Below are 71871 nucleotides of genomic sequence, written 5' to 3'. Positions count from 1 at the left end.
CAGAGAAATAATAGTTCTCACCGGACGGTCCGGTGTAGAGAAGTTTGTACTTAGCAGAGTTTTTTGTTCAGAGGCTGTTAACCTCACCGGATAGCGGTGTTAGGACTTTGTACACACCGAATTATTCCTCCCAAGTGTGTTATACTCATCAGATGGTCTGGTGATGGGAGTTGAAGACATCAGAGGCATACACCAGACTATTTCTTGCAGAGGAGTTTCGAGAGTTGAAGAGTGAAGATCAAGGCACCGGATGGTTCGCTGATCAATGTTGTGTATACTGGAGGCTCACACCAGAGCATTTAACAAAGTATGTGAAAAATCCTGAGAAGATGAAGCTATACACACCGGAAGGTCCGGTGATCAAAAGATCAATACATCGGACAATTGAATAGTGAAGAAGTTAGCTCGGTCAGGATCAAGTATATACACCGGATAGTCTGATGATAGAGATGAAGTATACACCGGATAGTCCGGGAACCATCCACTCGTCACCTTATTTGTCTCTCTAAGTTCTATAAGTGATTGCGATGTGGTCCCTTACGAGACACCTACATGCTGTCTTGAACGGCCCGAGTACATCTAAAGGTTTTATGGACTCTCTGACTAAATCGACCTTCGTGATGACAAAACATCCCTTAGGTATCTTGCTAGGACCTCAGCCACGCCTCGGTTCTTCGGACGACTGACCCACATGCGTATCATCAGTGGTCGGGCTACCGCTTCACTCTGAAGCATCATTGTCAGGTTGATTCAAGTTGAGGTATACACTTAGGCTACTGCTTCGCTCCGGGGCATCATTCGAGGCTAGATCCTAGTCAGAGGAGGGGTCTTGTATCGGGGGCACGTCCGTAGACCGTGATTGTATTTTGTACGTACCATTCCTACACAAAAATTCCATACAAAGTATGTGCATTTGATCATAATGTCTAGTGATTATGAAAGTAGCAAACGTGGTGCACACCGAGCCCCAAAAGAAAAAAAATCAAAATAAGAGAGAGGAAGAACAAAATAATACTGGCTTGCATATGGTAGTGTATGCCTTGTTAGTTGGAATGCTTTGACCTTTCAGTGAAAACCGGTTAGTAAACTGGGTTTTTTTGGTTGCATCTTCCCTCAACTCTTGCAGCATTTGAGCATTGTGTGGCTCGATCGTGGAACTAGACAGGCAACTGGTGATGGATGATTTTACCTATTTAGTTAATGGGATATAGCAATTATGCAAGAATTCCATAAGAAGTGAAGTAAAGAAGAATATCACGAGGACATAGCTGCACAAGGTAGTTTATTGCTTTGATCAACCTATAAAAAAAGGATCAAGGTGCAAAACATGGTTCACATTATTTAGATCAGGATCTGATGTTGCTACTATTGTAATTGTAACTGCAGCCAACAACATACGCTCCTGGATCAATATGTAGTGTCTCAGATAAGGGCAGTGATTTAGAAAATTTAAATGTAATCCTGACACTGATTTGGTACAAAATAGAATTGTCTTCCCGAAGCCTCATAGGCCTATGATCAAATGAAGAATGAAGTGGCAAAATAGAATTGTCTTCCTTGAACATAGTTCCCAGTCGTGCTGCAACAAGTCCATGGGTATATATAGCCCCATTGGCTATTTTATAAGACCATGCACGGCCCATGTTCTTGTGATAGTTCCACATGCTTATAAATGCACCTCAGATAGCCCATGGATCTCTCTCTCTCTCTCTCTCTCTCTCTCTCTCTCTCTCTCTCTCTCTCTCTCTCTCTCTCTCACTATTGTATGTTTTGCATCCTCACGGATGTCAGATAAAGAGCTCAACATATCGTATCTAGCTAGTGTTGGTAATAACATTTTCAGAATAAGTGAATGGAGAAGGATATGCATCAACTCATGAGCTATAATTCTATTCCCTATCAAATATTTGATAGTGACTACAAGTGCTAGGACAACACCAGAAAGTAAGAGAGTATCCGAAGAGCAAAATTTGTTGGGGATTTCACATAGAGAAAATTGGTCTTTAAAATAAAAGTTTGGCTTGGTCTGATTGATTAGTAACCTTTTCCTCTTATGCCATACAAACATCTAATTCACCTACCTTAATAATATAGTTGGTGCATATAGTTTGTTGCACGACAATTAATCCTGAGCAGTTTTTTCTTTTCTTAATGAGTAGTTCCTGCATGTAGCATTAGTAACATGCATGGTAGCAGTTTCTGCATGTAGCAGTTTCTGAATGCACGTTGTCACTCATTCACAACACACATTCATTCTGGTTGTTTGTTTCCTTTAAATAAGAGATCAAGAAAATGGAAAAGCTGCAGTTCAGGGTAGCATAAAAAAATTCCTGCGTGTTCTCGTGTGTGTTCTACTCGTATTTGAGTATGATTGGTTTGGAATTTCCAACATTTGGTATCAGAGCCTATGTTGTCGATACAAGTGCATCTATGTCATCGCAGGCTCCTATGGGCGCGCAGTTGAGAACTCCTCTGCGTCGAGACCACCATACATCACTGACACCTCCTCCGCGTCAGCTACAACATAGTGATGACAATGGCCACGAGGTGGTTGTGCGGCGCGTCGTCAAGGAGGCATTGGGTTTGGTGGTCTACCTCACGCTCACATAGACGAACTACACCGAGTAGGCACTCGTGATACGTGTGAACTTGCAAGAGTATCACGGGCATGCTCTTCTTCCTTGGCTAGAGCCCAGTTAGTTGGTAGTCGCAGAAGCAAAGAGTGATGGCTCTCTCTTCCTGCTAAGCGACATTGGTGATGGCAAGCCTAAAGCAGCAGTGTTGAATGTGGAAAATAAAGCAGCTATCTTCCTGTGCAAGAACCCGATGTTTCATGACAGAAGCAAACGCATTGATACTCGGTATCATTTTTATCTAGGAATGCATCAAGGGAGGAAACCTCAACATCGAAGAACTGCTTACAAAGCCTCTCAGGCGTGCCATGTTCATGGAGCTCCGCGCAAAGATTGACATCGTCAACATCGAAGAACTGCATCAGGATTAGGGGGAGTTTGTTGCATGACAATTAATCCTAAGCAGTTTTTTTTCTTTTTTTTAGTGAGCAGTTTCTGCATGTAGCATTAGTACACTACTACAGAAATGCACATCAGTACCTGTTCAAAAACACCAATAGTATCAGTTTTTGAATCGGTACTGATTACTTGTCACTGATAGTCTGTACTATCAGTTCCAGGTCTGAAACTAGCACTAAAAACACTTTTCACTATTGGTTCGTGGCTCCAACCGGTAGCCAAAAAAATAAACGAGCTGGCTCGAGAGAGCCGTTCGACTGCCACTCCTGTCGCCGTGGTGCTCCTGACGCTGCCGCATGCTCAAATCGATTGACCTCATCTATACAAACACATCTCACAATCAAATCGACTTATCTCATCCATACAACATACCTCACAATCAAATTCAATACAACAATGTATACAACAAGAAACCTTTTTAGGACTCTCACATCTGACTATACAGGATACACGATTACGTTACAAGAACTCACGAATTCAGCAAGGGAACTACCACAATCGGACCTTAGAACAACGTAAACTGCGAAATGAATGGCATGACTAGCCAAATCACCAAGCACTCCGCCAGCGGCTGCTGCCTCCGGAACGCCTCCGTTCCTCTCCTATACCCATATCCAATACATGATTCCATCCTACATGAGCGTAAACAAAATACCACCAAAGGTCAGCACCAGATCCGCAAGGACGCGATGGGGCTCAAATAAAAAACAAGGCGAACCCACCCGCACAAAAAAATGGCGAAATAGGGCGAAAATAGCGACGCACCGATCAGCGAATTCCTGGACCTCCACGGACGTGGGAAGTTAAGAACCGGCAATGATACATTTTCACTGTTGATTCTGGCACAACCGGCAGTGATGAGCCGCTACCTATGATAGATTTTGTAGTAGTGGTAGCATGCATGGTAACAGTTTTTGCATGTAGCAGTTTCTAAATGCACGTTATCACGCATTCACAACACACATTCATTCTAGTTGTTTGTTTCATTTAAATAAGAGAGCAAGAAAATGGAAAAGCTGCAGCAGGGCAGCAAAAAAATAAATCCTACGTGTTCTGGTGTGTGTTATGCTCATCTTTGAATGTGATGGGCTCGGGATTTCCAACATAGTTCGCTTATGATCATGGGGACAAAATTTGTTCCAGTTTTTTACAAGGAATCCTTGATCTGGATGCCAATGTCAAACGACCAAAATGGTTTTCCTTCGAAGCAAGCCAACTTGATTGTTTTAGCTGTTTATATATTAGTTTGCGTGAGATTATAAAATGGTGTCAAATCATTATAGTATACATTCGGAGAGCATTGACTCCTAAATGCCTAATGCAAACTGAAGGAAGGAACAAGATTGTTTTCTCTATCCTTCTAATAGATCCAATTGAACAACACACTCTTGAAGTCGATCTTTTTTAAATTATTTTTAACCTTTTCCCAAAAAATGAAAATGAAAATGAACCTTCCTTCATCTTTCAAATATGAATCCTTTACGTTGTGTACTGTAGTGGGCTCTGAAAGGCACAATACTGTCACGTCGGGTCAAAGCGGTGTTATGGCAATGATTATTTGGCTATGGCACCCGTGCTTGGGTGGAAAATGAGTGCTGCCATGCCACTGTTCATGGTGCCACGCAAGTGCAGGTTGGGTGACCAAAAGTATTTACTATCGAAAAAATACTAGGGACTTTATTTTTTCAGCATAAATATTGGTGACTTTAGGAAAATATTTTTAAGTATAAATTTTTTTCAGTATACTAAAAAACGTTTCTGGTTCCAGAACCTTTCAGTTGAGTTATAAATTCTGGTCATGAGTAGTCGTTTGGTCGAACAAGGTTCTGAACTATTAATTTCCAAGTTTCTGGTTCCAGAACCTTTCAGTTGAGTTATATATTCTGGTCATGAGTTGTCGTTTGGGCGAACAAGGTTCTGAACTATTAATTTCCAAGTTGACACTCATACATACTGGAAAAAATTGTGACTAATTTGATTTACCTCATGATTTGAGAATGACAAAAAAACTACAATCTACAAAGCATATGGATGCTCCATGAAGCTGAGCAATTATCTGCTTGAAATTCTTTTTATTTTGACAAGTTAGCAGTCAGGCATTTCTCTCTTACTCTTGAAATCGAAGTGTCACCAAATCAAGGAAAAAAAAGCATGGGCTGAGCAACTAAGAAAGTACTCACCAGTTGATATCTTGCCTTAGGAGTGAGGAGTGTAAGGAGATATGAGTTCCGTGAGTACAGGCAGTATGACTTATGCTGCCACAGCTAATAACAGACCGTCTCTGTTTAACCTCTTTGATTTGTGAAAAGTAGAAGGGAAATTCTGGGACTCATTGGTTCAGTGTAAGTTGCTTGGCTGAATCATGGGCTACATACTTCTAACACCTCGCAGCCTAATTTCGCTAAAAGCTCAATCTTTTTGTTGGACTTGCACGCATGTGTAGCACCTCGCTTCATCTAGATGAGTTAACCCCGAAGTAATACATTTTGGGCCAATGTAACAAGTCAGTGAAACCCAGTGTAAATTGGCAATGTCAAACTATGGGCAGGTGTTTCACGACCTTAAGACTTCTGGATACGGAAGCTACCCGCAAATGAAAGACAAAATTCCAGCCAATAGAAATTTATCATCTTATTCATCATCTGGTTCTATGAGCAGCTTAGTGCTGTAAAACGTCAACCGCGAAATTTGCAAAATGTTTTTACCCGACTACCAACTCCTCCATGCCAAGTTTTTTCCATCGAGCCATCTATAAGTACGAGCAATTTAGGAAGATATATTTATGCCCGGTCCTGACTCCTGAGAACGCAGAATGTGTGTAGAACAACAATTTTTCTCCAAAACATCATCTGCATAAGTACAATGAGTATAACATGATTCTAATACTCGACACCAGGAATCTATGGCTGATGATTTGCAGCAGCAACTGATAAAATCCATGAACCAAGCACCCATGGTTTCAGCATTACACTGTGGTTAACTACAAGAGCAGGGTGCAGACAACATGTGTCATGCGGGTCTATGAAGAGAATCTCAAAGCGGCGATGCCATTTGACCTCCAAACACCGACTTCAATAAGACAGAGAGGCATCGACCAATCTGCATTAGCGTTGCATATATAATAGATTATTAGTATATTCGTTTGGTACAAGGTGCAGGTTTCATTTGGCGAAGCCTCTGCCATGCTCTGTCTGCTAGCCCTGTCAACTGGCGTTTGTAGCGGTTTCTTGTGACAGGTACCTGCAATGGCCAACCAACAAGAATTGATTAGACTCAACCAATCCTTAGAACAAATAGGGAATTCAAGGAACAAGGCGAAAAAGAATAAGCGACAAATTTCAGATGGCACCTCTTCAGTTCATTGTTCCCCATAATAGTTATTTGCTAGCGGGAAGATGTTAGCATCCATGAAACTTAAAAACTTAGTGCTTGATCGGATTTTAAATGTGTGATGTTGCTGAAAAGTGTTTATTGTTGCGGATGCGTGCCCCCTTAAGTACTATTTGGGCACCAAAATGTGCCCTGAATAGAACACGGCGAGAGCCCCTCCCTACAGAGAGGCTCAAGCTTGGAGAAGAACAGTGAGTCAAAAGGAGAGAGCGAGAGAGCAGCAGAATCGATGTATCGCAGAAAAAAACCGCCCACGCACACACAAAAGGAGGACTTCGGCGAGGAGCAAGGAAGATCATGTGTGCCTTTCAGGGGCTCCTGTCGAAGGGGCATAGCTCGAATGGCCAGTGAGCCTTCGGGAGTCAATTCCTCACGCAGGTCATCGAATGCCATTTCGTGAGGTCTCTTCTTCAGGGCAAGTGCTTTCTTCCTTTTCCCCTCTTGCGATGAAGGGTTTACGATTTTTTGCTTCCTTTGGCTGCCCGCAGTAGGTTCTCCGCCGGCATCGGTGGTCGGGAAGCCATCCCCGCCCTGACCCGATAAGGGCACGGTCACCTTCGGCCTATCCTTATAGGAAAGACCTCGTCACTCGAAAATCCAGTTATGTCACCGACCAAGCCCCTGGTCAGCGCAGAGCTAGGCTTCGCCCTAGGTAAATTTCCCAAGAAGCAGCAGGGCCTTAGCCTCCACTTTGGCTACCGTTAAGTCTGCCACAAAGCAAACAATGTAAGAAAATGACAGAGCCAAAGTGCAGTTAGGAGCGTGATAAAAGATAATACATGTGAAACCTCGAAAATCAGGATGGGGGAGGCAGAGTCCCTCCGGCCCTTTATCATCGAATTCCGGGATGGTCCAGTACCGGCTAAGGGGCCATACCCGGGACACCACAAACTCTTCTACGAGATCGCGCATGGTCAGATGCTCCGTGCACCTGGCGAAGGCCTCAAATGCCGCCCTTTGAGAGGCCTTCAGCTGTACATCGGGGGCGCGGTTCCCTTTCACCTCTCCGCACTTGGACACTAGAAACTCCTCTCAGTCCACCTTGTGGTAGAACCACCACTGCGGCGAAGGCCCTGGCTGATGCCTTCGCTCCTTCGGAATGAGCCGCCCAGGCGAAAAGGTCGAGCCGAACAATGGCGTTCGGTGTTAGCTGGTGGAGGTAGACTTCAAACAGTTTTAGAACCTTCAGCACCATCTCATCGCAAGGAAAATGAAGCCCCGCTCCGAAGTAGTCGACGAAGACAATGGCTTCGTCATCTTCGGGCTCTGGAGTCTCTGGGTCCCTCGGGAGTCTAACTTTCAAAAAATCGCTGATCAAACCCTCTTTCACTAGTCCAACCAGGACTTTGTCGTCAACCTTAGATTTTCCAATCCAATAGGTCTTCGGGCGGTTTTCCTTGCCTCTCAGAGCCATTCCCACTGGGCTTCGGAAAGAAAGGTGACTACGAGAGTTTTCGTACGAGAACTACAGCTTCAGCGAATTCAAGTGGTAAAAATCGAGCCACCGCGTGGAGCATATTTATAGCAGTAAAAAACAGGGGTAACGGCGGTTAAAACAAGATGCGTTGGAAATTGAACCGTAACCGTAAAAGACTGTTGTGTGGGGGCAAAATGGTCATAACACCCCCCAAAAAAATAAAAAAAAATAAAGATGAACAACATGAGGGGGCTGTCTGCTAAAAGGTAAAATGGACCCCTGGGGGCCTTCGACGGGCCGAAAGGGACGGTGTTAAGCTATATCATCCGATTCACAGGCTCGGCCCTTCGAAGATGAACCTTACCTGTAGGGGGCTACTATTGGGGACGATCTCTCGTACCCCTTCGGATGGCGAGTTGAAGTCCACTGGTGGCTATACACTGATGAATATTGCAGTGGTGTTTCAGGAGGCACATGCGAACGCTCTGGCGGGCCTTCAGACGGAGGCTGAAGGTCGACCCGCGGTGCCAAGAATCAGCATAGGCGAAGACTCTAGTGGGCCTTCGGACGGAGGCCGAAGGTCAACCCGTGGCGCTAAGAATTAGCGTAGGCGAAGATTCTGATGGGCCTTCAGACAGAGGCCGAAGGTCGACCCGCGGCGCCAAGAATCAGCACAGGCGAAGTCTCTGGCAGACCTTCGGACAGAGGCCGAAGGTCGACCCATGGTGCAATGTCGAGGCTGGTCGAAGGTGCCCTAAAGGCATCGAAGCCCGTCATCTAGGGTATAATTGTAAATGTGCAAATGTACTTGATGGTACCAAAATACCCCCAAATATGCAGAGAATGTGGCAGTTAGGCGGGTAATCCTGTAAGTTATAGCGTGGAGTTGTTGAGTACAGGCTATAAATAGGCTGGCACTATAATTGAGGTGACGGATGAATGAAGATGACTCCACCCCACGAATACGTGTCGCACTACAAAGCCTTCGGCATTCCCTCTTAAGCGAAGGACTTCCCTGTTGTTCGGTGACTTAGGTCTCAACAGAATCTATTCAGCTCCAAAAACTACCCAAGATAAACCTATATCAATTTTTATCTAAATGTGTTCTAGGTTTATCTAGTGTGTCTACTCAACCAATCAAAAGAGCTTGCAACCTATCTAGGAAGGTGAATTGCAAGAATGTAAATGCAGAAATATAAATAAGGTAGAGAGAGCAAACTCGGTACAAGGATTTTTATCATGTGGTATCGATGGTATAAATACCATCCCTAATCCACATTGGAGCTCCACCAAGGATATGCTCCTGGATGGCACCCGGTCATGGCTATTGAGCCACCAAGTCACAAAGACAAGGTCTCAACCCGGATGAGCCACCAAGCTACCAAGGCAAGGTCTCACCACAAGCCTCTCTTCTGGTCCATTGCCACCGTGATCACTTTGGAGCTTGAGTCACAAAGGCAAGGGTCCCGTGTCCCCGCACAATCGCCTTGTTGCCGCTCCACATCAAGTCAGAGGGTCAACAACCTTACCAGCAAGTCACCAAGACTCCAAGGTGCCGGCGTACCAAGAGGTACAAGCTTGGATCACTCCTTAATCCAATCTCTAGGCAGCAATCACCTAGCAACACACTCTCTAGGCCTACAAGCACTAATCACTCTCTAATGGTGTGCTTAATCACCTTGAATGATCATTTTAAGCACTTTGGTGGCTTGGATATCTTCTCAGGTGTACATGAACTTCTCAGGACTCCAGTAACATCAAATGACTGAGTTGAGGGGTATTTATAGCTTCAAACCCGCGACTAGCCATTAACCCAACGTCTCAGAAAAGTTGTTAACAACGGATGATCCTATGAGAACAATAGTACCAACACCGGATTATCCGGTGAGTACACTCTCATAAACTAGCCATTGGAACCCCCACTCAAGCCTCTGTGAACACCGGACACTCCAATGTATAATTCATCTCCATCACCAAACTATCTAGTGAGTTATCCTGAGCCATCCAAGCCTTTCCTTCTTCTCTATGTAAATTGCTCCTGTTAAGCATCTGGTGCATATCACTTCATCATCGGACTATCCGGTGAGTTGACTTTAGCCAACCAAACCAATGCAACCCTCTTTGGAAATAATACTTCAGTGTACATAGCATCCATCATCGGACCATCTGGTGCCTTGAACTTCATTCTTCAACACTTGGCACCCTCTCTGTGTAAATTAGTCTGGTGTTAACCCTCCGGTGTGTACAACACATACACCGGACCTTCCGGTGTGTTGAACTCCTTCTGTCCCTTTACACTGTTCATTGTCTGGTGTGTGCAACACATTGATCACCGGACCATCCGGTGCTTTGATCTTCAACTTCAATGGCTGCAACCTTCTCTGTTAGAAATGCTCCAGTGAGTTCAACACCCAGAGCAACAGACCATCCGGTGAGGCCAATTTTGTTGGGACTTCTCCGATTCCACCAATTTTTGTCCCGGCTGCGGTGACTTTTTCATGTATTGCATCCATGATATCTAGTAACATATATTCTTGACCAACATGTTAGTCTCATTGACTATGTTGTTATTAATCATCAAAATCACAAACATGGTCTAATAGGGCTATTTCGCTACAATCTCCCCCCTTTTGTGATTCATAACAATACAACCAAAACAAGTGGCAAATAATAAATTATACCAATTGTAAGGATCATAAAAGAGCACAAGTCTTACCACATTGCTTGGATGCATATTCTTACCACTTAGTCCCCCTTTGTTGTGGCTCCTCCTTTCTCCATCGTCACTATCTTCCTTGATCAACCCATGCAGGAGCTTCTTCTCCTCCTCCTCCTTTGTCAACTTTGGCATTCCTAGACATCTTTCTAGTTGCTACAATCTCCTCCACATTGTTCATCTTGCAACTTGCATCTTGCTTTGGTCATCAAAATTCTCTCCCTTTATCAACAATCTCCAAAAAGGCTATATGCACATGTTGAACTCAAAGGGAAAAATATTAGAGCACATGGGAGAGAGCTTCACAAATCATGATCCAATTAAAAGGATACCAATTCTAGGCTATGAAAGCACATGGATCAATATTTATGAAACTCAAATAATATAGTTTAAACTCCCCCTATACGTATGCATACATATGATGAGAAAGAAACATATGCACAACTAGACAATATGTCAAGATAGAAAGTTTAAGCTATATTATGTGTGGAGGTAGCTTAAATGGATAAAAGATTTGACAATGATACTAATTAAAGCGTTTAAGCATTGCATACCTCCGGGAACATGTAGTTTTCTCTATGAGACTACAAAAGATATAAGTTGCAACACATGTTAGTCTCAAAATCACAACCTATAGGATGTGCTCTCCTTAAATGTGTGCATACAAGTATTAAATACTTGTGAGATATATGCACTTGTTATTGATAACAATGGGGATTTATCCTATAGATTGCATCATGGCATATAAAAGATACCAAATGTAATTAGTGTCATGTAAATAACATACAACTAATAAACCATGTAGGTTGCTTATGGGTTAGAGAGAAACAAAAGAAACCTACCATATGAAAATCTACACTAGCCATTGAAATGAATAGAAATAAATGCACACAATCCGAGATAAGGCAAATGAGCTACATCAAATGAAAGGATTTTGCATCTAACACCATTACCTCTTTTATCTTTAGATGGAGATTTGGGTATATGATGTTCATGATCTTCATCAATGAGTTCAATCTTGTACACTTGGCTTCTTTGCTTGAACTTTCTCTTCTTCTTGTGAGCCAAGTCTCCAAATCCCCATAGCCGCCTCGAGGTACAAGTCTTCTTTGGAAACCAAACCGATTGGGACCTCTTTATATTGGTGATGACTTACTTGAGCACCCAAATGGGTTGGTTCCACCCCTAATCTTTTTGCCCAACCTTGTGTGCAACAACCTTGCCATTGACCTTCTTCTTAAGCTTGTAGTGGTTGCTCTTGATCTTGTTCTTGTAGTTGGGCTTGGTGTAAAGGTTGGAGGTCTTCTTGGAGATGTTCGTCACCTTCTTCTTCTCCTTAGTCTCTTTCTTGACTTGTTTATATTGGAAAGACTTGTGGCCTTCTTGATAGCATTTGAAACATGTCACTGTTGACCCATCCGTAAACTTCTTCACCATGAAATTACGGTTATCTTGAGGTGGTTGGACATGTTCTTTGCCCTTTAATCTCACCAAGTCCTTCTTGAGTTTCTCCATTTCTTACTTAAGCTTATCATTCTCTTGTGCAATGAGGTTGTTTGATGATTCTACAACAACAATCTCAACACAAATCTCATTGCAAAGGGGTGAGCTAGATAAAGCAATTAAATCATCGTAAGAAGTGGAAGCATCTACCTTATGATTGAAATTAAATAGAGATGTAGATTACTTTAAAGGGACCTTAGTTTGAGATTCAATGCACTCAATTTTAGCCTTAAGCTCTTCATGCTCCTTGTTTAGCAAATTAAATTTACACAATAATTGTTCATAATTAGAAATAAAGGTAGAATGAATATTATTAAGTGTCATCAGATTCATCATCACTTACATCACTATCCATACCTTTAGCCATGAGGCACTTGTGTGATGACTTACGCAATGACGCCCTTAAGGAAGAGCTTCTCTGAGATGAATGGATGGTGATGCTCTCATCACTTAAGCTTGAATCTTCAATCACTCACCCATCTTCCTATGCTAGCAAGTGATTTGGCTCTCCCTTTTGTCTCTCTCTTCTTGATCTTGGTCTTCTTCTCCTTCTTGATGTGATCAATTGTTTTGACCAAGTCCTTCATGGACATTGGGTGACCAATCTTGGCATTGATCTTCTTGATATTCTTCTCCACTTGTGAGATAAGTTTGGCAACTTCGGGATCTATCTCTTCATCACTTGAGGTGCTTTGCTCATCTTCTTTATAGCTCTCTTCGTCTTCATCTCCATCATCTTGACTTGAGCTTGACTCTTTCTCTTGTCTCCTCATCCTTGCCTTCATGTGTTGGCATTGAGCTTGCTTGCTTGTGAGAGCAAGGTTCTTGGTGTTGGATGAGGAAGAAGCTCCCACCCCCATGTTCATTATCATCTCATGGGCAGTGATCTTACCAAGCACTTGACTTGGAGCAATCTTCTTGATGTGATTGTTTTCATAGATGATTGAGACTATTAATTTGTACTTTGGAAGAAGAGCTTAAAGTATTCTTCTCACCACTTGATCATCTTCAATTGGTGTCAAACCTAATATATTGATCTCATTAACAAGAATATTCAAACGATAATACATATCATAAGTACTTTCATGGGGTAGTTGCTTGATACCATTGAGCTTAGTAGCAAGCACATGATATTTCTCATTGTGCACATCCTTTGTGCCTTCATGCATTTCAATATCATGTGCATTAGTGGGAGAATAAATATAATTAAATGCATCAATACATATAGATGATAAAAGGATACTCTTGGCTAATGCATCTAATTGTATCTCCTTGTTGGTGATGCGAGGTTTCATCCCTTCCTCGATGACCCTCCAAACATCCAACCCTCGGGCTTGCAAATAACAAGACATTAGAATTTTCCAACGTGAAAAATTTATGCCATCGAAAAGTGGAGCATTATGGGAATCCATCCCAACCTTGGGCATCACTACCCACTAGGCGGTGAAGTGTAACCGATCACAAAGAGACTAAGGCTCAAATGCCACTTGAATTGGTGAAACTTTGTGAACGGTGTGAAACTTTAACACAAATTGAAGAGCTTGATGTGAGTCCTAGCTCTGATACCAATTGTAGGGACGGTGACATCCTAAGAAGGAGGATGAATTAGGACACTTAGAATATCTTCGGCTCCAAAAACTGCCCAAGATAAACCTATATCAATTTTTATCTAAATATGCTCTAAGTTTATTTAGTGTGTCTACTCTACTAATCAAAAGAGATTGCAACAAATCTAGGAAGGTAAATTGCAAGAATGTAAATACGGAAACATAAATAAGGTAGATAGAGCAAACTCGGTACAAGAATTTTTATCACGTGGTATCGATGGTATAATGTCACCCCTAGTCCACGTTGAAGCTCCACCAAGGATATGCTCCCAGATGGCACCTAGTCACGGCTATTGAGCCACCAAGTCACAAAGACAATGTCTCAACTAGGATGAGCCACCAAGCCACCAAGGCAAGGCCTCACCACAAGCCTTTCTTCCGGTCCCTTGCCACCGTGATCACTTCAGAGCTTGAACCACAAAGGCAAGGGTATCCGCGTCTTTGTACAATCGCCTTGCCACCGCTCCACACCAAGTCGGAGGATCAATAGGCTTGCAACACACTCTCTAGGTGCCAGCAAGTCATCAAGACTTCAAGGTGCCGACGTACCAAGAGGTACAAGCTTGGATCACTCATTGATCCAATCTCTAGATAGCAATCACCTAGCAACACACTCTCTAGGCCTATAAGAACTAATCGCACTCTAATGGTGTACCTAATCGCCTTGAATGATCACTTTAAGCACTTTGGTGGCTTGGATGTCTTCTTAGGTGTATATGAACTTCTCAGTACTCCAGCAACCTCAAATGACTAAGTGGAGGGGTATTTATAGTCTCAAACTCGCGCACTAGCCGTTAGCCCAACGGCTTAGGAAAGTTCTTAACTGGATGATCTGATGAGAATAATAGTACCAACACTGAATTATCCGGTGAGTACACTCTCACAAACTAGCCATTGTTACCCCATTCAAACCTTGTGAACACCGAATACTCCAGTGTATAATTCATCTCCATCACCGGACAATCCGGTGAGTTATCCTGAGCCATCCGAGTATTTCCTTCTTCTCTGTGTAAATTGCTCCGGTGTACGCATCCGGTGCACATTACTTCATCACCGGACTATCCGGTGAGTTGACTTTAGCCAACCGAACCAATGCAACCCTCTCTGGAAATAATACTCTGGTGGACACAGCATCCATCACCGGACCATTCGGTGCCTTAAACTTCGTTCTTCAACACTTGGCACCCTCTCTATGTAAATTAGTCTGGTGTTAAGCCTCCGGTGTGTACAACACATACACCAGACATTCCGGTGTGTTGAACTCCTTCTGTCCCTTTGCACTATTTATTGTCCAATGTATGCAACACATTGATCACCGGACCATCCGGTGCTTTGATCTTCAACTTCAATGGTTGTAACCTTCTCTGGTAGAAATGCTTTGATGAGCTCAACACCCAGAGCACCAAACCATCCGGTGAGGCCAATTTTGCTCGGACTTCTCCAATTCAACTAAACTCTATCCCAACTACAGTGGCTTCTTCATGTATTACATCTATGAGACCTACTAACATATATTCTTGACAAACATGTTAGTCCCATTGACTATGTTGTCATTAATCATCAAAATCACAAACATGAACTAATAGGGCTATTTTCGCTATAGCGCGGAGCACGGAGGGCCATCGGTACATTAGCGGTCGAAGTGCGGAGGTCCTCCGGCGCATGGTGGTCATAGCGCAGAGGGCCTCCGATGAGGAGGTGGCCGGAGCGTGGCCTCCGGCACAGAGGGGTCTCCGTCTAGCTACGTGGGACTTCGGAGCGCTGTGGCTTCGTTCATGCAATGGTGCAGCTGCATGCAGGGTCAAGATAGGCATGTACTAGCATAACAACCGGCAAGGTGCTAGTGGCGACAGTACGGGAACATTAATATTGTGACAAGCTGCTGACACCAGTACTATAGCCATACTGGTTGGTGTACAAAGATGACACAACTGCAGCCATACCTTTGAGCTTGAGATCATGTCGCGACTGTAGCCATACATACACGTTTGGTCTATTGGTGCAAAGATACATAATCTGACAATACATGGCTAGCTGATAGCACTACACTGCGCAGAGCACAAGGTAGGAAAAAGGAGAAACAAGTGGCATGGATGCGCCAAGCGCGTGCTGTGTGAACACATCATGCCTTTTGACTTATTCGTCACATTTTTACTATCCTTACGGCGGAGTAGCCATAGCCTCATTATTTTAAAAGGGGCTGCTCTCTTTTCCACCATTATTTTTTTCTAGCCTAGGCATAGCCCTTTGGTGCTAATAAATAAGGGAGATTCTACTATTTACCACTGAATAAGTTGCTTGTTCTATGATATGCCATCAGTGTGTCAATGACATGTGGGTCCAGGTCCCACATGTCATTCTCACAATGGATGACATATCGTAGAACAGACACTTATTCAGTGGCAAATCGTAGATTGTTCCAATAAACAAAAGGCTCCAGTGTCCAAACCTGACAACGACCCTTCGTAGTGATAGGACGGGCAACTGTGTCCACTTGCTCGGTTTTCCAAGCGTATTGTAGCCATGTTTGTGTGACAGAAGCGTTGCATTTGCTATTGTAGCCATGCTGTGCGACGTACGCAACCATCCAGACGACAAGCAGGGGTGGCTTAGCATGCATCCAGAGACGCGACCATGGACGTTGATGCGTACCTAGCGCCGAGTTGAAGGGGCCCAAGAGGTCCTCGTGCTCCCTCGGGAGGGTGTGCGGGGGTGTGCTCCAGCTCACGCTTGCAGGTGTGGCTGGGTACGAGCTGATGCGCACGCACACGAGTAGTTAGGTCGCGTTTCACTCGTCTGGTGGGCGGCATGCCACCGTGCGATGCTCGTGGTCGCTGTGCGCGCTTCAAACTGTGCTTGCTCGCGTTGTGACGATACATCATGGCCGGAGACGGCTTGCACGCTGGCTCCTTGCTCGCGGTCCCCGGTGCCATTTCTCTTGCTTTCTCCTTTCAAAAAAGCTCTTTGTTCATCCCCATAGACAGCGCCATCTGTTGGGGTACGAAAATGTGCCCCGAACAGAACACAACGAGAGCCCCTCTCTACGTGGAGGCTGAAGCTTGGAGAAGAACAGTGAGCCGAAAGGAGAAAAAGAGAGAGAAACAGAATCAGTGTATCGGGAAAAAAATCCGTCCCCTCTACTGCCCCTGTGGGGCTTATTTTATAAAGTAAAAGGTAAGAGGAAAGTACCATCTTACCCTTAGAATATTATATTACAACCATGTGCATAGGAAGTATTTTGAGCCTTTTATCTTTTTACATACTAGGTGATAGCTGGATTACTGTAAGTGTGATAATAACTTTATTGTACATCATCTAAATATCTTAGAGTTGAGACATTTCTCTAATAAGTAACAACCGCAATCTACTCATTGCATTTCCGTCTAAGCCATCTGTTTGAAATCCATAGTTCCACAGGCGCCCCGGGTTTCTCAAGTGAAAAATATATAGATGAAAGTACACACAATTCGATCAGATTGTAGATCCCAGAACAAATGGTCAAGATCTAGTAGGATCCATCAGTGAACGTGGGTGCTCTATGAGATCTGGAACCTCCTTTTTCTTTTTCTATTTAAGGTGACATTGACAGGTGACATTGTTGTCAATTGTCATCATCTTCTACGCAATTGCAGGACAGTTGCTAGTACGTACAAACTTCCTGATCGACACAATAATATGAACTTGAGGTAAGGATATTCCATTAAGGCGTCGCTGCTGCTGTCAATTGTCCCTTCTTCCGGCGTGTACCTATTTCTTCTTCCGGCGTGTACCTATTTCTAGTGTGCTATAAATCGAGGCTAATTCTCCCTAATCTTGCAGGTGTATCTGGTTCAGAAGTTGGCAGAATGGTGATGAAAACGTCGGCTTCGTTTCATCTATGTCTCATCATGTCTTCTCGCAGCTACCGTGGTATACCTTCCATCTCTGCGAGTGCAAGAACCTCATCTGTAACGTCCATAAGCTCCAATGCAAAGGTGTCTCTCTCTCTCTCTCTCCTCACACTGGTTCTCTCTCTTGCAGTGTACAGGGCAACTATGGAAGATTCTTCTGCAGCTGCTGGATGTGCTCATAGTATTCATTTTCTTGTTTCAGAATCCTTTGTTTGGGGAGTTCCTGGTGCCTCTTTCTTCGAAGATGGACGAAGCCTCAAAGTCACTGAAGAATGCGCCAATGAGATTTCTGGATGCTTTGGTCAATTCAACTTTCAGGTTTACTGACCAAGCCCTGCATCCATCTGAGGTACTGGAACTCCAGGAAACTCTCGTTCCATGCAGCTTCTAATGGGGCAACACCAAAAAGAAATCTCTGAAATGCTATTTATTTTCACGAAAATAATGGTGGATTGTGGCAAGTTTGCAGAGCAATTTTGCACCGGTTGATGAGGTCAGTGAAGGCATAGAGATACACCAGATCCAAGGAGCCATACCTGACGATTTCCCTGAGGGAGTGTACATCAGAAATGGTGATGGTTTCAGTCTTTTCTTGTTACTCTATCGATCCATAAGCAGGGGAATTGCTTACAAACCATAAGCTGAATGGCGAACAATTTTAACACAGGTTCCAACCCACTCTTTGGAGCCCTCCATTCCACAGTCTCGATCTTTGGACAATCCAGTGAGATCTGGGTCGAGGGAGAGGGCATGCTCCATGCTCTCTACTTCACCAAGAATAGTTCAGCCACTTGGTCAGCCTCCTACGCCAATCGCTATGTACAATCCGAGACATTCAAGCTTGAACGAGCCAGACAGAAACCGTGCTTCCTCCCTGCCATTGAGGGCGATTCTGCAGCCATCATCGCTGCCTACATTTTTAACTATGTAAGCAACAGTTTGCAAACCCGAATTATTTGCACAATATGCTGGTATTTATATATCCGACATTCTGAAATGAGTGAGCATGGAATGTAGCTGAGGTATGGCAAGGTGAACAAGGACATCAGCAACACCAACGTGTTTGAGCATGCCGGCAGAGTGTACTCTATCGCTGAGAACCATCTGCCCCAGGAGATCTGCATGGAGAACCTCAACACAGGCAATACATGGGACATTGGCGGGGAATGGGATCGGCCCTTCACAGCTCACCCAAAGGTATGAACAACTGCTGGTTTTTCCCTGCAAAAGCTAAATAGAACTACTATAGAAGTACTGGTACTGTAGTTGTCTGTGTAGCATGTGGATCCTGTATCACAGTGTATCTTATCAAAGGACAAGACAGTGACTCATCTGTGATAGAAAAACAATATTCAACAAGTACATGTCATGCAAAGTCATGTGCCTATCATGTTCTGTGCAGCATGTTGATCCTGTATCACATTTATCTAAACAAAGAACAAGACGGTGACTTATCTGTCATATAAATTAATATTTGTCAATGACATGTCATGCAAAGTCATGTGCCTATCATAATTTCGGGAAACAATATTAGTGGCAAAGTATATTTAACAGCTAATGATAACTAACTGCAAACCAAAATACATTGCCTCTCTGTACATTCCATGACTAACCACTCTGCTCCAATTTTCCAAATGCATGCAGATGGTGTTATCCTCATTGTGTTGTTCTGATTGTATTAAATGACTTATTCCAAGGCTAATATAGGCCAGTACCATCACAAATATCACTGAGTTGCCAAAATACCACCTATGCTATTGACAAGTCTCCTCAGGGCCCACATGCCAGTTTTTAATGGAAATAGTTTCCATTACATACATATTTGCCAGGACACTGAGCTAATTCATTCTTAATCAAATGAACTTAGGTAGCTCCTAGATCAGGGGAGCTTGTCATCTTCGGTACAGATGCGAAGAGGCCTTTCCTAGTAATTGGAGTTGTCTCAGGTATTTAAGTTTTACATTCTTTTTAGTTTTTATATCATCTTCTGTATGCCATGGTTGAGACCAAAGTAAGACTCTAATTCAAGTTATATGTGACTGCAGCTGATGGAACCAAACTAACGCATAGAGTTGACCTCAAGCTGGAAAGATGTACACTTTGTCATGATGTAGGAGTTACTCTAAAGTACGATTATCTACCAAACATCACCATTTTGTCCCTATAATTTATATTGATTATGAGTGAAACTAGAATAGAATAGTAGAATCTCAGTAAACAAACAAAGCAATTATGAATTTTAGTCTCCTGATGTAGGTACAACATTATCATGGATGTACCACTTACTGTTGACATCACTAGAGTCATTAGGGGTGGTCAGTAAGTAATCTTTACAAGCTTTTCCCATTAAAGAAATAAATTTATTTAATGTGCAAACCATAATCATGAAACCTCCTGGCACAGGTTGATTGAGTTTGAGAAGGAAAGTTATGCAAGAATAGGGGTTATGCCCCGCTATGGTGATGCAGAGTCTGTTATCTGGTTTAATGTTGAACCATTCTGCTTGTTCCATCTTATCAACTGTTTTGAAGAGGGTGATGAGGTATGACAATGCTATAATTGTATTGATCCAACATTTATTAATTATTCACTTTATCATTACTGCCAATAATCTCCATTACAGATCTTATTCTTTCATGGTGACTCAGATTGTGGTCAGGGGTCTTCGTTCGCCGGACTCCATAATACCAGGCCCAAGACTTGCATTGAACAAGTATGACTCTGAAGGCTCTGAGCTTACAGAAGATAACAAGTCCATGAAACAAGGAACTAATGAGGGATTTTTCTCTCGCTTATACCAATGGAGACTAAACTTGAAAACAAAGGCTGTCTCAGGGGAGTATTTAACAGGAACAGATTTTTCCTTGGAGTTCCCAATTATCAATAACCAGTACACAGGCTTGCAACATAGCTATGCCTATGCACAAGTAGTAGATTCTTTGACAAGCTCTTCAGCCAATTATGAGAAAGGTATTGCTGAAGAACAAAACTTTCTAAATAATTTAGCAACTCAGGATCTAGGTAGGAAAGGAAGTAGTAACCGCCTAAAAAAAGAAAGAAAGCAATCACCATAATGGATTTATAGGTGCAAATCTGTATTTTGGGTGGTGCTATATCACAGCTTGACTGGTTATTATCTAATCTTGTAGTAAACCCAAAATATGGAGGTTTTGCAAAACTCTACCTGGAAAGGAGAGACAACACAGAGGTATGTTCAAATTTGATTGGTGGATTAGTCCAACTACTCATTCGTCTTCATTTCCACAGCCAACTATGTCCAAAAACAGATATCAGGGTCGGATCTCATAAAGATGCAATATCATTGGCTTGGTAACGACCAATTCTGCTCTGGAGCAGCATTTGTACCAAGAGTTGGTGGGTCACATGAAGATGATGGGTGGATAGTTTCATTCGTACATAACGAGAAAACTAATATATCACAGGCAAGTTTTTACTATACCATATTACATACACTGTCACCATTTTCCGTACGAATGATAAAGGAAGTCAATGTTGGAAGCTTTCATGTTTTCATATTACAGGTGCACATTATTGACGCCCAAAGATTTGAAGATGCTCCTGTTGCTAAAATAACATTTCCACGAAGAGTACCTTATGGCTTTCATGGAACTTTCATCCATAGAAACCCAATGATGTGATGTAATTCCATGAATACCAAAACCAGCCAAAAGTGTGCAGCATACAATTTAAATACTGAATTGGGTATAAATTTGTAAGTATCATGGTTTTAATCCTTTAATTGTTTGTGCAGAGTCTCAGCCCACTCATGTTGAACTATTCGTACATTTTTCCCACTTGAGTATTTTGTTTGTGATCACTGGCAATTTTGTGCTTACATTGCACAATTGCTGCGAAAGTACAGCGAAGCTGTGTTCCGCTAACATCGACATTTTGCCACCAATCATAGCTGTCTCAGTTGTACCCAATTTACCGAGAGGATCATCAGTGATTCAGCACGGTTAATGTGTCAATAGCTTAAAGATTATGGTGCTAAGCAACCCACCGAATCACATAATGCAGAAGATATCACCAAAGACACCTTGAGAGCTACCCAAGTATTATTGCTAACTCGCACTACAAAATAAGCATATTCTGTAACAGAATGCTTTGCCAGGATACCTCTATTAAAAAACTTTTAACATAGAAGTTACTTGACCATGAACGAGCTTTTGCAACTACAGCCCCCAACTGCACTTGGATTTGTTCATACCTGCACATACACACACACAAATAAAAAAGAATTATTGGGAATGGCCCCAGTAGAGTAGCATTGAAATCGGCAGAAGAAAACATCATTTCTACAAATTTATTGCGGTGTTAATGTAGAACATTCCAAGCACTGGTAAGAATGTCCCCTCAATATGGCAATGGTAACAAGATGGAAACCACCGCAGTGGGACTCCAAATGTGAAACCAGGCTCCAAATGCCGATGGTAGCAGGCCAGCTACGCTCGGAACCAAAAATCCCAGTGGGTACCTGGATAAACAATCCCAGTTAGAATATGAAATTTCAAATTCTCTTTTCGTTGTTTTTGACTCTACTTGAAAATTATAAGTTATTTGAAATAGTGAGAAACTAAGTTTAGATGTGCCTTGTTTATCTTGTGTGATGAGTGATTAATGTTTGTGTGGCTTTTGTTGATTAGCATATGAATGGTTATATACTGCAATGTTGATTTTATCAAACCAAAGTTGATAAGAATTGGAGTTTGTATCGTTGTCTCGGTACAGAAAGCTTACACTCACCGGATAGTCCGGTGTGAGGATTTTTGACCTCACTGGATAATGAATTGGAGTTTGTATCGTTGTTCAATTTTGGGATGCGAACATTTTTTAAAACAATAAAATAGCATTTTATTATTTATTTAAAAGTCTTTCCTAATTTTTGGTATTTAAAAAAAGAGTTTATTTCTAGTGATAAAATATTTTATTTGGGTTCAAAGCTTTCCAAAATGCCTCTTTGAAATTTTCTGGATTCTATTTGAGTGTATTTAAAACCAGAAAATCCTCTTGGGCCAAATCTTAACCAAACCCTAGCCCAAATCCTAACCTAAACCCAGCCCAACTCTTCACCCCCACCTGGGTCGAGGCCCATTTTTTTCGTTCTTGAGCCGAGCTAGCCGAAGCCCAGCCTCTCTCCCAGCCTACACTCCCTCCCACCTCTCTCTATCATGTCGGGTCCGCCCGTCATCCCCCGCATCCTGCTCTCTCTCCCCAACCGCTCTCCACCTGCGCCCCACGTCGCCTGCTCCCTCTCCCCTCTATTTAGGGGTCCCGCGTGTAGCCCTACAGTTCTACACCCCATCTCGCTGCCCTCGTCGTCCCTCCAAACTCGAAGCACTGCTGCGACGGTCGACTTCTCTGGTCGGCGCCTAGTGTAATTGCGCCGCCTCCTCCCTCGTTCTCTAGCCCGAGCAAGGCCACCCTTAGCTTTAGTGCGCCACGAGCAAACCTCCCCCCTGCATCTCCCTTGATGCGATGGACCATCGGGAGCCGTCATCATCGTACAATTGTGGCGGCCGTCGATCCCCTTCACCGTTCGCGTGCCTCCGCGCATCACAGCCAAGGACAAGCATCTCCTCGAGTCCACAACAACGTGGCCACCTCTTCTAAATTGATTGGCGCCACACCTGACCCGCCATCGCCATCGACAAGGCCACCTCATCGTCGTCCCCTCCGTCGAGCGCACGCCCCGCTCCATCTCCGACAGAGCTAAGCCCACCGGTGGCGCCCTCACATCAGCCTTGTGCTGCGGACTCACCCCCATGTCGCTCTTGTGCCCTGCATCTCCACCACCGCTAACCTCAGTGCACCGCAGCCGACTTCCTCCACCGTGCACACGCCTCACCATGATTCTAGCTGAGCCAAGCAGCCCCACGATCCGGTCTCACCACGACATGGTGACCTCACCTGCACCACTCCTCACTGTTCCCGAGCACCCAATCACCGGTGGCAGTCAACGGGGAGAGTTCACCGAGTTCTCTGCTCTGCTCCCTCACTGATCCCCTCTCTCTCAGTGAGAATTGCATAAACCCCCCTCCATTTCTCTCTTTTATCCCTATCTTTATTTCCTATTTAGAATGTTTAGAAGTTAGGCCTTGTTGTCTATGGTTAATTCTGTTCCAGCCCTCGTAATTCAAATAGAATTCATCATTTCAATCCTTGTTCAGCGAATTTCATCTAAAATCCAAGACACATTATAAATCCATCTAAATTTGGCAAGCTTTCAACGAATCATCCTTGTTCATGTCTCATAATTAATTGGTCATGTAGTACTATATAATTCTAGATATTATTTTATTAGCTAGATGCATATCAGATGGTTTCGATATGTAGAGCTCACATATTGTTGCATATAGGATATGAATTCAATATTAAACTAATATTTATAAAAATTATATAAGATCTCACATGTCAATATACTCAGGCATCTTTGTACATCCATCTCCGATAAAACCCTAGTTATCGACGTCTTCATGTTAAATCAAGTCAGCCCAATTCTTTCTTCATCAACCCCTGTCGGTGACATGGGAACCAAGGGTCCCTGAATCTCGAGGCCAGGACAGCAGAGTGCCACGTGGCGCCTTCCCTCAAGGACTTCTCTCTGAGGTCCGAGAAGACCAAGTTCCGGGAGAGGGTGCTTGGGGCCATGAACAGTGGTCCTCGAGTACCTGAGTTCCCGAGGACCCGAGAAGCCAAATTCCGGGAGAGGGCGCTTGGGGCCATGAACAGTGGTCCCTGAGTACCCGAGTTCCCCGAGGACCCGAGAAGCTAAGTTCCGGGAGAGGGCGCTCGAGGCCATGAACAGTGGTCCCCGAGGGCCCGAGTTCCCCCAGGACCAAGAAAAGGCATATCCGGGAGAGAGTGCTTGGGGCTATGAACAGTAGTCCCTGAGCACCCAGAGTTCCCCGAGAGAAGCCCCTTGCCGGTGGACCCCACAAGGGCTCAGTGGTGAGGTGTCAATTGGTGAGAGGTCCGATGCTGCATTTAAGAGGGGGCGTGGCCTGTCACTTCCAACCACTCCCCCCACGCCTGCTGTCAGTCCCTGCCACCGTTTGGCAGGGAGGCGTGGGGACATTTAATGCGATGGGTCCCATCGTGCGTCATCCGGCGTGCCTCGGGATATCGTTGCAGGGCTCGAGGCATATCGCTTGCCGCTCTGCTGTGTTAGGCTCGCTCTGACCGGGCGGGCACGCGGGGTTGCTCGGTGGCTGCCCGGTGGGCCCTCCCCGCTGCACCCGCTGAAAAGCGGGATGATGACGACAGGACCGGACGGGGGCATGTTTTCAACCCCCCGTAACATCAAACTGCAGTCCATGATGGTTGCTTTCTATTTATGGTGCTTTGGAACTCGCGCCCTCCTTTCTGGGCATGCTAGGCCGCCCCGACGGGGTATAAGAAGGGGCGGGCTCCCCGGGGAAGAGGACAAGGAACTAGAGGTCGACAGAGGTCGAACAGGCTCTGGAAGACAGAAGTTTAAGAAGCTCAACAGACGAAGAACAAGACACACGAAGCTCTAGACTTAGACAAAAACCCTTGTAACTCAAGAGATCCTCAGGGAGGCATTTCCAGAGCATTTATAGCATACACACAGGAGTAGGGTATTACGCTCCGTACGACCCGAACCTGTCGAAAATTCCCTGAGCATTTATTTCCTCTAGCATCCGATCATTCATCCCACCTGTATCTCATTTATTCTCATTTAATTCACGTACGAGGTAGATTCAGAATCATCCCCCCGGCCGAATCTCAAAGAGGGTCCCTCCGGATCCCCGCTTGTGGAGTTCATCCTCCGACAACCCCAATTCTATATTCTTTCCCCTTTTGATTTGAAAATTGGGTTTTATTTTATATTTATTTGGTTTTTCTTTTAATTGCATGTTTATGCGAGTAGAGCATGGCGTGTATAGAAGAAACGATGATCTGCAAAGTCAAGAATTCGAGATATTCCAGGACCTTGTTTACAAAGATCACTGAGCAGCATCCAGGCAAGTGTCCTTTATCACATTGACCCTATTGTAGGGAAGTGTGTCTTTTATTTCTATTGCATGCTTATTAATATGAATCCCGTATTTAGGGTTTACTAGTACTTTCCAGATTATCCTTATCGTCTGTGTTTTAGTTTGGGTGTTGAGGGTAGAAATGCTTAGTCGTGCTGTCGAGTCGGGTGACTTAAATGTTAATCTATTTAAGGATCTATGCAATATGAACTGGTTTGGGTAATCTTTGTAGCAACATGAAACATAAGGATTCTGAGCAGGAGGTGGTATGATGATGGTGCAGGTATGCACAGGTGCGGGTAACAAATATAGATTGGTGGTAGTACCTGTTTGGGATCCTAAGGACCATTTTTTGAAGCCTGTAACCTGGCTGAATAGCGCAACCACGAGGCCTATATGGGTATGGTCTTACCAGTTAATTAGATGTCCTCCTTATTCTATATGCACTAGTTTGCTATTGAGTGGCACTAGAAGGGCCTCTGCAGTGGATGAAATCCCTATTAGCGATGAAACCTTAATGGGTGTATATGGATTTTGAGGTGCTTTGTAAAGGTCTTGTAGTGAGACCTCGGCTCTACACCCTAGAAGTGTGAAGCTAGTCAGGAATCATGACTCGTGAGTAAAGTGTGCAACCTCTGCAGAGTATAAAACTGCTATATCAGCCGTGCTCACAGTCAAGAGCGGGCTTGGACTTCTTCATGATTAGTGGAGGATCTTGGATGCTTGGTTCTGGTAGTCGGGTGGTGGTAATCTGATGAGTTGGTAGTCAGATATAGAATATCTAGTGAGTTTGGTAGTCGGATAGAATCCGATGAACAGTTCTTGTGAAGTCAGTGTTGTCACACATAGTAAATAGGATTGCTATGTCTTTTTGAGTCATAAGTTAGGATGGCATAGATGCAGTAAACCTGAGTCAAGTCTTTCTTGTTTTAAGCCCTCATGTCATGCTCTCCCACACTTGTGGAGTACAATATGTATTCACACTTGCTATTTTCAATAATAAATGCTGCTCAGTTGAAGAATACTACGTGAAGATCAAGGAAGCTGAAACTACAATGAAGACGAAGCGTCCTAGGTCGCATTGCCTCTAGTTGATTGCATGTGGTGTACCCTAATGTTTTTGTTGGAGTGTTCTTGTGTTCTTTCGTTGCAGCTCAAAACTCTGGTATTTATTTTAGTAAAGCTGTTTTTATTCGATATAGTATTATTATCACTGATGATGTCACTACACGTATGACGAAACTGATCTTGACATACATATAGTTTACATCCGATTTGGTCTTGTAAAATCGGGTGCGACAGAAGTGGTATTAGAGCTATATGTCGGTTGTAGGAACATGACCTTAGTTAGAAAGGACGTTTGGTAGACTTCTCGATAATATTGCTAGAGAAGATGAAGATCTGCTTCGGAAGCTTGCCCTTTACGGTTAAGATATTCACCTCATTTAGGTGACCTTTTGTTTAGGGAGTGAAAGCCCAACTTTGTATACAACAAAATAGTAAGCATTGCATGGTGATTTTTAACAAACGAATTTTTTTGGGGGTAGCTGATTGCAAGACAACCCTAAAGACACCTGCTCTTCCTTCTAACATCTCTAGTACACCCAAATCTTGGGGCGAGATTTCTTTTAATAGGGTAGGTTTGTCACACCCCAAAATTTCAATTTTGGGATGTGAACTTTTTAAAAAAAATAAAATAGCATTTTATTATTTATTTAAAACTCTTTCCTAATTTTTGGCATTTAAAAAAAGAGTTTATTTCTGGTGATAAAATATTTTATTTGGGTTCAAAGCTTTCCAAAATGCCTCTTTGAAATTTTATGGATTCTATTTGAGTGTATTTGCTATTTATTTAGATTTTATTTTATGCTTTTATTGTTTTCCTAAAAATTCTTTAATTGCTAAAACCAGAAAATCCTCTTGGGCCGAATCTTGACCAAACCCCAACCCAACTCCTAATCTAAACCCAGCCCCACTCTTCACCCCCCACCTAGGCCGAGGCCCATTTTTTTTGTTCTTGAGCCGAGCCGGCCAAAGCCCAGCCTCTCTCCCGGTCCCCCGCTCTCCCTCCCTCCTCCCTCTATCGTGCCAGGCCCACCCGTTATCCCCCACCTCCCGCTCTCTCTCCTCAACCGCTGCCACCACAAAATCTCCAACCGCGCCCCATGTCGCCCTCTCCCTCTCCCCTCTATTTAGCCCGGTCCTACACGTAGCCTTGCGGTTCTGCACCCCATCCTGTTGCCCTCGTCGTCCCTCTAACCCTAGAGCACCGTCGCGATGGTCATCTTCTCCGGCCACTGCCTAGCAACATTGCGGCATCTCCTCCCTCGGTCTCTAGCCCGAGCAAGGCCACCCTTAGCTCAGTGCGCCACGAGCAACCCCCCGGTGCATCTCCTCTGATGCGATGGACCACCGGGAGCTATCATCATTGTACAACCGTGGCGGCCGTCAATCCCCTTCGTCGTGCGCATGCCTCCGCGCGTCACAACCGAGGATGAGCACCTCCTCGAGTCCATGCCAACACGGCCACCTCTTCTGAGCCAACTGACACCACACCCGACCCGCCATCGCCGTCGACAAGGCAACCTCATCGCCATCCCCTCTGCCGAGCGCACGCCCCGTCCCATTTTCGACAAAGCTGAGCCTACCGACGGCGCCCTCACATTGGCGTTGTGCCATGGAGTTTCCCCCATGCCACTCTTGTGCCCCGCATCTCCACCGCCGCCAACCTCAGTGCGCCGCCGCTGACTTCCTCAATCGTGCTCGCACCTCGCTGTGATTCTGGCCAAGCCAAGCAACCCCACGGCCTGATCTCACCACGAAACGGTGACCTCACCTGCACCACTCCTCACCGTTCCCGAGCACCCAATCACCGGCGACAGTCACTGGGGAGAGCTCACTGAGCTCTCTACTCTGCTCCCTCGCTGATCCCCTCTCTCTCGGTGAGAATTGCAGAAACCCCCCTCCATTTCTCTCTTTTATCCCTATCTTTATTTGCTATTTAGAATATTTACAAGTTACCCTTGTTGTCTATGGTTAATTCTGTTCCAGCCCTCGTAATTCAAATAGAGCTCATCATTTCAAATCTTGTTCAGCGAATTTCATCTAAAATCCAAGCCACTTTGTAGATTCATCTAAATTTGGCAAGCTTTCAACGAATCATCCTTGTTCATGTCTCATAATTAATTAGTCATGTAGTACTATATAATTCTAGATATTATTTTATTAGCTAGATGCATATCAAATGGTTTCGATATGTAGAGCTCACATATTGTTGCACATAGGATATGATTTTCAATATTAAACTAATATTTATACAAATTATATAAGATCTCACATGTCAATATTCTCAGGCATCTTTGTACATCCATCTCTGATAAAATCCTAGTTTTCGACATCTTCATGTTAAATCCAGTCAGCCCTAGTTGTTTCTTCATCAACCCCAATCCTATATTCTTTCCCCTTTTGATTTGCAAATTGGGTTTTATTTTGTATTTATTTGGTTTTGCTTTTAATTACATGTTTATGCGAGTAGAGCGTGGCGTGTATAGAAGAATCGATGATCTGCAAAGTCAAGACTTTGGGATATTCCAGGACCTTGTTTACAAATATCTCTGAGCAACATCCAAGTAAGTGTCCTTGATCATATTGATCCTATTGTAGGAAAGTGTGTCTTTTATTTCTATTGAATGCTTGTCACTATGAATCCCATATTTAGGGTTTACTTGTACTTTTTTCCAGATTATCCTTGTCGCATGTGTTGTAGTTTGGGTGTTGAGGATAGAAATGCTTAGCCATGCTGTCGAGTTGGGTGGTTTAAATGTTAATCTATTTAATGGTCTTTGCAACATGAACTGATTTGGGTAATCTTTGAGCAACATGGAACATAGGAATTTTGAGCTAGAGGTGGTATAATGATGGTGCAGGTATGCACAGGTGCGGGTATGCACTTTGGGTTGGTGGTAGTGTTTGCCGGGGATCATAAGGACAGGTTCTTGAAGCCTGTAACCTGGCTGAACAGTGCAACCACGATGCCTATATGGGTACAGCCTGGCCAATTAATTAGATATCCTCCTTATTTAGTACACACCAGTTGGCTGTTGAGTGGCTCTACACCTCTGCAGTGGATGGAGTCCATATTAGCAGTGAAATCTTAGTGGATGCATATGGATTTGAAGGCCCTTTGTAAAGACCTTGTAGTGAGACCCCAGCTCTATACCCTGGAAGTTTGAAGCAACACGAATCATGATTTGTGGATAAAGTATGTAACCTTTGCATAGTATAAAACTGATATATCAATCGTGCTCACGGTCAAGAGCGTGCTTCGACTTCTTCATGATTAGTGGTGGATCTTGGATGGTTGGTTCTGGTAGTCGGGTGGTGGTAACCCGATGAGTTGATAGCTGGATATAGAATATCCAGTGAGTTTGGTAGTCGGATAAAATCTAATGAGCTATTCTTGTGAAGCCAGTGTTATCACACATAGTAAATAGGATTGCTATGTCTTTTTGAGTCTTAAGTTAGGATGGTATAGATGCAGTAAACCTGAGTCAAACTTTTCTTATCTTAAGCCCTCATGTCATACTTTCCCACATTTGCGGAGTACGATATGTATTCACATTTGCTATTTTCAATAATAAATACTGCTTAGTTGGAGAATACTACGCGGAGATCAAGGAAGCTGAACGCTACAATGAAGATGAAGCGTCTTAGTTCGCGTTGCCCCCAATTGATTGTTTATGGTGTGTCCTAAAGTTTTTGTTGGGGTGTTCTCGTGTTCTTTCGCCGCTGCTCAAAACTCTGGTATTTATTTTAATAAAACTGTTTTTATTCGCTATAGTATTATTTATCAATGATCACGTCACTATATATATGATAAAACTAATTCTTATATACATATAGTTTATATCCGATTTGATTTTGTAAAATCGGGTGTGACATATGGATCGTATCATGATCAGGGTTCAAAAAACCGTCGGTAACCGCTCAAAAATCGCGGTTACCGACCTTCCCGGTCCGGTCCGATTTCAAAAACCGCTCGGTAACCGAAATTTGAATTCAAAAAATTCGAAAAAATAAAAACATTTAAAAAAAAATCAAAACAAATCTTAAAAAAAACTAGACACAATTCTAAGAACTTCTGTGAAAACATTTTTCAAAAATAATGTCGTTTGCATCATATTCTATAGGGAGAAAGTTTGAAAAAAATGAAAAAAATTGAAGCGTGTGGCTCAATTATTAACTCACGTTAAGGAAAAGTGTAACATGCAAACACATATTTTTCTTGTATAAAACGTATTTTAAGAGAACCTTTAAAATTGATTTCACTTTATTTAGAGTTTTATTAAATTCTCTATGATTTTTACAAAGTTCACAAGCATAAAGTGAATATGTTAAGAAACATCACTGTAATTAATTTTTTCATGTCTACTATTATTTTTTCTACGTAAATCATAATATAAATAAGCTAATGAAAGTGGTTTCACTAATGTTTAAGGTGTGATGGGTCAGTTATGAATTAATCTAGTCGCAACACATTTACACAATCATGCATGTTACAATAACTAATTCATGAGTTCATATATTTTTAAAAGATATAGGATCATGTAAGAAGACTAACAAAATTAGTTTCATGATTTTTGGATTAGCAAAGAGTAAACTATGCATTTACCTTGGTTTAACAAATAAAATTTCTCACAGAAAATTTTGAACTTTTTTATGAGTATAAATAATTTTATCATGTAGATCATGTTACAAGGAAGCCAACAAAATTTGTTTCACTTGATTTGAAGCTCGGATGAATTAGTTATTGATTTTACAAGATTGAACTCTTTTTTAGGTTTTTTGTTGAACTGCGCTGAAATTCGATAAAACCGCTCGATAAATCGAGAAAACCGAGCGGTTACCGAGCCAAACCGCTCGGTAACCGACCGAATCAAAAATGCGAGAAAATCGCTCGGTAACCGACCCAAACCGCTCGGTAACCAACCCAAACCGCTCGGTTACCGAGAGGGCAAAAACATGATTTTTCGCAAAAATTTAAAATTTGCCGAATGAATTTTCTCCGAATTTTTTTGAATTTTTGACCGGTAATCGCGGTTACCGTGGTTTTTCGGTTACCGCCGGAGGTCGGTAACCGACCTCCGGTCGGTAACGTGAACCATGATCATGATCAGACCTATAGAAAGTTAGGCTCCATGCTTTCGACGAAAGCAATGCTGATATAGTGAAATGGATTTTCTCATATTTTCACAGTCTTAAAACATAATCATACAAAAATGTCAAATAAGACACGGAAAAACATTTCAGACAAACCTATCATCAGGATTTTTCTTGTTGTCAAGTGAGACGGCGTATTGGAATCCAGAACAAACACTAGCTGTCCAGCTTTAACACTTAACCGCAACATCGTACCCTCCGCCGATGGCACTTTAGTGTGTAACTCTTTCAGTCTGCAGAGAACAAATCACCCAAACAGACATTAAACATGATAAACTAGGTGAAGAAACTTGATGATGGACTGAAAATAGTGTCAAAAGTGACCTTTCACTTGTAAGATCTACACCTTTTTGTACTTTGCAGTTCCATTCAATCTTCCTTTTCTTTTTGATGCATTTATGGTAAGATTACTGAAATTGGAATTACTATGTGGCTAGATTGATAAGCCAGAGAGGCAGTTGGCCGGTAGTCAGCATCAGAAAGTCATCTGCTTGTATATTCCTTTTTTTTTTTGTTAAAACAAAGTGCTACTCATCAAAGAATAGGCATTCTAACAAAGAACATGAAGAAAAATGAGATATTTTGTTCATGGGAACACAGAACTGTTTTATAGCCGTCACGATTCAATGAATACACTCGTGCAAGCCGCACGAACATGTACAAACGAAATACAAGCATGCGCACAGTACATAACCTATCTTTTGCAAATTAAAATTATGAACTACTTAAAATGACATCCCTCTAGACCAGGCAGGGAGCGTAACTTTCCTCTGTGAACAGTAACATTAAACAGTATTTTCGTGACCAGTATTCCCATAAACAGTATAACTCTGCAAAGCATTGTTCATTCAAACTCATAATGCTGTTCATTTCACTGTTTCCTCGTGACTTGCCTCATCTACTTAAGAGGAGCCGGTTCCCTATAGACCTTATAACAAACATGAATTTCCTTTCTACCTATTTGTATAATAACTGTCTTTTATCCCATCGGCTCTTTTTCTACTTAATATAAATGCGTTTTAAAAAAGATTTTCCTCTCAACCTCATCCTATTGTAACTCCCAAAACAGCTACCAGTTACAGACAATTAAATCCGTATAAACGCATAATGACATAACCGATACTAATTTTGCAAAAAAAAAAATGTAACCCCACAGTCAGCATGACAAAACTAAGAAAAAAACTAATCCCAAATCGCTTGAAGCAGCGGAACATGCAGTGGCTACCGGAAGAATGAAGTAAGAAGTGGAGAGAGACGTACATGGACGCAGCTCTCCGTCATGGTGACAGCTTCCGGCTCCGCAGGCGACGGCGTCTCGGTAGCAGTGGCGGCGGAGGAGCTGAGAAGGCGGAGGATTGGGGTCCTAGCCGACGCCATCGCTGTCAGTAGTAGCTGGCCTGCCGTCACTGTGTGGGGCTACCGCCACTCCGTGGTTTGGGTTGGCGGCGCGGCAGCAAGCTCCGGGTGCTCGGGAAACGGGAGCGACAGAGCGTGCCATGGGCCCAAGGCATCGGTGGCGATGTGCGCTCCGTGCGCAGCCTCTCCACTTCTGCAATTTGTGTGCAAGTTTTTTTTGCTTGTTCTGACTAATGTGAGCAGTGGTGGAAGATCTCGCTAGCCATTTTTATATGCTAAAAACCATTCACAAAAATTTCCAAATTTTTCACGAATTATACAGGAAATTTGTATAAAATCAGGTTGACTCATAAGTGCTCATTTGAAAAAAAAACACAAACATAACCGCCTATTGTCCCATAATAAAACTAATAATGGAAGGTACGTAGTAAAATGAACATAACCGTATATTCTCTCCTTCGGATGGCAATAGACAATAGTATTAAGAATGTAAAAGACTTAGACTATGTAGCCACATAGTTAGAATTTAAGGTCATGACGGGTTAGCTTGGGGACTCACAAAATTCATGGTTAGCCACCAGGTAGATTGTATCGTAAAACATTGTTATAGAGAAAAAGAATATGTCACGTAATGCAGATTTATTGTGATTGTTTGCGATACTGTGGCTCCAAGGATACCTAGAGCACACCAAATATTTATTGTATAGGGCTGTCTCACTTAAGTATTTAACTTTTTAGCTGTTGTTTTGTATCTATTGTTAAGAATGATCGTGTTGTCAATTATTTTCGTCCAAGGATAAGCCAATGATTTTTGTATGTGAATGGTTCTGATTTTAATTGACTTTCTCTTCATATTAAAATCTATATGAAAGTACATTTTTATATTGAAAAATCCAAGTTTATCCTTTTCATCTGATTTGTCACGCATATTTCAATTTGTATTAAAAAAATTACATGGAGCAAATGAAATGAACTTGTTTGCCGCATAATGCTATCTGAAAGGGTTGACGGACTCTTTTACCAAAAAATTAATAAAGGAAAAAATCCGACCTGCCGGATTCGAACCAGCGACCTAAGGATTAATCTGCATCCAACTACAGTCCTCCGCTCTACCAACTGAGCTAAGGTCGGTTTGTGTCTGGTTTCCGCCCCACAAACGTTATAACATTATAATGGATTAGTGCAAATAGTGTGCCATCTTCGTTTATTGCACACTGGTTCTTTCTGGTGATTCCTTTCTGCTGCTCCACTGAGGCACTGAGTGGCACTGTATGACAAACAGTCAGGCTACATCACAAAAAAAATTGTAGGCTAATCATGCAACGGCAGGAAGAAAAATGCCATCGTTGAGCTCTAAGACTCGTGTTTACACTTTTAGGAAAGGTCTTTGAGAGATCACTCTACCTCTTTTATGAAAAACAAAAAGGAATTGACCAGACGTCGATGGCGGCTATACATTGGTATGCACTGGTGGAAAAACTTGAAGAAGTCAAAGGATGAGATGCCGTTTGGTTCACTAGCTACCACAGCTTCGGCATGCCACAATTTTTTTTAGACCTTGGGGCCATGGTCATAAACTCTAGCTTGCCTAAGACCTGACCACACCTTACGCAAATTTAGTAAGGAAATGTGGTAACGTATAGAAGTGAACCAAACATGTACTAATATATATAAAAAAAACAATGAATGGAATTTTACAAGGCAATTTTTGCTCCTGTATAAACTTAAAGTATCGTCCTTGCTGAAAGCGTTGACAGTGGTAAACGGACATGAGTCCGATGGCAAAGCCACTCGGTTCGGCCGTGCCCGCCGGGATTTGAGCCCCGTGCGTCGCATACCCGTCAAAAAGGCTCCAATAAAGCCTCCGGGAAGGGGCCCAGTTCTAAAAAAACAAACAAAAAAAGCGTTGGCAGTGTGTGGTTGAAAATGTTGGTTCTTTTCTAGGGTTTATTGATCAAACAGAAACTAGGGACTACAGTTAACCAACGATTACTTGGTTAGGGTAAATTGCAAGAGAAGACTTCAATGCGCTGGCCATATTTTTTTAATCTCTCCCAGATCATCGGTATAAAAATTGGTATAAGCCGCAGTGTTGATAATGCTCACATGTTGTTTATTGGGTTATGATTATGGGCATAATCCTGATGTTATGACGCACCCGCTACTTATTCAGTGCCACTTGTGATGCCATCCGTAATTCGAGCGAATTCACATTGTCATCGCAGTGATAATTTGATCAAATCGCATGGACACGTAATATGCGGTTCATCAGTAATTTACCATACTGTCGTGCATTTAATGGGTGCACTTTGCCAATGCATACTGTCGTGCATTTAATGAAGAAAACAGAGTAATTACATGGAGGTTAAGCTTAAGCGCCCTGTAGATTACAGCATACAGAGGTGCACGCAGGCACCGACAAAAACAAGGGAAACCCGATTACAAAATCTTTATCCATGCTTCCTTGGAGTTGTCCACACACGCCGAGCATCTCGTGGTTCTCGTTTTCTAGCTCGAGTCAGCACGATCTGGGTTCAATCGATCTCAACGTACTCCAAACTTCCTATGCCTCCCGTCACTGCAGCAGAGTTAGACCAACCCCAACCATTTTCTTCCCTTTTCACTCCAAAATCCCTTCCCAACAGGATTCCCTTCCCAAATTCATTCCCTTTAAGATCCTGCACTCCAACAGCATTCCCTTCTCCATTCCTTTCCCCAACAGACTTTCAATATTTTAATATATTTGGTACCGAATCCGTATATTTACGATGAATGCGTTTATACGGCGAAAGTATGGGCGTATGCAGTACGGGATTAGAGTGTTGACTGGGTAGACGGCTTGTGGTGGAAGGAAACGTTGGACTTTTCAAGCGGCTTGCAATGGAAGCTACTGAAGTGTGACTTCGCAGGGAAGATTTGTAGCACTATAAAAGGGCCGGCATCCTCAAAGCGGACTCACACTAGTTCCTCGTTTTCCAAATACAAGATGAACTCCTCAGATTTGGAGGAAATGATGATGTTCTCCTCAGATTTGAGTGACGAAGAGGACGAGCTATTTGTGTTTATTGCCATCGAGGAGGAAGAAGCAGGAGCTGCGCGTCGTAGCAGGCAGCGTGGGTCGATGCCCGGCCATGCGGTTATAGACCGGCAACACCGCGAAGGTGCTGCTAGGCTATACAACGACTACTTCGCCGACAAACCTGTATACGGCGATATCCTGTTTTGTCGGAGGTAAGTGCGATTTTGTAATGGAAGTCGTAACCTTCCTTGTGTACACTGAGTCATGTATGTTCACGCACCCAGGTTTCGTATGTCGCAACGGTTGTTCTTGCGTATTGCGGCCGTTGTGGAGGAGCATGACACCTGGTTCAGGCAGAGAAGGGATGCAACGGGGAAGCTCGGCCTTAGCCCCTTGCAAAAAATGACAGCGGCCATACGGCAACTAGCATACGGAGTCAGTTCCGATGCAGTTGACAAGTACGTGCAGATAGGGGCGAGCACGGCGATGATGGCATTACGGAAATATGTGCAAGCTATTGTGGAGGTGTTCGGAGAAGAATATCTCCGGGCTCCCAATGAAACTGACACCGCCCGTCTCCTGGCAGAAGGCGAGCGCCGTGGGTTTCCCGGGATGCTCGGGAGCATCGATTGCATGCATTGGGTATGGAAGAACTGTCCAAAAGCGTGGCATGGCGCGTACACAGGCCATACTCGCAAGCCTTCTATAGTTTTGGAGGCGGTTGCGTCGTATGACTTATGGATTTGGCATGCTTTTTTTGGCATGCCTGGGAGTCTTAACGATATAAACGTATTGCACCGCTCTAACTTATTTACTAGGCTTATCGATGGGAGTGCCCCACCTTGTGTCGTACAGCATAAATGGTAACAGGTACGACATGGGATACTACCTCGGCGATGGCATATACCCCGAATGGGCGACCATAGTGAAGGCAATCCCTGCTCCTCGAGGCAACAAGAGCATCCATTTCTCCGCGATGTAAGCTGCTCTCCGCAAGGATGTCGAACGTGCATTTGGTGTGTTGCAAGCTAGGTTTGCTATTGTTCGCGGACCGGCTAGAGTATGGGATCAGTCTACATTGCACAATATCATGACCGCCTGCATTATTATGCACAACATGATAATTGAGGACGAGTGCGGTACCGCTTCTCCGGTGCAGGTGTTCGACTTCATGGGGGAACCAACTCAAGTCCATCGAAGTGGTGACGAAGGTGTCCTGCATTATGTCGAAACAACTCAAGCTATCCGCAACCGTGCAGTGCACCGCCAATTGTGTGCTGACCTTGTGGAGCACCTTTGGAGTATTCATGGATCACAGTAGAATTCAGAAAGTATGTATTCCATAAGCTAGTTTCAAGCATGTAGTTTGGTTTTATGTTCCCAATAGGGTTGGATTTGGCATGTACTTTGGTTTTATGTTTCCAGTAGGGTCGGCTTTGACATGTACTTTGGTTTTTAATGCTACTACTACGCAGGCACCGTGTGCAATGTAGCTGCGAATCAATACATGAACCATTATTGCAGTCCTCAATGAAAGTACTTGAATGTGACAAATATTACAAAGGAAAGGTAAATGTTCCAAACGTTGTTAAGTAGCATCACACACACATGTCCATCCATATTACAGTCGAAATAACAAATGCTTGACTAGTTCATCCGTGCTACGCTCGGTCCTCCAGGAGCTTCCACCGCACCATTATGTCTTCCTGGCGCTTCCTATAATACTCGCACAGGGGTCCCGAAACGGTGTCCAAATCAACCTTCATAATTCTTTCGTCTTGGTCATTCATTCGGACAGTGGCTTGGAGCCGCATCACCTCCAGCTGCTCCTTCTTAAGCTCCACCATCACTTTCTTTGTTTCACTGATGTCCTACAATTGTCTTTCATATGCTCCTCCGGACACAGTAGGAATTGAAGACTGCGACGGTGACTTGCGGGCTCGGGAAGCTTTGGCTTGGTCACGGCCAATAGGTCGGGGAAGGTCCGTCAACGCGTTGGAAGCTGCATCATTTGGGACATCGTTGCCTGCAGCTTGGCTGCACTGTGCTTCCGCAAGATCCAAGACCTTCTGCGCCTTTGCCGTTTCGTGAGCATGCCACTTTGGGTGCTCAGCCAGCAGCACCCAACAGTGTGTGTACGCGAATGGTTTGCCCTCGATTGCTTTATATGCGGAGCACGCTCGAGCCATCTGTGAAGCATGTAAATATAAGTCATGTTTGCCTATACATGCATGGACAATTTAACCGAAATGAAGAGTTACCTTGTCACGTTCATTCGTGCCACTCGGGTTCAGCTGCTCCACCTTCCTGTAATGCACCGTAAATTTTGTGATGGCATCCGTGATGAGTTTCATATGATTTATGAGCGCTTTCTCGGTCCTCGGCATCATGCTTTCTTTTTTGTAAGTGTTGAAGTACTTCGCGATACGGCCCCAATATGTCTCCCTTGACTGATCTGTGCCCACAACCAGATCTTGGCTCACGTTAAGCCACGCCGACACCAACAACTCATCTTCCTCGTCTGTCCATTTGGTCCTATCAGTTTTTGCATCCACCTTCTTCTTCTTCCTCGAGGTGACCTTCTTCCTGCCCTTTTCATCGCTCCCGAGACTAAACTGGCCTAACTCCGACTACCCTCCAAGACCAGCAGGCTGTGAGAACTGTGACATCTCCACTTGTGCAACGTCGGTTGCCTCCCCTGGGTACCCATGTCTTCACCCCCCCCCCAAGTCATACGGTCGAAACCGTCCTGCAGGATGCTCTGGTAAAAAGGATCCATTCGGCCCCTTAAAATAAGGTAAGTTTCAGTATCTATGATATAGATCACACTTCATACAGCAACAAGCAGCTATTTATGATAAATATCACAAGTACAGTCCCATTGCTAGTAGCCCTGTCACTCAAATATAGCAAGCCGAACATTGCTAAACATTAAGCATAGTACATCAATACTTGATGCACCAGAATGTACTCAATTCATGGCCTTTCCAACACCTATGGCCTATTACTGAAAACACTACTACCTAATCATGCCATTACCAACTTTAACCGATGCATCTAGCAAATGTACCTAATCAAGGTTGCACACCTGCATGACCTGCATGACCAAGCTACAAAAAAACCACACTATAGCCACTAAAGGCTAGCTGCAGTCGGTCATTGTTTGTTCTTCATGAAACATAACACAAACATAGAGGGCATGTCCTCGGAAACAAAGTGATGTAGTATCCATGGACCACTAGAAGAAATTAACATGCAAACAACATTATTATTGCAATACTGACGAAATATTTGTGCCATACGGATACATTACACAGTGGGGACAATATTGATGATAGCGGTTCAGTTCATCACACAGATTAAGCCGGCAACAAACAAGTTTTGTAGGGCTAGCAACCAAAGTACTGGCACCAGATGCACATCGCAGAACACCATGACAATGAAAGACACCTTTCTATCCTAACCGGCAGCCAGATTGCAGCCGCCAGGACCTATCGGACTCAACCGAACCGCAATCTTCACTACTGGAGCATAGCACGTCATCCGAGCTCCCTTCAGATTGGTCCGAGTCATCGCCGGCGACGTTCAAGGAAGCCCATGCCTCTCCTTCCTCCCCGACGCTACTCCTGTCCTCCTCCTCGGTAGACACGGACAGAGAACACCGGCGCATGGCATCCTCCACCTGGAAGACTAGCTGACCCAAATCGGCGGCAATAGCATCCACTTGCATAAGCGCCATGTTCAGATCGACAGCCGCTGGTGTGCTCTCTGGGCTCATGTTGTCGGATGCTACCTTCTTCAACGCGTCAGCCGCATCCTGGATTTGGTCTTGCATCAACGACACAAGCTTCGCCAGAGCTGCCGCGTCCATCTACATAGTTCACCACGGCAATCCCATGAGGCCGATGACTCCCCTTCACCGCCGGCATCGCAAGTTCCCCCCGCCCCAGTACGGAAGCATTCCGCCCTCCCACCGCCATCGCCGCCATTGTGCGCAGCACAGGACCTAAGCACCCCCTGCGATGCCTCCATCACCCACCCCGTCCGAGCTACCCCCTTGTCCGACAACGAAGCAATCGACCTCCGCCGCCGCCTCCCTACCCCTCCGCCTGTGCATTGTATCTCGTCGAACCTTCGGCTGTGCTGCAACATACCGACGACCTTCGCGTCCTTCCCCCCCTGTCCAACGACCGCTCCATGTACCGAAGGCGCCGCCTCCCCCCCTCCTGTAACACCCTGAATTTTAGCATATAAAAATATAGCAAAATTCGCTCCAAATTAAAACTTTTTCTAATTATTAAACTAGTATAAAACCAAGGAAGTATATATTTGATGTATATATACTTGTATGTATATATTTAAATATATTATTTTGGCTAAGTATTCCAAAGATCACTAGGTTAATTTCTAAATTAATCGTTGCATAAATTGAGCATATGCATTTTGGTTTATTGTTCTTATGGTTCTTTGTGTGGCTATTCGAGTGTTGTATGCTTCTCAGTTCAAATCTATTCTAGTTCTTCTCGGTAATTTCCTAATCCAAATCAATTCGTAAAGATCGATCTTCCAATCCAACTCAAATCTATAATTCAATTATTCCATTGAATTATCCCCAAGTAGCTTTGGTCAACTCGAATTTGAATGTCTCTAAAGTTCGAATCCCAATCTTGATTCAATTCTTTCGAAATCCATTGAATTCAATTCTCCTGAATTCAAACATTTCTCAAATCCCGAAGCTTCAAGTATGAATCTTTCTCCTAATTCAAATACCCTTATTTGAATTAATGCCAAATTCATATTCGAATACTCCTATTTGAGTTTAATCCTATATATCTCAAATCCATTTTCAATTCGAACTCGTTTTGAATTATCACAAATCCATTCGATTCAATTGCATTCAAATTGAATCACTCAATCTCAATTTGAATATTTCCAAATCCTATTACCAATTCAAACTATTCAATTTGATTCCTTGCAAATACAAATACAATTCAAATACATCTATTTGAATTATCACACATCTCATTTACAAATTCAAATACATCTTTTGCTCATGGGAGCTTGAGTTACATGATGGTATTCATTGCCCGTGAAGATGCCTAGCCCGGCTGCTTAAGGACCGAGTCTTGCACCGTCATGCTTAGCCACCCCGTGCAACCATGCGTCCTGTACGGGCAGGACTTGATTTTCCTTCGCTGGACTGAGTTGGGCATCATACCAGGAGGCTGAGAGCAACGAGCAGCCAGGGGTCTATCTGTCCCGCTGTTTGGAGGTTCAGGGACCGGCTTAGGCTTAAAAATGGAGGCTGGCCTTCGGAACATGCAGCTCTGGAACTTGGCGTGTCTCGTGAAAAAGCCCGACAGGAAAGGTGTTTGGAGAGTCTCAGTATGATTCGCTCCTTCGCTTGCAACGGTTGGAGGCTGAGCATATCGTATGGGTAAAGCTGTACAACCTCTGCAGAGTGTAAACCTATTCGAATAGCCGTGTCCACGGTCATGGACATGCAAAGCATTGACCTCACTTGAATAGACTCCGAGTGCGTGCGTCTTGATGTGTGAGTGTGTGGACTAGATGTCCGTGTGATGTGGTTCCTGGCTCGATCCGCCAGAAGCTGTGTGGTACTAGAGGTACACCAGATGTGATAAAAGGCACTGCGGAGTGAGGTATAGCCCCTCCCAGGACTGAAAACCCCCAGATACAACTTGTTACCTTGGTTTTGGTTTTAAAACTATTTCGACAGCTTTGCTATCAGGTCACCTTCTAATACGTTGGGGACTTGAGGTGATACTCAGTACCAACAGAAGATACCTGCCTTTGTTTTTAAAAGCTTTGTTACATTTATTTCAAAAGGTTAACAGTGGAGAATATAACTAGATACCTGCATAAACCCTGCTTTACGCTTAAAACTATACCGTAAAGCCTTATCCTTGAAATATCCATTATGCATCTATCAACCCCCTTGAAGTAGTATAGGACTTGTTGAGTACTTTTCGTACTCAGTCTTGTTGTTTTCAGATTGTTGAGTTGGAGTTCAACCTCAACCCAGATGAAGTCGAAGAGAAGAAGTCTAAGATCGCGTCTGCACCCGAGGTTCCTGTGGCATTGGGTTGCATTGTCGTTTCGCTCCGCTGCGCTGTAGGCTCTTCTGCCTGGCTGGTCTGCTGTGGATTCTTGTCCACCGGACCATCTTTTCGCTTTTCAGGTATTTATTTTACTTATTTGTATTCGAAGTATGTATTTGATATCATTCTGTTGAATTCTGTGCGTATCAGCTACTTGATCCAGTGACTGATACATGAGGCACAGGGGAACCCGGGTTCAGGGTCCTGACAGGCATGGTATCAGAGCCGTACTTGGCTGTAGGTCGTAACCTTAGCATGGATGTTACTTATACTTTAGTTTTATTACAAACTTTTTAAAGGAAAACTCTTCTTTGCCATATCTACCTCTTATTGATCTTACCTTACCTTAGCACTCTGTTACAAAACTTGTTGATTCCTCTTTACCCACCATTTCTCAAAGCTTAACGTGGAGAACACTGACAAGATTATGGCTTACACAAGGAGTTGTGTCAAGCGTGAAGCCTAATCCCTATTTTCTATCGTATCGTAGTAACGGAAAAACTAATTGTGAGTGTTCGCGTTGTAGTGCTGGTTCTTGTTGGTTGTTCATTGCGTGTTTTCTTGGTTGTGTGCTTTTGTTACTCATCTACCAAGAAAAAAAAGAGAGAAATGAATCATAACTCTCTTATGCTTGCCACCTTATCCCCGAAGAACAAGAAGACACTCGAGACATTAAAAGCAATCCAGAAATACAAGAAGTCCCTCATGGACATGAATTGAGTGAGGAACAAGAAAATCCAGATAACAAGAATGAACATTGCATGTCACTGGCACTTATTGCTGGAGATCTTCCTGCAATAATGGACGGTCAGACCCAACTGAAGCAAACTATTGCTCAAGTACTCAGTAACATCAGTCAAGCTCTTGACATAGGAAATGTTGACCAAGACCACTGAAACACCAAGAAGAGAAAATCTAGACTCAGTCAACGCCAAAAGGCCAGTTACAAGAGATAAAAGCTAGAAGACCAACATTCTATGCAGAATAAAGCCCCATGATTCACCTCTAATCAAGTAGATCAAATTCCCTACAATTAAGATAGTGGAAACCCTGCGGCAAGAAGGAACTCTGAAGACACCAGACCCCAGCAAGATCTACTACAATTGTAGGCATCTCGAACAATTCATGGCAAGTTGTCTAGTAGTGACTCGGTGCAAACCAAAGGCACACAAAAAGCTCTACTTTAATTGTAAGGATTCATGCCATTTTGCAAGAAATTGTTCCCTGAAGTAACTGATTGTTGCGTTAGTCTATATCATCAAAGTATCACATCAACAATCGGAGCAACATCAGTTTAGTGAGAACTACAACCAAATCTCAAACAGAGGATAAAGTGATAATCCATGAATGGCCAAATGACTATAGTGTCGCATACTCTATGAGACATCCGTAGTTAGAACCACTTTAAGTGGGGTAGCCCCACTTTGACTCGGAAAGTTATCATTTAAGGATGCAAACACAAGCATGTGTTGGAATCAAGGATGATTACCAAGCAAGGACTGGTAAACCACCGCTGTTTGGTAGAGATTATGAAATTAGAACCCAAGAGTTATTAATATATCTAATGGATTAAAGAAAATCATCGATAGAGTTTCGGTAGATGCCAGACAACCCACAGATAATCAAAGTTATCAGTAGGATCATAAGTGCTAATATTGGTATTTTGGAGAGAATAACACCTGAAGTAGGATGACCCATGAATTATCAGTGGACTAAAATTGATTATTGGATATCAAGCATAGTTGATTAAGTGGATGTACTCGGAATAAAATCCTGAGATAGGAAATATTGGAATCTCTTGAGTCATGACGATATTCAGTGGAAACCCATAAGAAATTGTACGATTTGACAAGGTAAATTTACTAATGACAAAGTAGTTCAGAAATGGAAGATAACCTAGGTTAGCGCTATATTGAAATATATTGGATATGATAAATCGTCTAGCCAAAAGGGATAATAGTTACGTTCGACGAGCATGACGAAGTTTTCAACGTAAAGGTTGAAGTAACAGTTGATCAAGAAGAAGATTCGATAGAAGATAGTATTTCTCTAATCCCTTCTTAAAACCATCCGAATCTCGGGGTCAAGATTCACTTTAAGTGGGGTAGATTTATAACACCCTGAATTTTAGCATATAAAAATATAGCAAAATTCGCTCCAAATTAAAACTTTTTCTAATTATTAAACTAGTATAAAACCAAGGAAGTATATATTTGATGTATATATACTTGTATGTACATATTTAAATATATTATTTTGGCTAAGTATTCCAAAGATCACTAGGTTAATTCCTAAATTAATCATTGCATAAATTGAGCATATGCATTTTGGTTTATTGTTCTTATGGTTCTTTGTGTGGCGATTCGAGTGTTGTATGCTTCTCAGTTCGAATCTATTCTAGTTCTTCTCGGTAATTTCCTAATCCAAATCAATTCGTAAAGATCGATCTTCCAATCCAACTCAAATCTATAATTCAATTATTCCATTGAATTATCCCCAAGTAGCTTTGGTCAACTCGAATTTGAATGTCTCTAAAGTTCGAATCCCAATCTTGATTCAATTCTTTCGAAATCCATTGAATTCAATTCTCCTGAATTCAAACATTTCTCAAATCCCGAAGCTTCAAGTATGAATCTTTCTCCTAATTCAAATACCCTTATTTGAATTAATGCCAAATTCATATTCGAATACTCCTATTTGAGTTTAATCCTATATATCTCAAATCCATTTTCAATTCGAACTCGTTTTGAATTATCACAAATCCATTCGATTCAATTGCATTCAAATTGAATCACTCAATCTCAATTTGAATATTTCCAAATCCTATTACCAATTCAAACTATTCAATTTGATTCCTTGCAAATACAAATACAATTCAAATACATCTATTTGAATTATCACACATCTCATTTACAAATTCAAATACATCTTTTGCAATTCAAATACACAAATATCTCTCACCATCTCTCCCTCTCTCAGATCTTTCCCTCTCTCTCTGTTCTTCTCATGCCCATCCCCTCCCTCTGTGCTCTCTCTCCCTCTGATCTTTCCACTGCGCCGGCCACCATCAGCCCATGCCATGCTCTCCTTCTTTCTCCCATGCCTCCTCTGATCTTTCACCCAAGCAGGCCAAAGCCAATTCCTCTTCTCCTCTCAAGCTTCACCTGCAAGCCTCCTCTTCCTCACACACATGCATACATATACACAGGCAACCACCACTCTCATACATACACATAGGCTCAAGCATACATCCACATGCATACAGACCATGGGCGCAAGCCTCATGCAAGCACAGCGGCACCGCGTCGCCGCATCCACACGTCCTCCCGTCTTCGCGCCGTGCTGCCGTTCCCGCATGCTCGCCGTCCCACGCTGTGCTTCGCTCAGTCGCGCGCTCTTCCACGCCCGTCACCGGTGAGCTCCCCGCGAGCTCTCCGTGCTCAGTTGCCGTCACGGCACCGTCACCGTTCATCACGGTGAGCCCGCCTCTCTTCCTCCGCACTCCACTCTCCCGGTCGGCGAACCCTCTTCTCTCTCGGCACCACCTCCCTCCGGTGAGCTCCGGATCCTCCTCTCTCTCCTCTCGGGCCGGCTTCTCCTCTCTCCCCGGCCGCTCCCCTTCTCCCTTCGGCGCTGCCCGCTTCCCTCCGGCGCCGCCGGGAAGCTCCGCCGCTTCCCCGATCGAGAACCCCCGTCGGCCCTCTCTCCGGCGCCGCCTGCTTCACCCGGCCGGTGCCTGTCCTCCCTTCCCTCTCTCTCTCCACCGCCGGAAAGCTCCGCCCCTCCTCCGCCGTCCAGCTCCGCCGCCGATCTTCTCTCCCTCCGGCGAGCTCCGCCCTCACATCTCCGGCCTTCTTCTCTCTCTCCGGCTCCCATCTCCGGCGTCACCGCCTCTCTTCTCCCGGCGCCCCCCCCCCCTCCTCTCTCCATTTTTGCTGTGAGTCTCACGCCCGCACAAGCCAAAGGCCGGCCGGCCTTATCCTTTGGTGCCCCCCTCTCACCGGTATGTGGGCCCCACGAGCCAGTCCACCTGCCTGGTCCACGGTGGACCACACAGCTGCAGCCCACACCAGTCCACGGACCATGAACCGAGTCCATCCAAGTCCGGTCCATGGTGCACCACCCTCACACCCACTCTGGTCCACAAATTCCGTAGACCGAGTTCGCGAAACAGTAGTCCTTTTTAATTTCCAGATTTATCTTTTCGGTAAATCTTTCGATAGCCATATCTCCTCCAATTCAACTCCGATTTCGGCGATTCTTTCGCCAATGTTCCTCTAAAATCATAATCTACCTCCATGCCAAATCTTGTAAATTTTGGAGTTCGTTTAATTTTCTCGTTTGGTAATTATTTGTATTGCGGCATTTGATCTAGATTTAGATTTTCTCCTTTAACAAATAAAGTCGAGTTTAGATAATTCCATAAATGTGTTTGAGATATAATCATGTTTAAGTTGCTTATATTAATCTCATTTAAGTGTAGATTAATCACCATATAAGTTAAAGGATAATTTTTAGATTAATCTTTTAATCAATGTTGCAATATGTTGTTATTTCATATGATAGGTTATAAGTTAATCTTAGTTCAATTAAGGTGATAAATTAACCCGTGTAGCGGTTAAATAAATAAATACATGTTAATAGAATATGATAGAATAATTTAACATTGGTAATTAATTAATTGAATAACCTTTTGATAATTAATTAATTGCATGCATGCTTTTATGATAGCAATAAAATATGACTTAGGTAGTGTGGCAATTAAGCAACACTAGGTAATTAAGGTTAGTTGCTAAACGACCATGTTTTAGTGCTATAAATTAGAGTGTTTAATCTTCACACTTAAGCACTTATAATTGTCTAGAGTTATACTTATGTATATATGTATACATGCTCACATACATATAGACGTAAGTATTACACATATATTCATATCTGTACACGTGCACTCACCTACACGTAGAATCTCTAGTTGTCGTCCTTCGACAGTTAATCTAATAAGAGTTCACCTAGTTAATCGTGATTTGTTCAGGTTTTCTCTTAAGTTGATAAAACAACTAGGTTAATAGCTTAGCCTAGCTTTGCTAGATTATCCCGTTATTCTCTGTGTACTAGCTTCGTGTTGCTTAGAGTTATCGATCGTCTTCCGCTAGGTTTAGCTTTCGTCGTTTTCTTCGTCGTTCTTCTTCCGCTTTGATATTTCATTTGGTTTTATTCTGGTGTTCAATTGCTTAGTCGTGGTGCACTTTTTGTCGTTAATCTGCGTAGACTCGAAGTCGAGGTTCTAAGCAAGAACGCGAGGAAGGAACTGAAGGAAAGATCCAACGATGAAGAAGAACCCTGGGAAACTCAAGAGACAAGACCAATCTTGAATTGACCCTTCAAGAAGGCAAGTCCTATTTCCTTGATCATATTGAACCTATGTTTTCGAATAATATATATGATCAACTAAAATTGGACTTATTATCGCATGTGCTATATATTGCATTTTCTTTCAAACCACTTGTAATAGTTAATCCTATCAACACTGCCATGCCATACATGTCATCATCCAGAATACATATCACCCTAGGAATACCTGTTATTAAATATATTAACGATGGACGACGTCTTGATATCTAGCATGCTTAGGATTGAATACATCTCCTCAGAGATGTCGCTTTTAAAATACGTCGCCTCGGAGATATTGTTTTTAAAACATTTCTCTTCGGAGACAAGATTTACTATTATCAAAAATAACTCATATACCATGATTCCTTGATGGTTGTGAATTCCGTGATGGTCGAGAAATCCTTGATGTCATGTGGGACATGGAAGGTGATGTGTAAAAATGGGTGAAATTCATTACCCGTGAAGATGCCTAGCCCGGCTGCTTAAGGACCGAGTCTTGCGCCGTCATGCTTAGCCACCCCGTGCAACCATGCGTCCTGTACGGGCAAGACTTGATTTTCCTTCGCTGGACTGAGTTGGGCATCATACCAGGAGGCTGAGAGCAACGAGCAGCCAGGGGTCTATCTGTCCCGCTGTTTGGAGGTTCAGGGACCGGCTTAGGCTTAAAAATGGAGGCTGGCCTTCGGAACATGCAGCTCTGGAACTTGGCGTGTCTCGTGGAAAAGCCCGGCAAGAAAGGTGTTTGGAGAGTCTCGGTATGATTCGCTCCTCTGCTTGCAACGGTTGGAGGCTGAGCATATCGTATGGGTAAAGATGTACAACCTCTGCAGAGTGTAAACCTATTCGAATAGCCGTGTCCACGGTCATGGACATGCAAAGCATTGACCTCACTTGAATAGACTCCGAGTGCGTGCGTCTTGATGTGTGAGTGTGTGGACTAGATGTCCGTGTGATGTGGTTCCTGGCTCGATCCGCCAGAAGCTGTGTGGTACTAGAGGTACACCAGATGTGATAAAAGGCACTGCGGAGTGAGGTATAGCCCCTCCCAGGACTGAAAACCCCCAGATACAACTTGTTACCTTGGTTTTGGTTTTAAAACTATTTCGACAGCTTTGCTATCAGGTCACCTTCTAATACGTTGGGGACTTGAGGTGATACTCAGTACCAACAGAAGATACCTGCCTTTGTTTTTAAAAGCTTTGTTACATTTATTTCAAAAGGTTAACAGTGGAGAATATAACTAGATACCTGCATAAAACCTGCTTTACGCTTAAAACTATACCGTAAAGCCTTATCCTTGAAATATCCATTATGCATCTATCAACCCCCTTGAAGTAGTATAGGACTTGTTGAGTACTTTCCGTACTCAGTCTTGTTGTTTTCAGATTGTTGAGTTGGAGTTCAACCTCAACCCAGATGAAGTCGAAAAGAAGAAGTCTAAGGTTGCGTCCGCATCCGAGTTGCCTGTGGCATTGGGTTGCATCGTCGTTTCACTCCGCTGCACTGTAGGCTCTTCTGCTTGGCTGGTCTGCTGTGGATTCTTGTCCACCGGACCATCTTTTCGCTTTTCAGGTATTTATTTTACTTATTTGTATTCGAAGTATGTATTTGTTATCATTCTGTTGAATTCTGTGCGTATCAGCTACTTGATCCAGTGACTGATACATGAGGCACAAGGGAACCCGGGTTCGGGGTCCTGACACCCCCCTTCCTCCTTCCCCCGCCGCGCAAGGACCGACGACCCTCCGGACCTCAACTACAAGCCGGAACCCAATCCATTGACCTACCCTTCCCCGGATCTACGACTCCTATACGGGCAAGCTATTGTGGGCATACCTGCCGTCGATTCGACGTTGCGCCGCCTGGCCGCCTCCGCCGACGTCGCCGCTCCCGTCCCCGCACGGTCGACCTGCCCCCGTCGCCCGAGTCGCCGTCCCACCGACCCTTGCGCCTCCGTCCTCCCGGCTCGTGCCGCCTTCGCTTCGCCTCTCCGCGGCTTCCGCACCAGCGCGCGACGCCAACTGCCGGACCGTTGGCCGCTCTCCGTTTGCGCGAAGGGAACGGAGAGAGGTTCCCACGGTCGAGGGAACCTCTCTCCTTTCCCGTCCCACGCCGTGCCGGGAGGGGAATCGATTGGGCATGCTCGCCCGTTCCCGTCTCGGGCGTTTTCCAATCGCGAAGGGAATGCGGCCCGGGACGGGAATCCGTTGGGTTCGGTCTTATGAATTTGCATTGCAGACCAAGCGTGAATCAAAGCAAAGTTAACTTGGGAAAAGAAATTACAAGTCTGTGAGCGACCTCCCGCACGAGCAGCTCGCCGAGTTCTTCAACCACCTGCACAGCCATAGGTCATCTTCCACTCGGTTCCTCCGATGCGCCGACGGCTCACCTCGCGCAATTTCCTCCACGAGCGTCGGCTTCCTCCCTTGCACTCGCCTAACCAACGGAAGCCTCGCGTTTCGAGAAAAGAAAACAGAGAGCGAAGGGCCTATGGGAGGTAGGGGCTTTTCTGCAAAGAATCGTCCACGCTGGAGCTGACATGGACGCCTAAGTCAAGTTGCTCGGCTACGGAGTCTTCTTTGCACCTCATATGCACCACTTAAACGAACCTAGTTGCACGCACCCACCATACAAGTTGTATTTGCCGTGCAATTTACTCTTTTTTTGTATTGCCTAATGAACAGTATGAACACATGGATATATGCTACATGTACTATGGTCATTGAAATATAATATTTTACTGAATTGGAGAGAGAAATAGTTCAAAATGATTAAAATGGCCCTATCTTGCATATGTCTATTTGCATATAAGCTGAGGTGCAATTTAGTATTTCTTTGTAAATTCGTAGTGCAAGAATATGTATGGAAAAAAGGAGCAGCGCTAGGATGAAGCTGAAGGTAGAAGAAGGATATGATGAGTTTAAAAAAGACATTTCACAATGTTTCTCTCTCTTATCCAGCCAGAAATTACTATTTTATATAAGGTGTGTCCAAGAGTCGATATATATTGTTTCTTAGTGTCCAGTAGCAAAGATAAAAAAAAGCTAGTTTCTTTCAACAAAGACTATACTTTAAGAGTACCCCGTGAGCAAAATTCGCCATTTTATTATAAACCGCTTATGTATGGAAATGTGCACAATTTTTTCAATGTTTCTAGTGCCTGTGCATATCTCAGGTGCATCCGTGCATGCAACATAATGTGGTTGGTGTTTGTATTGACCCTTTGATTTAACAGATGCATGTAGCTAGCACTAAACATTTGTCATGACCTACTGAATGGCTACAACAACAAAGTCAAAAAGTTTGCAGGAGCCTCGCAAGATATCTTTCCTTCTATCAAACTTTCAAGCCCTTCACTTCCTGTCAGTATCTCTTCGAGGGAGCAGAATAAATTAGCCCTAGAACACAAGGACGTTTCTATTATTTTGGGGCTCCTAGAATAGGAAATTACTTTGAAAGATAACATAGTTATGTTTCAAATAAATAATGCAGTAACGCTTGAAAATCATATCAAAATGTTATGTTCTTATTCCCACCATTTTTGGATATTTTTTTCTCTTTGATTAACATATTAGAATATTGTACTTATTCCTAAATATTTTTTCTAAAGCATATTATATTTTTTCTGAAGTTCATTAGGGGTGGGGCCACCTTGGATTTGCACTGAGACAGAGACACGGAAAAAAAAAAATTGGCTGTTGTGTGCTAAGCAACATGGCAATAAGTACCTAACCAAGTAAATCCATAGCTCGTTGGTGATCGGGCATAGAGATGTAACTGGATTAGTTTTGGGTCACTATTTAGTTTAGTTTTTTCTTAACTTAATTAGGTGAGAGTAAATCTCTAATTCGTTTTTTTAAGTTTTGAGTTGATTTAATGACCAAAAATATAAACTTGTATCCCTACTCAGACATGATAGGAAGCCGATCTTGGAAGTATAAAAGTACAGTGGTGCCATGTCATTCAGGCAATGAATAAGAGCTAGGTCACACCAACAGCGTGAGGTGATGGAGCTTCCATACTCTAATGGCGATGGAGGTATAGAGGAATGGTGCGGCTTTGATGATGGTGGTCTGTCTCTGGGCAGTGACGGAGCCAGCAAGCAACCCAAGGGGGTTCATCTCTTTCTTCCTCCTTTAACCCCCCTCTTCTTCTTCCTTCTCTTTCTTCTCCACATCATCTCCCTCCTCTTCTCCTTCTTCTCTTGCAAAAAATGGAGAGGGTTCCATGGCGCAGCGGGAAGGGGGGGGGGGGGGGCTCGAGCCCCCCTACCGCACTGTTGAATCTGCCCCTGTCTCTGGGTAGATGGAAAAAGACTTTTAAAGATGAACTTGCCTTGGTCTACATTAGCGCAAAGCCATCGACCAAGATTCTTTTAGACTATTGGTTGAGTAGTTTCCATCCCCCAAGGGTTGCACTACTCGCCTAGGTAACGTTTCCGCAAGAGCATGGGCACTACCACTGTAAATATAATAATTAAAAGCAAGGACCCTTTTATGCTTCTATGAGATAGTTATCATCTACAACGATTATTTTTTACAAGGAAGAGAATCCTTGGAAGTAGTTGCATTTCTTGTAGTACCTATTTTTCCTCTGAAAATAAAAAAAAGCCACCACCCAAGGCAGTAGATCTGCAGCATAGACAAATTTTTTTTTGAAAAGGGAAGCTTTATTGGCTTATATTATTATAACAAGCTGATTACAACCAATACAAGCCGCTCCAGGCCTCTGCATAACAAAGATGTGCACAACCAAAAGGACAAAAACAAGGGGGAACACTTAGGAAATGGGGCAAAAGCTCGGTAGAAACATAAGCAGTCCCTATAACTAAGAATTCCGAATCCGAAGCCTAGAACCCTAGCCAAGGCTACTGAAAAACCTGACCGTTTGCTCCAGCCTCATACATGCCGTAGCAAATGTCTCCCGCGAGTCCTGTTGTAGAAGAATAGACTAGGTATGAAGCCAGTACGTACAAGTAAAAATAACTTGCAAAGTAGAAGAATCTTTCTTGTTATTAAAAATAATGTCGTTCCTGCATCGCCATATAGACCAGCACATGGTTGCTGCTCTAATCAGAATATTAGCTTTTATGCTTTTACTAAGACCTCGTAACCACCTTCCAAAAATATGGGTAGCATTTCGTGGTGGGTAAAGATTTGTAGCCATCTGGATCATTAACCATGCGGAACTAGCAAAATGACATTCAAAGAAGAGGTGCCTAATTGTCTCATCTTTGTGACGAAAACAACACTTCTGATTGCCTTGCCATCTTCTTTTCTTTAAGTTATCCTTTGTGAGTAAGACTCCCTGCTTAATGTACCATAGGAAGATCCTAATTTTTGAAGGTATTTTCAGCTTCTAGAGATTTTTAGTTATTTTCAAAGGAACTACTTGTTTTAAAGCTTGATAGAGAGAGTTCACCGAGAATTGATCATCTTGGTCAAATTCTAGTGGAATTCATCCCGCTTGCTTGTGAGGTCAAGACTATTTAATTTTGATAAAATCTCTTTGAACACCAAAAGGCGAGAGCCATCAAGATTTTAGCGAAACGAGAGATTAGCCAGGGGGTGACTAGATCACCTTGGCCATGGTTTTATCTTTATATCAGGTTATGCTGTCTTCCTAGAACCTAATTTGCGATCCATCCTTAATGGTGAACATTCCAAAACGGAACAACTGTTGCTTTACTTTCATAAGCCCGGCCCAAAAGTGGAAATCTCCTAGCTTCCATCTAATATGAGATATGGTCTTAGACCCCAAATATTTATTCCTCAACAACTCTTGCAGTTTCCCCTATGTATTTAGAAGATTGTAAAGCCATTTGCAGAGGAGCAAAGTGTTTTGCATCTCAAGATCACGGACCCCTAAACCTCCCTGATCTTTGGGGTAGATGGTCGTCCATTTTACAAGGCGTTGTTTCTTTTTATGTCCCTCGCTTTGCCAGTAGAATCTGGATCCAAAGTAATCTAAACATTTGACCACTCTCTGAGAGATTTGGATGAAGGACATCATACATATGGGTAAACTAGAGAGGACTGAATTAATAAGGACTAGTCTGCCCCCCAACGATAGGTTTTTACCTATCCAGCCGGACAACCTCTTTGTAAACTGTTCCTCTACTCCTTTCCAATCGCAGTTTTTCAACTTCCTATAATGGATTGGAAGACCTAGATACTTTATAAGTAGGTTTCTGAATGCACATCCAAAAAGCTATGCATATTGTTGTGCTTCGTCTTGTGCCTCCCCAAAACAAAACAGTTTATTTTTGTGAAAGTTGATTTTGAGCCCGGACAGATTTTTCGAAGGCACAAAGAAGGAGTTTCAAATTCATTGCTTTTTCTAGCTCATGATCCAAAGAGAATTGTGTCGTCTGCATATTGGAGAATCGAGAGTCTATCTTCAATCAAATGCAAAACTACTCCTTTTAATTGCCCTGCCGCTTTTGCCCTTTCTATCAAAGTAGCGAGCATGTTGACTACAATGTTAAAGAATAGCGAAGAGAGAGGATCGCCTTGGTGGACTCCTTTCTTGGTCTGGAAGAATGGTCCAATATCATCATTTACTTTAATGGCCATGCTGCCCCGGAGATGATCTTTTCAATCCAAGAGCACCACTTGGAGGAGAACCCTTTCATCCGAAGGGATTGCAGAAGGAATGGCAATTTGACCTTGTCATACGCCTTTTCAAAGTCAATATTTAAAATGACCCCATTCAACTTTACAGTGGAGTTCATGGATAGTTTCATGCAAGATTACAACCCCTTCAAGGATGTTTCTCCCCTGCATGAAAGTTGTTTATGTCGGACGAATTATCTTATCCACCACTGCATCCATTCAGTTAGTTATAACCTTTGTTATGATTTTGAAACTAACATTCAACAAGTATATGGGGCGAGTTGCTAAATTCGGTTTGCTTCTTTGGATTTTGGCAGGAGGGTGACCGTTCCAAAGTTTAGATTGTGGACTTGCAGACGATCCGAATGTAAATCGAGGAACATTGTCATAAGGCCCACCTTAATGATTTCCCAAAAGGCTCAAAAGAATTCCGTCGGGAATCCATCTGGCCTTGCCCTGGAGCTTTATTACACTCCATCTGGAACACCGCATGTTTGACCTCCCTTTTGTGAAAGGTGATGTTAGGAACTCATTTTCGGTTTCAGTCACCCGGGAGATGCGTCACTTCGTGATTCAATCATCGTGAAGTGAGTAGCCTCTGATGGACCGAAAAGATTTTTATAGTATTTGGTGACGAAACACCGAAGTTGTTCGTCACCTTCAATCATGCCTTCTTAAACCAACTGCTTATAAGTCTTGAACCAACTGTTTATAAGATCTCTAAAGTCACATTATATCAAAATCCAACATTCTGGTTCATCATCGCTGATCAACAGAAACGAATCAGTTTATGTACAATCGACCGACGGCTAACAGAGAATTAGTTCCTGCTTTGTTCAACTTTCTGTTGCTCATCTACTCTACCGAAAGCAAACCAGATTGTTAGGCAATGCTTACTTCATTTGACAGTTTGGATTGTGGTATCTTGACCTTGGCAATTTGGCTCATGATGGTGGGAAGAACCTATTGAGGTTGAACGGCAGGGTGTAGAACTCTTCATTCCTGCTGTCCCCCCGGAACGTCCTGAAACGCGCCCACCATGGCATTCCTCGGTCCCTTGACGCATCTCTGACATCGAGTGTGTTGTCAAGGATTACTGCCACAAAGAGGGCAACGGTGGGCGGGGACGAGAAGATAGTGTTGATGTAGTCATTGAACTGCAACAAAGAAAGAAAATGTAAAACAATTGAAACTCAGTTCCCGCACGTCACAATACAAAATGAGACATAATGCATCAGCTTTGTATTACTATATTGAGCAAGATTTCTTTTTCCTGGGTGCTAATGCTAAGTTGGACTCTGAATTCTGTGGAAGAAAAAATTACGAACCCATCCAGCCTTTGTGTGCGCTGGGCCTTGCTGAGAACTCGTGGAATACCGAGAGAAGTACTCTGGTATAGATAAACCCAGGAAGAGTGAGACACCGATAATGAAGAGGTTGCGCATTGAGTTCATATTGGTGAACTGCATAAAGGAGAGCCCCACAGCAGCTGAGGACACAACAGAAGAGCAAACTTAGTTATACTATTCAAAGCATAATAAATTACTACAAAAGGGTGTTGTTTCACTTTGTCTGCTATGATACTTACCGACAATTCCAAACATTATGCAGTAAATGGCGGCGAATATTGTGAAAGGAATGGAGGCAAAAAGTGCTCCAAATTTTCCTACAACCATGACATACTGATATGTTCAAACTCCTGAAAAACTAATGCAACTTCATGTTACTGGCTTGGAAGAAATTTACCTAGTATGGAGAAGAAGATCATGAAACCAGCAGAGATCTGTATCACTCTTCTGCTACCAACCCTTGTTGATCCTAGAAGGCCAACATTCTCCCTGCAGTGAAGGCAGACATTCCGAATGATGTTAGGCATGGAAGTAAAGAACAATTTCAGAATTAAGACATTTAGACATGGTGTATCAGTGAGCATGCACTTACACAGAAACAGTAGAACCAGTCCCAGTGCCAAATAGCCCATCTAGTAGGGTGCCGATACCCTGAATGTTCACATATTTGAGAAGAAAAAGGAGAAACATTATTCATTTGTATTAACACAAAGTATATGTTGTAAAGATTCTTATTCCTCTTCAGCTAAGAAAAACATTGGTTATTGAACAATTTTACAATTGCAATTAATTAACAAATACTTTTCTAGTTAACATCCATGAATCATAGGAAGATTATTTGCCATATCATATATATTGACAGAATCTGTTGGATGCCAGGATAATATCGCTAACCTGCCATCCAATGCCTCTGCTCAGGACATATGCTGGTGGGGGTGTCGCACTAGCCAACCGGGCAGCAGCCTTGAATGCTCCTGTTGTCTGCAACCCTCAAAATATTATCCACCAAATCAGATGCATACAAAAAAAAGCCAAAATATTGATAAAACAATGCTTATACCGAAAACACTTTGAAAAATCACCGTGTTAAGTAAGTCATGGTACCTCTATTAAAGAGACCAGCACAGCAGCCATCATACCAAATGCATGGTCTGCACTGAATGTTGGTGCGCCCCATTGTAACGGGAATGGGATGCTTATCCTGAAGAGAGTGCAAAGTTTACTTGAGAAATGTAAAATATGGTGGTTAAATGAATTAGTGATATATAAGGCAGTCTGCTAACCACAGTGCAGAAGAGATGAGGTTGGCACGGTCTGTTCGACAATTGATCTGGGTGAGAAGTGCCGTATGCTTGTATGCACCACTTGCTGTGAGGATGTGGGCATATACCCAGACAAGAGCGATGCACATCAACAGTGAGAACCTCTCTAAAACAGGAACATGCCGGACATGGACGTGCTTGAGATATTGGGAAAGTGCGACAAATAGGATAAGCATTGGAAGACCAATCTCCACGCATCTCCCAACCTGACAAATGTTGTTCTTGAATTAGCTGAGGATTATGTAAAGCATAACATTAGAATGCCAATTCTTGGCTAACAAAGGAGAAAGATCCTGCCAATTATGGATGAATAATTAATGTAAGTTCTCAAATTTCAATATAATGATGCCTTAAGTGTGCAGACAAACACACAAAAATGATTTTTCAGTGACATTAAACATTACTCCAGAAGTAATTAAAATCTCCCAAATCGGAAGCAAATATTTTGGTAGTATATAAAACTTAACATGGGTAACTATAAGCCAATATTGTTTATTGTTGCTGAACGTCTATGCGCCATGGTTAGGAAATTAATGTAAAAGATAAGAGAGCTATGCTGCAACTAAATAATTTAGTAATACTTGAACATATAATCTAAGTAGTAAGGTAGGATACATAGCTCAGAAAATGTTTAACAATGGAAAGAGGAAATAAGATTGAGAAGGAGAACATTCTCTAGTATGATGACCACAAGGAATCAAAGTGGCTGGCATTATTGTATACATAACAAAAGTAAGACCACTAGAGCTTTTACCACTGGGAATCCTCTCTCGAAAAGGCCAAGCCCCACCAATGCAACCACGGGAACCATCCCAAGTGGGCTAAAGAACCTGCAACATGCACATCAAAATGTTATGTTCTTATTCCTGTCGTGGATCCAAAGGTAGCACCCATATCCAATCACTTTTGGGTATTTTTTCTCTCTCCCTTCGACTAGCATAATACACTTTTTCTAAAGTGATGCCCACAATTCAAACTGATAGACACATAAAGTGAATGGATAGCAAAACGGCACAGACTAGTTTTGCAAAGAACCAATAGATAATGATACATATATGACCATGTGGCCCCCTATACTAAGGCATGTCATGCTAAAGTTTAAAATAATATACCAAAGAAACCCCTCAGCTGCAACATACGAATCTTAACAAACTATTCAGATCCTCAGATGTGTCAAGGGAGCAATGAATGCACTGAATATGGACAGATAAGTAAATCATACATCAACTAAGGCAAAAGGGCAAGTTCACGTACCTAGAACATATTGCCCATAACTGGCTATATCCAAGAATTATTTGAATGCTTGAGGATACTATCAATGAGCCTTGTATGGCTCTCATTGTCTGCAAGAATCTCTGCAAACAAGCCAAAAAGATAAGCTTTGGGAACAAAACATTAAAATTTTCAGAAGTACGATGGCCTAGTGATATCATCCTATTCAATTTTCCATGAACTGTTTTCTAAATGAAGATGTAAAAAAAATGTAAGAATATCATAGCATACTTACAGTGTGGCCATCAGCTATTTGGGCAAGCGAGGGGTCTCGGATTATGGAGAGGATCGGGATGACAAATGCATACGAGCCACCCATGATGGTTGGAAGGCGAGTACCAAATAGTGTCTGGAGCAGCGTCTTGATCCCAGTAACAAATAACAGTGTTTGAACCACCCTGGCCTTGTCATTCTTTGATAACAAGAACGAAAAAATAAACATTTCTTCAGTCAGAATAGATTCCACCACCGAAAGAACGATCAAATGACTTGAAACAAGCAATGTCACATCTTTCAGCAATCTGCTATGACAGTTCTGAATTTACACGATAATAGCAAAACAATTATTTTTTTCATGCAAATAATATTTTTATATATCTTTAAATCCAGAAGCTTGAACTGTTGCAGACATAATCAACAAATCACAAAAACACAAATAAAGGACGGAATTCTCACATCGTTGCCACCCATAAGAGGAACCAACATTGTCGGGATCATCACAGCGGTGCCCAGGGACAATATATAATGCTGAAACCCCAAAGCCATTGCCTCTCCTGCAACGCTCACAACCATCCAGAATTAGCAATCCATACACACAACAAACGGATCAAGAAAGGAATCATATAGCTCGTTCACTGCAGTGTGGCACATACCCCATGAAGGATTCGAGTCGATGCAGTACTCAAAACCCTGGAGCTGGTCCATGGGTGGATGATGGACCATCTCCTCAGGCTTCACCTCGGCCATTTTTCTGATTTGCCACCAAGCTCAAGAATTCTTCAGCGCACAGGCTAGAGCAAGTGCAAGATGGAAACTTTGTTGGCTCAGAACAGTAGAGGGGATCAAGAAATACTCATGAGCGCTCGAAGATCCGAACCTGCAGTTGTCTAGGAATCTGGGAAAAACAAAGAGGAGAAGCAATGATCTTCAACTCCAACTTATGGGATTCAACAAGAGTGAACAAACGGGTAGTAAAAAAGGTACCAGGCAACCAATCTGGATTCTGGACAGAGCAAGAGACCCTGGGAGCAGAACAGATGCAGCAAAGCCAAAGGCGAGACAAGCTGCGCTGCAAAACCAGGAGCAATGCGGTAGATAAACTCTAGTCCAGCAACGATCCAAGAGCAGCCCCCTCTTGGCAGAGGAGACAAATGTCAGCGGCCGCAGCGGAGCTCTGACCGCGGAATTCGGGAGGAGCACGACGACGAACTGCAAAGCAAGTGAGCGGACAAAGGAGGCTGTGCTGGAGCGCTTTAGCGATGGATGCGTCAAAGGAGAGAAAAGGAGGGCAAGGGGGTAAAAAAAGATAAAAAGAGGCAGAGGCAGCAGCAGGCATGAAAAGGCGCAGTGCGAGTGCGAGAGATGAGTGGGCTGTGGGCTCGCAACTGTGCTATGATCAGATGCTCCCCTTTCTCTCTCTCTAGATTAAGCAGCCGGTTTCTCTCTCTAGATTTATAAGCAGGAGGGTGAATGTGCTACTGACATGTGGGGTCGCACGGGGGATTTGGGCTAATCACTGTTTCTCTCTCTTGCGTGCCTGCTCCTGAGGGCAAGAAGGCTGTTTCACTGGCTGCCGAGGGCAGAGGGATCAGAAACAGCTGTGTGAAGTGAATTGGGCCGTTGGGATTTTTTTCTTGTGACGGAAATGCCCTCAAATTAGAAACCTGCCATGCATCGGAGTGCGTGCGCAGTAATTTTGGTGGGTGGACGACGGGATGGAGTGTCCTTTTGTCGCTCTGCATTTAGTTTCAACGGCCGATCGTATCTATCGAGAATCTTGGTACTGAATGGAGACAGTAGCCCCTGCCGGCTGATTCTTTTCTTTCTTCTCTATCCCTCCCTCGCAATGGTGAGATCAAAGTTGAGAGTTACCGCAGCACTGCATGTCTGCATCTTTTTCGTAGTTTAACTTGTTATCTGCAAAACTTCTGCATTGCCACAACCCAAAATTCCTTTTCATGACGTTGAGCGTTTAAATTGGAGCTTGTGTTGAATTGCATTTGAATTCAAATTCGTATTGTTGAACTTAATGTGAAAGGATGACCTATAAAGAAACTCACATATTCAACATACAACTTAGGGCTGGAGATACTTTTAAAAATTGGTCTATGACTTGTGATGAATATTAATGATTTTCTCCAGATTTTAGGAAATTAAATAGATGGCTTAAAAATTGCTACAAGTTATAAAAGTAAGCAAATTGGGGAATTTTAATTCAAATTCCACCTAAGATTTTTAGGCCAAACAAATTCAAATGGGTTATCAAGAGGCCTAATTTTGAAATTTTTAAAGCTATTTTGTTTCTATTTGTGTCAGCCATAAGTGACAATTAATGAGGTTAATTGTTGTTTATTTTAGCAATTATAGTGTTGTTTATTAAGTGGTTACTAGTGATGTTTATGGTTGTTTATTGAGGATAACTACATCCATTACTAGTAACTTACCGCTGCCTATATAAGCTCACACGTAGCCACAGAGCTCAAGCTTGCATACCAGAGCACGCATAGTGCATAGCGAGAGTGTGGTCAGGGCTAGCGTGATGGCTAGGGCGGCGGCCGGCGTGCCCTGTTTGTTGCTGTTGCTGCTCCTGTGCCCCCTGGCGGTGGTGCTACATGTCCTGGTGTCGGACTCCACATGCGTGCACGTGCTGTTGTCGGACATCGAGTCAGCGGTGCATGGAGGGTGTTCTTGGTGTGCGCACAGAGGCACGTGGTGCTCACAGACACGCTGAGAGTCATGGCCGAACCGTTCCTCAGGGAGCAGCACAAATGCCGTCTCGAGCATCGAGTTCGCCACGTGGCACAGGCGCACCACAAGCTTGTGGACATGCTCAGGAGTGTGCTCGTGGGATATCGCAAGGCCGAGGCATTGCGGGAGATCTTTGCCGCTAATGGCGACATGCCCGATGTAGGCCTCTGGGACAGCCGGTTTGACTACCACTTCATGACCATGTGCAAGTCCTGGAGATGACCAGGATTGTAGAGCTTTTTGCGAGGCAACAAGGCTGCAAATAAATCAATCATATTCATCTTTCTCTCCTTGAAATTACTGTGTTTTTGTGATGAGCTGCTGAACCTCGCCAGCCCTCTCCTTGGCATGCACCGAGGTTGAGGTCGTCCTTTTTGACAACACCTCACTAAAATAATTATACCATGAGCACATGAACTTTAATTTCAGTGATTCTTGTTGCATTGTGATCTTTACTTAGTACCACACCTCCTATTAAATTTTCATGTCATTTGGTACATATATGATAGCATTTCCATCATGATGATTCGATGCATGTTGTTCTTTTAGTGATCGACGGACTAGAAAGCAACAAGGGTAATCTTGAGGTGGAACCTGATTGTGAATTCATGTGTGAAGAACCTGAGCACCAAGTCAAGCATCTATGCATACTCTATCTTATTTATATACATGTTGGTTGGTCAATTTGGTAGAAATCACTATGCATTGTATATGCATGTTTAGTGAGTTGATGTTAGGTTTGAGTGGATAGATCATATTTGTATGCATTGTACCTACCTACCTTGATATTATCATTAACCTCCATCCTTGTAACTCGGGTGTTACTTGCTAATGTCTAACTTAAAATGAATGTTACCTGCTTAGCTATGCATAAATCCTCGATAGAAGTCAAGCGTTGGTTCGTCTATTGTTCGCGAGCTATAGGGCTTTAATTATTGTCCACGAGTATGACAAGTTGGGATGAAGAAGGTTTATCTAGCCCCTAAGTGTGGTTTTAGTAATTAATAATAATACCTATAGACCAATAATTATGTTGAGAATTATTAGTAAGTTGTTCCATATGTGATGCAAGGAAGATTGAGCATAGATTTATTGAGGAATATCATGTGATCAAGAGTGATGCATCAAGATTTAATGAGCTCTAGGTGACGCTAATGAAATAAAGGATAAACTCAAGAAGATTGACGATAAACGTGAAGGCTAAGTCACATGTGGATATTAGGTGACTAAATGTATGAGATTATCAATTGAGTTTTATGAACTAACCCATGTGCAATGTGGTTGAGAGTGAGTGAGGTTAGGTTCCATATGAAGATTGACAATAAGAGCGAATGCCAAGTTACTTGTGAAGAGTAAGTGACTTAAGGTATAAGTTGCCAATTAAGTTTTATGGACTAACCCATGTACTTTGTGCTTAAGAGTAAATTGAGGTTAGGTTCCATAAGAAGGCATGAGTTGAATTGAGATATTCAATATGCCAAGTTAGAAAAGCAAGATATTCAATATTTTAATTGAGTTTAGTGGACAACTTATATGCTTGATACTTGCGTTTTGTGAGGAACCGTCCAAACAGTATTCTAATTAATCATCAGGAGGATCATTATTCATAATCACAACCTTAGTGATTAATCAGAATACCATCTCGGTAGTTCCGTCATGCGTTTTGTGCCCAAGATCGAAACACATACCTTTCCAACATGTATATCACGACATAGCTTAAGAAAGAGCGAGTAATTAAAGTTATATTACACGTTCTTAAGCATGCAACCATTTGCAACAGTTTACACAAAGAGGAATTACGCAGCGGAAGATTAAAACCTTAACAACAACAAAAGGAGAGTGGAACCATATGCCCTTAGATTCCACCTCAAAAGCTACGCCTCACCAGAGTAGGATGCACTACTCTTGCCCACCACCTACATCGGCGGGCACGAAGTAGTCAAACACCGCATCACTCTCACCAGCAGAACTTGAAAGTGCATGCATGAGTACGAAGGTACTCGCAAGACTTAATCCATATAGAGCACATATACGTAGCTCGACTCTAAGGATTATGCATTGAGCTGTTAGCAAGAGTAGGCTACAAGGTTAAGTAAAACATATACGGTAAACAACCTAGACACATATGTGTGAGTATCTATACTTAACTCAAAAACAACTACCTTTCTACCCTGCAAACCAAAACTTGAATAGTATAGGAACCATAGTATCTCATCAACAAACTACCAACCAAAACCATCACACCACAACCTTATCCAACATTCGTAAACTCTACGACCGATACAAATGAAACAATAGCATGCTCATGACCGAGAGCGCGGCATTTCAAAATGTTTTTACACCCTGGAGGGGGTGCAACTTTACCCACACGACTCAAGGACTATTCGGCTTGTGCTGCTCATACACAAGGGGGTACTCGAGTCAACCTTTCTCATACCTGGAACCACCCACTTGCAATGCCCCTATGGCACCAGGGTTACTGCGAGCGTGTCCTGGACACCTCCAGCTCCCCGCCACCTTACTTCTCTTTTTCTTTTTCTCTTACGCGTCACAGAGCCGCAAGGCAAGTGGCGGCACATCATAAGATAATCGGCTTACCTTACCATTAGATCAGCATGTGGTGAGTATGAAAAGTGCTAGAGCTAACTGTACCGACGGACGACCTTAAATGATGCAAGTGGTCTATGGCATCCGGGCTCCTCTCCTGAACTACCTAGAGGACTCCTCCTGGGCAGAAGATACCCCTAACACCGCCCACATCTCACCTCAATCTCACATCTCAACCATCCATCTCAACCTCATCTTCGTATCTATGAACAATGATTAAGTCCTAAGCTCGCGAACAACGGCAGCACCGTCGCTCGACTTCTACCGAGGACCTAAGCATTGCTAAGCCTTTTAAATAGACCTTGAAGCTAGACAACAACGATATCATCAAGGCTTCAAGGATAAGGATTCATCAATAAGTCAAGGTAGAGATGATGCATCAACATAGGTTCTACCCATATCAGCCCGACGCTGGACTCAACACATGCAAACATACATAAAGCATAATTTATCAATTTTAGACTCCATTTAAATTGAACAAAGGGTGCAGTATGCTTAGATGCTTGCCTTTCTGCTTTGGGGTTTGCCCGATACTTCCCGAACAGAACTCGCAGAAGTGGTGTACCTCGGTGTCGCCATCGATCACACTCACGTCACGCTCCGGTTCTTCGTTCACTACTGAAGAACACATGCAATGATGAGCACGAATGACATACAATGATGGATGCTCCACAGTGCATGACAAGGTGGAGATGCACTGCATCATGACATGAGTTTTAAAGCCTCAAAATTTTCTTAATTTGGATTAATGTTAAGAATGTACTCATTTTTCCTGGATTAATTAAGCTTAACACAAAGCTTAACCCTAAATAGGAATTTAACCATATCTAACATGAGGGTGATTATTTTTAATGAGCAGGAAATCAATTAATAAGATTTACAAAATTGCTTTCATCAATTTTGGAGTTACCAATATTTAATTATGGATTAACGAAGATCAAACCCTTTTTATTAACCCATGCAATTTAAATACACATTTCATAGCTCCCAGTATTTTTAACATGTAGATAACGATTATATAAACCTAACAAAATTGGTTTCATGATTTTTGGAGCTATATACAAATTTTCTATGTATTTTACAAGTTTCGGCTGAATTATGTGTTGAACCAAAATTCAATTTTGCATTTTTTGGAATATCTGAATAAAAAAATAGACCGAAATCCTTTTTGCACACCCAGTCGGCTAGCCACTGAGGCTGACAGCGGGTCCAGTGGGTTTCACCACGGGTCAAAATCGACCCGCACCCAGGCTGGCCACAGTGGGTGGCGATAGCGCAGTTCGCCGGCGGTGAACGGCGCAACACTGGTGGCTGGGGAGGACAACAACACGATCAGTGGAGGTGCACGAACTCAATTCGGGTACACGTCATCAACGGCGATGGCCAGAAGCCGACGAGCGTCGGCGCACGGCGGAAACAGCATGGCGGTGGCACGGCTCGGCTCACTAGCGGCTAAACGACGACGTAATCGAGCCGGACGAGCACCCCTACAGCATCTACGCAGGCTAGTTTTCAATGGACCTGACGGCGGCCCGGCTGGCAGCGTGCGCCGAGGTGGTGGCGGTGGGCGGTTCACGCGGAGAAGCGCGCTGGCAATGTGCCAAACAATAATGGACTCGCATAAAGGATTCAATAGGTCGCGGGGAAACTTACCGCAAAATTGATTCGGTCGAAGAAGCGGTAACACGGCGGATCGATGGTGAATGACGGGAGGAAGGGCATTGGCGCCGAGGAAGAAGCGCATGCCGAGGTCGATTAGCATGGGAAAAGCCGGGGAAAGTAGTGGATGAGCTCAATGAGGTTCCTAGCGCCACCCTTTAGTGCTTTGGTGAGCTTAGTCGGGGCGAAATCAAGCTCGGCACGATGGATTTTGGACGGTGACACTATGGTGCGCTCTGCTCCGCTGCTCTGTGTTGGGCGGCCGAATGAGAGTGAGAGAGGAGAGCAGAGAGAGCGAAGGGGGAGGAGATAAGGGCGACGCCTAGCACTTTGGGAAGGAGCACGGTGCCATGCTCGACTCGACCGGTGATGTGGCTGGCCTCCAAAGTCAAGGAAAGCGGCGGCCGCCCCAGAGCAAAGCTAGGCGAGTGAGAGGAGATGAGGGGTAGAGAGAGGGATGACAGGTGGGGCCAATGAACAGTGACCGACTAAAGAAAAATATCATCTCCAATTCTTCTATTCAAAAGAATACCTTCCCGTGGTCCAAAAATCATGAGACAAATTTTGTGTGAAACTAAAATTCATGTGTAACTCACTTTAATAGGTTTGACCCATAACGCTTTAGCCAATTTCAAACTAAAATTCCCCAAACATGCTACCTTTTCTAACGTGTGGTAATTTTTATGCCTTCAAAACCATATCCAAAAATTTGGGAAAATTCATTTATATTCTTCATATTGCATGAAATAATTTATAAAATTATTTCCAACCCTATGTTGTAAAGAAATATTGTGAGTTGCTTAACAATGCACCAATTAACATTGATTTTTACGAATTATGTTTAAATGAAAAGGCATGTTCATAATTCACCAAAACAATTAAGCATGATGCCAATGGTGTTTATGATGCTTAATGACATGCTTAATCTATTTGGGCTGTTACAAAACTCCCCCCTTAAAAGAATCTCATCCTGAGATTCGGGTGAAGTGCGGGGAAAAGAGCAAGGATAAGGAGTTTCCAGGACTGGGTCAACGATAATTGCATCACTAGATGATACGACAGTGTTGCATGGCATATTTCTCAGACCTCGAGAAAAGTCCCAGGTTTCTGAGTGCCATGTTCACCTAGACAAGTTAATCATATTTACCTAGACAAGTTAATCTCACAACAAGGATATCACAAGATAACAAGATAGGTGTCAGGTGAGTGACGGTGGGGTCATCATCTTTTCTCACCTCAATTAACTGACATGACAAAGTTATAACTCCTATTTATATTAATGAGGGAACACAGGTGAGGGTGGTCTCCTTGGTGGTTTAATGGTGATTGTTTACATATATAAGAAAAATAGGAATACCAGATTCTTACTAACCCACGGGTGGTGTGGGTAGAATGATAGAACTTTCATCTACACAAAGGTGAAAGCATCTCAACATCATGTAGGGTGTTTCATGATGTCTTCATTACCATAGCACCATCTACACGTGGTGAGGACTAAAAACTAGTGCGACCCTCACAATTTGGAGAAAAACTCGGGATAATCGGCACGAAGCCGATCCTCACGTTCCCACATCGCTTCGCCTTTGGAGCTCCACTGAACCTGGAGAAACTTAATTGACTTGAGCTGCATCTTTCGTTCGGCTTCCTCTAGAATACGGATCGGATGTTCACAATAGGAGAGATCCGGCTGCAATTCTTGGTTTGCAACTTCAATGACTTCGGTTGGGACTCGAAGACATTTCTTCAATTGAGAGACATTGTAACACCCCAAATTTCAATTTTTGCAATAATTTAAAATTTTGCTAGAAATTAAATAGGTGGTTGCAATTTTGTTCAATAGGAAAATTAATTTCTAAATTTAAGTTGTCCTAGGATAATGTTTGATGCATTCATGCCATTATAGATGCATTAAGGTTTTTATTGTGTGGAAATTTGCTAAGTTTCGCTAGTTGGCGCTCGTTTAAAAACCCTTTACGAAAATTAGTTTAAAATAAAATGGAAACCCCTTTTTGGTTCAAAAGCATAAAAGAAAAACACTTCAAAATAACAAAAACCTTCTCGGGCCGTTTCTTCCTTTAATCCGGCCCAAACAAGCCTCTCTCTCCCCCTTTCCTTTCTCCCTCCGAGCCTTTTCTTTTTCTTTCTTTTCTCGCCAGCCCGTCTCTCTCGCGGGCCGTGCCTCTCCTTTCCTCAAGTGTGGGCCGCCCCGCTGGAGCCGGCCTGCTGCGCTAGGCCGAGCCGCCCCCTCCCGCCCTCTGTTCCGCTGCCAAGCAGGCCCACCCAAGCCGAGCCAAGCCGCGCCCATCCGCCCGAGCCGAGCCGCGCCAACCCGCCAGCTCCGCTTCTTCAACCTCCGGCGCGCCCGATCCCCTCCGCCAGCCCGCCACCGAATCGGCGCCTCCCCGCGCCCCCTCCCCTTCCAAAATCGGCTGGATTCAATGCCATAACTCCCCACCGAGTGATTCCACCCGTTTCCCCCTTCTCTACCTCTCTCTATTGCCCAATCAAAGCAAGAAAACCGACACCATTGAACACCATGGTTGCTGACCGCTTCTCTTCAAATTCTGGCCGATGTTCTCCCTATCTCACGTATTTAAGCCATCCATCATCTCCCTTGCGACGTCCCGCGCATTTTGCACCCATTTCCCCCTCCTTTTCCACTCGGATTCTTCCTCGACGCCGGCTTCTTCTTCACCGCCGGTGAGTGTGCGCCGCCGCCACCATTTTCGCGCCGCCGTGTTGTCTCCGGCCTCTCTAACCGCCATCTCAGCTTCGTAGGAGAACGAGACGGCTTCTCTGCCGCCCCTCGGCGCATCTCCACCGCCGTAGCCATCGCCCATCGAGCTACGACCCCCGCCGGCCACCCTCCTTCGTCGCTGGCCGCCACCAAGCCGTATCCAGCTACCGTGAAGCCTCAGTGAGGACCCCCTGCCCCTCCTCTCTGTTTTACGCTTTTTCCCGTCGCAAACGGAGCATGGATGCACACTTTGCGCATCTCCGGCGAGCCCCGCCGCCATGCGTCACCGTCAGCTGGCCGCCGCCCGAGCTTGCACCGCCGGCCAAAGCCCTTTTGATTCCTGGCCATCGGATCTGAGATGAACGATCTAGATTAGAAGCAAAATAACTCTTCGCCCAGCCAATCACATAATTCCACGTGTCGTCTCCATAATCCCAATCAGCCGCAGAGCCACGTCATCATCCATATCAGCCTGCCATGTCATCCAATCTACCTATGTGTCAATACCACGTCATCGAAGCCTTTATCCAGTCATTTCTGAATCATAATAATTCAGGAAAATGGCAATCTTGCACTTTAGCCCCTAGACTTCTCTGTAACCACATAAAAGCTCTGTACTTTTATAGAAACCCCTGGATTTGTTTTATAAATAAGATTTTCAGTCTAAAAACAATTCGGTAATTCTCTGAAATTCAAGTAAAATTTGCAGAATAGCCCCTATAACTTCAAAAGCTCAATACTTTTTGCTCGTAGCTCCGATTTAGGCGATTTTCGCGCTCAAACGATCGTAGCATCGCGTAGATTCTGTTTATAGGGTTTTTAGCTAGTTTTAGGAATGTTTGGTATACAGTTCTTATGTTAGATTGTGTGCTCGTGTAGACGATTCAGTCTAGGAGTTCGGCAACTTTCAGGAGGAAGATTTTGAAGGACCTGTGCAACACTTCGACGAAGGCAAGTGTCTTGACCATGTTGTAAACCCAGTTTTTACATAAGCTAGTTTTTGTCAAATACGCATGCTGTTTTACAAAAATAGGTAGTATAGCAAATACTAGTGTTAGATATAGATGTTTTATCCATACAAGATCATCATGTTTATGCTTAGCCATGCTTTAGATGAACATGTAGCGTGTAGGTGATGAATCTTGAGTTATGAACTAAAAATTGATATAGGAAGAATATCATGAAAACTGATGTTGTTAAGGGAGTTAACAACAAAGATAATTGGGGTTTTGGGCAAGAAAGGGCTACTTTTCCCAGCATGGTTGGTTGTTTGGTAGTATACCCTTATGGGGTTATTGGAGGTCTTGGCCAGACCATTTTAAGCACCGGTTCGTGGAGCGAACATCCATGGCAAACAGAGCAACCACGAGACCAATATGGTACGGCTTGGCCTAGTAACTAGATGTTCTCCCAGTGTTGTATGAGCCAATCAGATGTGTAGATAAGGAAGGGTTACTTCCCGATTCTACCCGGCACAAGAGGGGGCTTCTGGGGTGGAGGGTTACTCCACTTATGTACGACGGTGAAACCTCAGTGGGCAAGTGCATACTGGGAGACTCTCTGGAAAAGCTTCGTAGTGATCTCATGGCGCACACCCCGGAAGTGTGTAAGGTACCATCAGGTGCCGGCAACAGAGAAGATCACGACTTGTGGGTAAAGTATGCAAACTCTGTAGAGTGTCAAACTGAATATTCAGCCGTGCTCATGGTTATGAGCAGTATGGACCCTCACATGATTAGTCGGGTGGTTGTTTTTCTTGGTTTGGGAATTGGGTTGAATTCCCAGAGGTTAAAGAAAATCTTTGGTACATCTTTTCCCGGTTAAAATAAAAATTTGTTTTCCATAGTTCAGGGCTAAAAATCAGCTTTTATGCAAATGAAACCCTAGAGAATAGGAAGCCTTGTTTCAAGCCACCATATCAAATTCATTTTCCCCCCACTTGTTGAGTATTGGAAATACTCACGCTTGCTGTTTCAGAAGGTGAAACCTTTGAAGAATTTCCTGAGGACGACTTCCCCGAGGATGATGCCGAGTTCTAGGCTTGTGGAACTCTCGGTCGGCTGCCTGTTGGCTTGGAGCTGCGCTGTTTCTTTTTCCGCTGTGGTGTTCTTTTCTTTAGACCCGTGTGTGGTCATTTTGTAATAATTTAGCGTTGTAATAAGAAGCACTGTGTCTGTTACACTAATGAAGTCACTATATGTATGATTAAACTGATCCTGGCATACATATAGTTTACATCTGATTTTGGTCTTAAAACCGGGTGTGATAGACATGGAAGACGTTGTGCACGGCAGAGAGGGATGAAGGCAAGTCCAACTGATAGGGCACCTCGCCACGCCGAGAAACGATTTGAAATGGACCAATATAGCGAGGTGCTAGCTTCCCTTTGACTTGAAAGCATCGAACCCCTTTGAGAGGCGGCACCTTGATCTCGTTTGCGCCGATCAGCATAGCTCTTTTGTCGGGACTAAGCCATGAGGAGACTCTTACGAATCATCTGAACATGTTCTTCTGCCTCCTTGACCAAATCTGGGCCGAGAAAAATGTCTTCTCAAGGTCAAGGCTCAAATAGTCACTCCCGACCCCGCTATAACCCACCTCAACAAGGACCCATGTTCCGCCAACAGATTCAGCACCAAAATCAGAACCAGCATCATAATCAGAACAAGCTACAGATGCAAGCTCAGCGTTCAAACTTCTAGGCCCCTCATCAGACCCAACCCCCGATGCCTCAACAGAAGTTTGGCGATCAGGCACCTTCCACCGGAAAGGCATGTTTCGTCTGTGGTGAAGTAGGGCATTATGCAAATAAATGCCCAAGGAAGAAACCCAACAACTCTCCCGTGCAGTATGGCAATGGGAATGCTCCAAAGCAAGGACAACATCAAGCTCCAGGCCGCAATGGGAACCCGGCACCAGCTCCAACCAACCGGGCTCAACAGAATTACGCGCGTGGGCGAATCAACCATGTCACTGCTGAAGAAGTCCAAGAAGTGCAAGATGTGGTGCTTGGTATGTTCCTTGTCAACTCAAACCCAGCATCAGTTTTATTTGATTCAGGAGCATCGCATTCATTCATCACTACAAGATATGTTGCAAAGCATAATCTACCAATTGTGCATATGAAGCAGCAAATGATTATTAGCTCTCCTAGAGGAGAGATGAGGGCAAAGTATATATGCTCAAAGCTAAGCCTTTATATAAGGGGGGTATATTTCTTAGCCAACCTTGTAGTTCTGGAATCCAATGGAATTGATGTCATTTTGGGTATGGACTAACTGGCGAAATATAAGGGAATCATAGACTGTGTCAGAAGAGCAGTTCAACTGACTAACAGAGAAGGCACGCAGGTCGAGTTTGTTGCAGCTATACCCTCGACAGAGGAAAGCTCACTAAATCAAATGAAGGGTATTCCTATAGAAGAGATCAATGTGGTGAACGAGTTCCTGGACGTTTTCCCCGATGATCTTCCAGGTATGCCGCCAGATCGTGAAATAGAATTTGTGATTGAGTTAGTGCCAGGAACTGCACCTATATATAAGAGACCTTATAGAATGGATGCCAATCAGCTGGCAGAGCTCAAGGAGCAAATCCAAGAGCTGTTAGACAAAGGGTTTATCCACCCTAGTTCTTCACCCTGGGGAGCTCCGGTCATCTTTGT

At 43.4% G+C, this 71871-nt stretch overlaps 3 protein-coding genes and 1 non-coding gene across 4 annotated transcripts; 2 read left to right on the top strand and 2 right to left on the bottom strand.

Annotated features, from left to right (window-relative positions):
* The first annotated feature begins 17154 nt into the window (after positions 1-17154).
* Positions 17155-21364, top strand: LOC133897410 (carotenoid 9,10(9',10')-cleavage dioxygenase-like). Its single transcript, XM_062338140.1, has 13 exons — positions 17155-17639; positions 17758-17904; positions 18025-18127; positions 18223-18482; positions 18573-18752; positions 19423-19501; positions 19601-19682; positions 19812-19874; positions 19959-20097; positions 20204-20525; positions 20705-20763; positions 20843-20998; positions 21098-21364. Exons 1-13 carry the CDS (start codon positions 17511-17513, stop codon positions 21212-21214), a joined length of 1836 nt encoding a protein of 611 aa, XP_062194124.1. The 5' UTR covers positions 17155-17510; the 3' UTR covers positions 21215-21364.
* A 12831-nt stretch (positions 21365-34195) lies between these two features.
* TRNAY-GUA (transfer RNA tyrosine (anticodon GUA)) lies at positions 34196-34282 on the bottom strand. The gene is given in 2 exon segments: positions 34196-34231; positions 34246-34282. It is a non-coding gene; the product is annotated as a tRNA-Tyr (tRNA).
* A 1855-nt stretch (positions 34283-36137) lies between these two features.
* LOC133896889 (uncharacterized) lies at positions 36138-37152 on the top strand. Its single transcript, XM_062337527.1, has 3 exons — positions 36138-36382; positions 36455-36759; positions 36989-37152. Exons 1-3 carry the CDS (start codon positions 36138-36140, stop codon positions 37150-37152), a joined length of 714 nt encoding a protein of 237 aa, XP_062193511.1.
* A 17862-nt stretch (positions 37153-55014) lies between these two features.
* Positions 55015-59820, bottom strand: LOC133897815 (nucleobase-ascorbate transporter 2-like). Its single transcript, XM_062338645.1, has 14 exons — positions 59444-59820; positions 59113-59354; positions 58916-59013; positions 58476-58652; positions 58223-58323; positions 57723-57798; positions 56930-57174; positions 56751-56847; positions 56541-56627; positions 56239-56297; positions 56044-56135; positions 55886-55963; positions 55626-55786; positions 55015-55454 (listed from the first exon to the last, which is right to left on the bottom strand). Exons 2-14 carry the CDS (start codon positions 59204-59206, stop codon positions 55242-55244), a joined length of 1578 nt encoding a protein of 525 aa, XP_062194629.1. The 5' UTR covers positions 59207-59354; positions 59444-59820; the 3' UTR covers positions 55015-55241.
* Positions 59821-71871: the final 12051 nt, after the last annotated feature.

Source organism: Phragmites australis, chromosome 17, assembly GCF_958298935.1.
Source record: "Phragmites australis chromosome 17, lpPhrAust1.1, whole genome shotgun sequence".
NCBI classification, from domain to species: domain Eukaryota; kingdom Viridiplantae; phylum Streptophyta; class Magnoliopsida; order Poales; family Poaceae; genus Phragmites; species Phragmites australis.
This window is presented reverse-complemented; position numbering and strand designations above follow the sequence as displayed.

What these genes read in the sequence shown, in the direction of transcription:
- LOC133896889 (XM_062337527.1), top strand. Translation starts at nt 36,138, where the DNA reads ATGAACTCCTCAGATTTGGAGGAAATGATGATGTTCTCCTCAGATTTG. An exon ending in GATATCCTGTTTTGTCGGAG is followed by an intron (nt 36,383 to 36,454) that starts GTAAGTGCGATT and finishes TCACGCACCCAG; the next exon opens with GTTTCGTATGTCGCAACGGT. An exon ending in CGCCCGTCTCCTGGCAGAAG is followed by an intron (nt 36,760 to 36,988) that starts GCGAGCGCCGTG and finishes CTTATTTACTAG; the next exon opens with GCTTATCGATGGGAGTGCCC.
- LOC133897410 (XM_062338140.1), top strand. Translation starts at nt 17,511, where the DNA reads ATGGTGATGAAAACGTCGGCTTCGTTTCATCTATGTCTCATCATGTCT. An exon ending in CTGCCTACATTTTTAACTAT is followed by an intron (nt 18,483 to 18,572) that starts GTAAGCAACAGT and finishes CATGGAATGTAG; the next exon opens with CTGAGGTATGGCAAGGTGAA. An exon ending in CCTTCACAGCTCACCCAAAG is followed by an intron (nt 18,753 to 19,422) that starts GTATGAACAACT and finishes AAATGAACTTAG; the next exon opens with GTAGCTCCTAGATCAGGGGA.
- LOC133897815 (XM_062338645.1), bottom strand. Translation starts at nt 59,206, where the DNA reads ATGGCCGAGGTGAAGCCTGAGGAGATGGTCCATCATCCACCCATGGAC. An exon ending in TCGAGAGAGGATTCCCAGTG is followed by an intron (nt 57,175 to 57,722) that starts GTAAAAGCTCTA and finishes AACATTTGTCAG; the next exon opens with GTTGGGAGATGCGTGGAGAT. An exon ending in CGCACACAAAGGCTGGATGG is followed by an intron (nt 55,455 to 55,625) that starts GTTCGTAATTTT and finishes TCTTTGTTGCAG; the next exon opens with TTCAATGACTACATCAACAC.